We start from the raw sequence: 72,089 nt of genomic DNA, 5'->3' as shown, positions 1-72,089 counted from the left end.
AATGCCGATTCTGAAAGAGTATTTTCATTTTTAACAGATATAAAAACGAAAAAACGTAATCAACTTTCTTCGGCTAGTGTTAATGCTATTTGTGTTTTAAAATCTGCATTACGAACAAAAAAACAAAATATTTTAAATATGAGTATAGATGAGAATCACATAGCTTTAATGTCCACAGACAATTTGTACGCTAAACATTGTATTAAAAAAAAAAGTACTTTAACATTGTATTCCGCATACGACAATGATGACAATAATGCTGTTGCATCTTCATCTAATAATAATGAAATAGTCACAGCTGTAATATCCACAGATCATTCGTACGCTAAACATTGTATTAAAAAAAAAAGTACTTTAACATTGTATTCCGCATACGACAATGATGACAATAATGCTGTTGCATCTTCATCTAATAATAATGAAATAGTCACAGCTGTAATATCCACAGATCATTCGTACGCTAAACGTTAAACTAAAAAGAAAAGTAGATTAGTATTCTACTCCACGTATGACAATAATGAAGATAATACTATTGCATTTTCATGTTATATTATTTTATACCATATTAAGTGAGAAAAAATTAATAGCATATGTTTTAAAATATGTAAAAAATGCTAATTTAATTATTGTCATGAGTAGACACCATGTCTGTAAGAGACACCATGTCTGTAAGAGACACCATGTCTGTAAGAGACACCATGTCTGTAAGAGACACTATATTTTTTGGGTTTCAAAGGGGTAGTAAAAGCATAATACACGACTTTGGTTGTTTTTGAGAAGACATTACTATTGTTATATAAAAAAGTTATGCATTTTATTTTTGTTGTTAATAATGATATGAATAACAATAATGCAATGCGTTGCTTTCACATTAATAATGCTAACAGTGTCTACTCGAACATAACTTTTATCGTCGTATAGTTTTTTCTACTCAATTCCTATCCTCACCTCCACGTGGTGATGCCTGGTAATCTTATCGATTTGAATAACCAATGTTAATCAAATGATAAGAGCTAACGAGGAAGGGAGACAAATTTTAGAGCCTAAAAAAACTAAATTTTATTTAAACATACAGGGTGTCCCAGATCAGTGGACGGAGTTAAAAATAGTAGATATAACTAATCGAATTAAGACAAAAAATCTTTTACCATTTAAAAAAATTCTGAATTTCCGAGAAAAAAAATTAAATTTATGTACTCGTAAGAGCGGCAAAGAAGCGTGGGCTGAGTGAGCGCGCGATAGACAGCGGCGTGTATATCTTAAAGGTGATGGACGGAATCAGCGCGCGGTGAGCGAGACAAGGAGACAACGCGCGAGCGAGACGATGTGACGACACGCGAGCGAAATGAAGTGACAACGCGCGTTGTCGCCTCGTCTCGCTCGCCGCGCGCTGATTCCGTCCATCACCTTTAAGATACACACGCCGCTGTCTATCGCGCGCTCACTCAGCCCACGCTTCTTTGCCGCTCTTACGAGTACATAAATTTAATTTTTTTTCTCGGAAATTCAGAATTTTTTTAAATGGTAAAAGATTTTTTGTCTTAATTCGATTAGTTATATCTACTATTTTTAACTCCGTCCACTGATCACCCTGTGTATTATTAACAAGGGGAGATCGCGCTCAACGAAACACTAATTTTATTCAAATTTGCAGAGTTTGAAAATTGGTGTTTCTACCTTAATATTGTAAAGCCATTCGATGCGCTTCTCTAAAATAAAAAAAGAAAATCGAGTTTAAACATTTGCGATGTATTGAAGTACCGAGAAGTTAGACTTATTTTTGAAGCAGCGTGGTAGTCCAGCGCGGACAGCTCTGGTCTAGTAAGCGCAGGATCGCTAGTTCGAGTCAGGCCTATGTAACTTTTTTATTTTTTTAATGTTTTTACATGTTTATACAAATTATTAACAATTATATAGTTTATTTAATTATTAGACTATTTTATAAAAAGGAGAAATAAAAAAATTTGAACGCTGTTTTTAATTGTCGTTGTTAGGATGTATTTATTGGATTGATTGCTGCCGGTGTTAATTATATATTTTGATCTTATTAGTATTTGGTCGACACTTGTTCATTTTTATCTTATTTTCTCGCGGTAGACAATAATAACTCGTGAGTCATCGCGCGTTTACATTATACTTGTTTTTATATCAAACGTCTTTCGCTTGTCGTTAATAAAAAAAAAACGCGTAATTAATTAAATGCTCGAACAAAAGTATGGTTAATGAAAAAACGTCGAAAGCGGAAATCCAGAAATGAATGAGAAATGAATGATTATATATGTAGTATGAGTGATATAAGCGCTCTCTTTCTCTCTCTCTCTCTCTCTCTCTCTCTCTTTCTCTCTTTTTCTCTCTCGCACGCGATAGATAATAAGTTAAAAGTGTAGATAGGTATTTTTTTTTTACGACCCTGACTCTCGCACGTTGATACTCCGCTATTAATATCGGCGCTGAGACAAAAAATTTCGCTAAATTTCTTTGTTTTGAATTATTTTGAAACGGTCAATAACCTCCTCGGTAATGTGTAAGTTTTTCGGTCTTTTTCGCTAAACTATGTTGTCTATCGGCCGCTGTTATCGCATTGCCTAGCTAGGCTGTTTATATACACCGTTTCCCGTCAATGCCGATGTACCTGTCTGGCCTCATCTCTTTGTCTCAAAATTAATGTTGTAATTATCGCGTTACCAGTTACTTTAAAATTGCAATAAGAGAAAAAATTTTTTTCGCTTTTTTTTATTTAAATATCTCGAACTTAATATTTGTGTTACGCGAAGGTTGTTATAAAATAAAAAAAATACATAAAGTAGCAATAAAAACATTTTTATTTTGTCATTAATTTGTTAATTACAATATAAAAAAAAAATTAATTTCTTTAATAAATTATACATAAATATAAAATAAAAAAAAAAGACATTAAAAATATAAAAAAATTCATTTTAAAATTTCGTCAAAAAATTAAAAAGAAATTAATTTTAATAAATAAATAAAGAAATAAATAAATAAATAAATAAATAAATAAATAAAAAATAAATTAATAAAAAAAAATGAAATTTAAAAATAATAATTGACGTGGAAGTCGCCGCGACCACCTCTTCCTCCTCTTCCTCCTTTTCCTCTTCCTCCTCTTCCTCCTCTTCCCCAATTTCGTTCATACCATCCGGCGCGGCTTCTTCCACGTCCGTGTCCTCTTCTAGAATCTGTAATAAAAAAAGATACAAATTTGTGTGTGTGTGTGCGTACGTGCGTGCGCGCATAAGTTATAAATACTTAAAATAAAAATAACTTACACATTTTTCTACCCCTCAGTGGGGGTTGGTCACTGCCAGCAGCTTCTTCCGAATTTTGCTGCTGTGACTCCTGCTGCTGTTGCTGCTGCAATTGTTGCTGTTGTTGCTGCTGTGGTTGATGCTGGCTTTGCATGATATCCATCATCTTCTTTTGATTCTCCGCCAGCTGCTCAATAATTTTCTCTTGGTTTCTCAGTTGAGCAGCCAGCGATTGAACCGAAATTGAGGAGCGCGGCGGCGTGTCATTCAGATTCAAATCTAACAACATTTCTTCCTCGCTTAGATGTAGATCTTCTTCTGGAAAAAAAAAAAATTATAATTAAATAAAACATCTATTTAAAACTAGAAACGTTTAAATATTATAATAAGAATATATAATAAAATACTTACGCGACATTTTTTAACCACAAATATACTCGTTGACACCTTTAACTATAATTCGCGTTATGAAAACGATACTTCTTTTATATACAGTCGAACAAAGGGATCTGCTTACCCTTCTCTTTCCTCCGGGTATTATTTATTTCAACTGTTTAAACTCGTCGTTTTTCGCTAACACCAATAATAATTAAAACCATTTAACGTTCGATTCTATGAGGAAAAAAATTAATATGATTTTTGTGAAGGCACGATCGTTTTGTTATAATACAAAAAAAACGTTATATCTTTTTGTGCAAAGAACATATGCGATTTCTGTACATTTCTGATTTCGGAAAAATTAATTTTTTAAATAAATTAAAAAAAAAAGTAAACTTTATTTGTTATTTCTACATTTCAGCATCTCATTTTAATTAACCTTTATCTTATACATTATCGAAATTTACTTTCAATAAAAAACTGAATAATCAGCATGGGCAACAAGTGGTTAACAGCGGGCGGCGGGCGGCGGGCGGCGGGCGGCGAACAGATCGAAAAAGCAAAGTATCGGCTAGGCATTACTCGGCTAAGCGAAACGGCAACGGTGGACAGCAGCGAATTCGTTGAGCAGACAACGCCGCACGCCGCGGATTGATAATCCTCGTTTTTGCGACATTTTACACGCGTACTAGGTCTAGGATTTTGACTAATAACAGGGAAATTATAGCAAGCTTTGCGAATTAACAAATTATTTTTATTCTCGGTTTCATATAATGCATCGCCGAATTTGAGTATTGCAATTTTACATCGTGAAAATGTTTAAACTGTTTAAATAATTTTTTGCAAAAAAGTCACTCATCGGATTCGGTCGTCGGACGATGCTGAAACGTTGTTAAAAAAAAAATTATAAAAATCGGACACGCGATCTCGGAGATATCCATTTGTTAACTAGCAAAAATGTTCATATTGAAAAAAAGACTATACTATGTCACTCGCAACATCGTCCGGCGATCGAATCCGATGAGTGACTTTTTTGTAAAAAATTGTTTAAACAATTGAAATGACTTCTTTTCAGTTTTTAAACAAAATATCTGAAACCCTGAATCGATAGCAACAACCGTTACCTAATAACGAGCGTTTACGTAGAAGATATTAATTTGTTAACTAAGAAAAGAAAATAGCAATTTAATATTTTCCTTTGGCAAATATTTAGCGATAAATAAGCAACAAAGCGTTATCTCGATTAAATTCCTTTGCGACCAACTTCATCTTCTTTTACTTGAACATTATTAAAAAAATGTATTATAATAAAAGCAGAGAGTAACAAACTTTTTCTTTGCCAATTACTTTTTAACAACAAATTAGCTACGAATTTATAAAAATTAACTCTGCTTATTTCGTACTGCTAACTTATAAGATAAAAATGATTTAGTTTAAAAAGAGAAGGATTCTTTATGAATAACAATTTATTTATTTTCAATTTTTATGTTACATGGTAATGATGGTAACATGGTAAGTTTTATAGTACATGGTAAATAAGAGCAGCCGTTCGCATTCGAGCGGTTAAGCTGGTCACACACAATTTCCGTAACAGTAATAGTAACAATAACGTAGAAATCTGCAAAACACACTATGTTCTGTAACGCAGTGTTGCCACGGTAACAATGGCGGATTTAAACTTTTATTTTGACTCTGAGTGCTTGTGATGATTACAATTAAAAGTTTTTTTTAATTATATTAATTTTGAGTGAGTACAAATATAAATGAGTAAGTATAATTTTATTATAGTTAAATAAATATTATAAACTTAAAGTAATAAAGAGATAAATTAGTTAACATAAAAGTTTAATTTTTAAGCAAAGTGTAAAATTTTTTTTAGATTATGGATAATATGTTCTTATTACATATCCATTACTGGATGTTTGGATACATTTGTTTACGCAAAAGAAATTATACCAAGCGTTGGATTAATAGGCGATGGTGGGTTCGAGATATCAATCAAAATCGCAATCAGCAAGGAGATTTTAATGCTCTATTTCAAGAACTAAAAGATGATACAGAAATGTTTTTTCGATACACAAGAATGAGTGTCGATAATTTTTATTTATTATTAAACTATATATATACATATATATATATATATATATATATATATATATATATATATTTTAATTATATATTAGTTGTAAATTTATAAAATTTTACATACCTGAGCATTTTAAAATAGATGCTATTTCTAACCATGATTGCTCACGTACATTTTTATTTTTAAAATCTTTCAAGTTTTTTGCATATAGATGAGGATAACCTCTTATGATGTCAATCAGAGTTGCATCATCTTCTGTATTTACTTCATTCAGACTTATATCTTGTTCAAACTCATTAAAATATACATCTGATTGGGAGTATATTTGTTTGTGGTATAAGTGATCCATTATGATTTATTTTAACTAAAAATAATTGCACAAAAGCACAGTTCTGAAAGTTATTTGCCATTTCGTCGATATATTGTGACGTCAGACAACCTCGCAATCTTATTGGCTGTCAGTAAGAACCGTAGCAGTAAAATTCCAACATATTGAAATTTTCGACGGCTACTGCTACTGTTACGGCCACGGTTACGGACGGCCAAATCAAGCAACGCGATTGGTCGAAAGCCTTACTGTTACTGTTACGGAAATTGTGTGTGGCCAGCTTTACCATCATGCTTGCGCGATACCGAAACTACCGAGTTACCGACGACGCCGTGAAAGAGTAGGACAGATAGTGTATAGCTCTGGCCTTTTCCTCTATCCGACGGCAGTCGAAGCGCTGGCGTCACACGGACGAGCCTCTGCATCTGTACGCGTGGCCGGCCGCGATCGAAAGTTCAGCTCTCTGCCCCTGGATATAAGGACACGCTACACAGGGGGTTCTCACGATCAACCCAGCCGAGGTGAAGCGTCTCAGGATAGCTTCCAAGGTATTTTGAAGTATTGTAAAAGCGATCCACTCCTTATGGAAAAACGCTCAACCTCTCCAAAAGTAAAGCAAGCTCCAAGGAAGAGGACTCGACGCGGCCGTAGAAGGAAGGAACCGATCACGCCAGCTATAATAAGTAGCAGCTCACCGGACAGCACAACCAATCCGCCATTGTGGTCGCTACCGCCAGAACTCCTGTCGCCGTCAGACTCACAATTCGGAAAGCCTGCTAAGGAGAAACCTGCAAAGAAGAAATTGTACGAGCGGAAGATCGCAGCAGAAGTACTAGCCCGAGCTCCTGCCGGGACCACCTTTGAAGAGAGCTTCAGAAGCGAAGAAGCCGATCATCCTCCGGATTCAAACGATCTAGCCGCCGGTAAAAGTTAAGCCTCTCGACCAAAGGATCTCTCTTAGGAAGTGGATACTTCATCCGATAGACCTCCCGCCTATCGAGAGACGACTTCGGCAGTTCACCTGCAGCGTAGCAACGCAAACGGAGCCTTCATTTCCCGAGGTCTCTAACGCGGAAACGCAGACCGAGGAAGAAAAGGAAGATCCCTGGATATTACCCGGCGACGAGCGCTGGGGACCAATCCGGGTAACATTGACGGCACCCCACATCACCTTTAAAGAACGCCTCCTGCAACATTCAGCGGCATTTTTGAACGCGCCTCAAATACGAGGTGCACGAGACAAACCTAAAAATAAATACCTTATCTTGTAAATACATCCTACCATACCTTGTAAATAAATCCTATCATCATTTACAACCTATTACCTTTCCTGCGAACACCCTGGCAACCTACAGTATCGTATAAAAATAGCCAACTGATTACCGCGGCTAGCTTTCTACCACTCCACAACTGATAGTAAGTTGCGCCGTTCCTACCTATCAAGTGTATTCGACGAGTGAGTAGCTAACTATCAAGAAGCACGGTAGTGCCTCGCGCTAAGTATAGGCGCAGCAAGGTACTACCCGTGCTCTTTTACACCAGACGCCGTTTGAAAAAATTTGTACATGTTCGGATCTCTACAACGGCTAAACAGATCGCTTTCTACATAGGTTTATCGTGTAGATTAGGGTCGAATTATATAACTGTTATATAACTGCTTTAATTTTTTCACTACGTTATTTACAAACGAAGATATCGCGATTTAAAATTTGCTTGCAAGAGTAAAATAATAATATAATTAATTAAGAAACGTTGTCATCATTGTCTCCTAAACTTTGTCCTTTTCGTTTTCGCGTCGCTAGATGGTGCAGATAGATTTATCGACTTTATTATTATTGACTCTGATGATATTATACTGCGCTTAAATCGCTTATAGTGATAGTTATAATGACATATATATTATCCTAAAATATTATGTCATTTCAAAAAGCGAGATGTGTGGCGTGTTATTATTATTTTCGCACCGCTAGATGGTGCTTGTATTATCGACTGTGTAGATATCGATCTTTGCAAAAAAATTTGTTTAAACAATTAAAAATACTTGTTTTTGGTTAAATATTACAACTACAAAATGAGTAAAATCCCCTCAAAATTACCTTTTCTTAAAAAAAATTATAAAAAAGCGCCAAGTATAAGCGCGCAAAATTAAAATAACTACAAAATGAATAAAATCACACCCAAAACTAGACCCCCCAAAAATAACATAAAATGTTTCCTGTAATATTAAATACTCTATTAAAGTTATGAGATCAAATAATTGCGCCAAAAACATAAAGAATCAAGAAAATTTTAAACAGTACAAACCATGTAAAACCGTACTAAAATAAACATATTTTGTCCCGATGATATAACGTGGTAATGTAAAGAAAGAAAAAACAAAAAAATCTTGGCGTTGCAAAACAAAATTTGATGCGTAACAAAACGCAAAAAACAAAATTATAATTTAAGATTTTAAAGATTTGGTTTAGCAGCGTCAAGATTCTTTTTTTTTTCTTTACATTATCACATTATATCAAACCTAGGTCTATTTTTGTACAGTTTTACATGGTTTGTACTGTTTAAACTTTTTTAGATTTTTTAGGTTCTTGGTGCAATTATTTGATCTCATAACTATAATAGAGAGTATTCAATATTACAGTAAACATTTCATGTTCTTTTTGGGGGGTCTAGTTTTGGGGTTTAAATAATTACATTACTCGAAAACACAACCTCACATAAAGTTTTCAAAAAAAAAAATTCTCTAAGAATTTGTTTAAAATGACATCTTTTCAAAAATTATTTATTTGTTTTGAATCATCTTGTATATAACAAAATTTGTAAAAAAAGAAATTTTAATTTTGTAAATTAGTGGTGTCGTCTTGTCACATGTGACAGCGTAGAAATCTTATTATCTAAATAAAGTTACTTATTTGTCAACAGCAAAGGAAAAAAAGTATGTTTAATCGTATGAGTGTATTGTGAGTAAATGATTAGTTTATTGTTACACCCTACGTAAATACAATAGTCAATTACTTCTCTCCTGTTGTTTATTTTTTGTGATTAAATAGTAAGTAGTTATTTTTATTTTATTACGCAAAAACTAATGTCCAGATAACAAGTTGTTTTGAAACGTTTTACGTCATTTTAATACAATATTATATTACACAACATAATATTTTACTAAATACTTACGTAATATATAAGTTGGTCTTCTTATTAGATTGTATTTTAAGAATTTATTAATTGATTTCTATATTATTATCATTGACTAGCATACGTACTGCAGTAAAGTATGAAAAAGATGTATACAGAAACTGCAATAAAAAATTATATTTCAAGTCTCGTTGTCCCGCTTAAGGTGTACTAACGCTCTCTGAGCCTGATGTCACCACAAGTTTAGAGTGAATTTTTCCTATTTCCTTTCCGCTCTTCTGCTTTCTATCTTCTCATAGTGTTTCTTGTGCCCGATAGAGTCACATGGTAGAGTGTACACTGACCGGCAATAATAGCCTGACGCTCTGCGGCGACGGCAGCTGACGTGCGTGAGCTAGCGTGGTGTGCGTCAGGTTACACCGCGGAGCGCGTACGTGAGCCGTGAAGCGCCGAGAGAAGCGAGAGGACGGGGGAAAATTTGGTGGGAGGCGTTCTCATGCTCTATCCCGCTCGCGACCCGTGCGTTTGAGAGAGAACGCATGAGTGGTCGCTAAGAAAAAGTTATAGGCGCACCTTCGTTCTCTCGCTTGCACGCGTTTGTGTTTATACGGGCGCGCAGAGATAGAGATAGATCGCAAAAGTACGAATTATAGCGTAAACTTTAAGATTTTCGCGACTAATGATAATCGAAATTAAATATCCGTGCTACTGATATTATAAATATATAATTTTACGTTGCGTGTAATTAATTTTCGTAACAATTTTTTGACAAATAAATAATGTCTTGAGAAAGACAATTTAAAATTCTGTTTTCTGTTTTGAAAATAACAATTTAAAATTCTGTTTTCTGTCTTGAGAAACACAATTTAAAATTCTGTTTTCTGTCTTGAGAAAGACAATTTAAAATTATGTTTTTTGTTTTGAAAAAGACAATTTGAAATACCGTTTTTAAATTGTCTTTCTCAAGACAGAAAACGGTATTTCAAATTGTCTTTTTCAAGACAGAAAACAGAATTTTAAATTGTCTTTTTCAAGACAGAAAACAGAATTTTAAATTGTCTTTCTCAAGACAGAAAACAGAATTTTAAATTGTCTTTCTCAAGACATTATTTATTTGTCAAAAAATTATTACGAAAATTAATTACACGCAACGTAAAATTATAAATTTATAATATCAGTAGCACGGGTATTTAATTTCGGTTATCATTAGTCGCGAAAATCTTAAAGTTTACGCTATAATTTACTTTGCGATCTATCTCTATCTCTGCGCGCCCGTATAAACACGAACGCGTGCAAGCGAGAGATCGGAGGTGCACCTCTAACAGTTTCGCACCGTCCTCCCATGTGTTCTTTCTCGAGATATTATTTATATATTTGTCGAAAAATTATCGCGAAAATAAATTACACGCAACGTAGAATTATATATTTAATAATATTAGTAACACGGGTATTTAATTTCGGTTGTCATTATCGCGAAATGTCTTGAAGTATATGCTAGAATTAATAGCGTATTCTTGCGATCTATTTCTATCCTTGCGCGTCCGTATAAACACGAACGCGTGCAAGCGAGAGAACGAAGGTGCGCCTATAACTTTTTCTTAGCGACCACTCATGCGTTCTCTCTCAAACGTACGGGTCGCGAGCGGGATAGAGCATGAGAACGCCTCCCACCAAATTTTCCCCCGTCCTCTCGCTTCTCTCGGCGCTTCACGGCTCACATACGCGCTCCGCGGTGTGGCCTGACGCACACCACGCTAGCTCACGCACGTTAGCTGCCGTCGCCGCAGAGCGTCAGGCCATTATTGCCGGTCAGTGTACATATATGAAAGATTTGAAAATTTTTAGACAGCTATTTGCAAGATATGATTGCTAAAAGGAAGCAAGAGAAGAAAGAATTAGAAGAACTTAGTGTGCAGACAAAAAATTTTCGAAATGACTAAAAATATCAGTCGTAGATATAAGGTTAAGGAATCGACTATAGCGGTTGCCGATGAGTTAATGCAAAACTAGAACAAAGAAAGCGATTAAAATTATTTGTATACGCAGTAATGAGCTGTTGTAACCCGACCTCAGCAACAGGGAGTCATTGTACTTTAGGCGTAGGCCGGGTTAACAACCGATGTCCAGCAGATCATCCGATTTTCGAAAAACTGCCGAGAAGTCGACGCCTTGCATTTTTAATAAGGCAATGACCTAAAACGGTCATTTACCAGAGGTAATGAAAAACCGCTGAATTTTGCATTTTCATCGTAGCAATAGTCGCGTACATAACCCTCAACCGGCCAACGTCCGCGGGTTAGGCGCAAGATCGAAAGTAACGTGTCACGCTGTCCGTCTCACGCCCGACTTAAACTAAACTGTGCAATAAAAGAAGAAGTTTGATGATTGAACCAGCATCTTTATTTGAGACTCCCATACACCTTCGCGGAATTAACCTTCAGTCCAGGAGAACGGACTCCTTGCACCGGTGGAAGGTGCAACAGAGCCTTTACAAGAGAAAGAACAATACATTTCGTAGATGATTTACAGCGATGAGTCCTCACTCGAGAGGAGACAGATCGCAATTTTCATATACACACATATATACATACGTAAATTTGTCTGTTCTCTTATTTTTTAGCGATAAACCTTTATTTGAGAAAGGGCAAATTGCAAATATTAAATGAAACGATGGCCTGTGTTTTAAATAATCCGCCGGCCGATTTTAACAAGAATACGGGCCGCGTAGAGATTAGGGATACGATCAGAGCTCGGGATCAGTTACGTCGACCGACGTATTAGTGTCGAAAGAAGAAATTAAAACAGAAAAAAAATCTGGAGAATTAGACACAGCCACCGCAAGTCTCAGCACAGGAGACTACAGAGAGGCTAAGTTTGAAAGCAGAATTCGAACAGTCGTTGGATATCCCGTTCCACCCAGCGTTAGTTGCAAAATGGATGAACTAGATAAAAAAAGGTCTACTAGATGTATGCATTGTCACGATATTTTCTCTCCTCCTCAAGGAGGAGAGTCGTGAGCAAAAAGAGACGTCCGTGCACGGACGGAAAATCCGTGCAAAGTCGTGACACGAGGGGTAGGGAGGGAGGAGGGGTCGCGGTTCCTCAGCCGTATGCCGGCGCAGGACGGCGCAATCCGATGCCGAACTAGTTTTGGGCGCCAGGCACGGGCCCAGCCGTGCCGATTCTATTTACAAGGGCTACTTCCTCTTAATAATCTCCGATAAACTCCAACGGCCGTCACGCGCGGGGGCTAGCTCATCCGAACGGAGAGGGGCGGGGTATCACAGACGGAATTTCTCGAACCGCCGGAAACGACAGCACAAAATGATAAGTACACGAACAGGGCGAGTACAATTTTCAGTCCGTTTATTAATACGCAACGGAATGAGACAATTATGCCGAGTAACAAAAAAAAAATAACAAAATTATCGTAATCGTGAGCGGGCTCGATCTTTGCACGATCACCTAGATCGTGGTTTTGGTTTGAACCGCTATTAGATCGCCACGAGTATCTCCCTTGGATCTTGTTCTCCCGTAGCTCTCGCGTCGGCCCTGACTATTTTGGTTGCCGGCCACGCGTTTCCTTTGCACGCGGCGTGTCTCCACGGGACACCACAACACAAAAGAATATACGCGAAAGATCGCCTGCCGTAACCGAAACCGCGAGATTTCGTTCCCGACCTCGGCCGCTGCCGAGGGCTCTCCGTGCGCACGCGATGTACGACAGCCTCACAAACTATAAAATTAATCCACGCCAATAAACGATACCGGTGCTTCCCGCGGGGTCCGGACACCGGCCGTCAGACGCCCGTCGGCTGCCACTCTCTACCGTTAAGTCCTTGCCTTACGACAAGGATCCACCAAATACTCTAGCGGGCCCGCGTGCCCGTTCTACGTGGCCGGGTCTCGTCTGCGCCTACGCCGGTCTCCCCGGGAAGCGGAGGGCTTCACAAAATAATATTTCCGCAATGCGGGTGGAAGATCTCACCGATGAAAAGCTGCTTGGGCCTCGCACGATCCCTCTCCCGTCCTCGCTCGCTCCCACAGGCTCTCTCTCTCCGTCGCTCGCTCACTAGCAATCTCGCTTTTATACACTCTTTCGCTCGCCCTAGCTATCGTTTTTTCGTCCGCCTACGCTGCCTGCCTACACGGAAGAGAGCGAGGACCGCGCGAATTTTCGGCACGAGGCTCGGCGTATCCCCACTTACGCGCCTCGCGGATTTTTCCGCGCGCTACGTTGCCGATTTCCCGTGGGAGCCGCTGCCCTCACCGAGCCCTAACGGTACTAATAAGTTGGCGCGAGCTTCGGATAGTCCACGGTCGTGTTAATTTCCTCGCAGGTCCCTTCCGGCGCTGAGATGCGTAGGCGGTGGGTTTCCTTCAAGGCCCTCGGAATGGGTGACCTCCCATCCCGGGCCCGTATCTGGTCACCATCTAGCTCGGCCGTTTGCGCCTCCGCGTATGATCTGCTCCTTCCCCGGCAAGGACGACCCACAGTCTCGACGACATACGGTAGCAACATGATCCAAGAATCGCGACCATTACTTTTTGTTTCGCAAATAACGATAAAAACCCCTGGAGGCTTCCGCGACCCCTCCCCGCTCTCTTCTCTCCCGCGACTTCCTCGGCGCCGCTGCGCTTTTGTGACGGCCGCGGGGAGCTGCGACGAAGCAGCTAAAGCCGCCACGTCACAGCATATAAAACCTGTAATGACATCTAGCGGTCGCTAGCCGAATAAGTATGAGCGTTCAAAGCATACCAACTGTGTAAGTTGTTAATTCAAACATCTCTCTACAATATTCAGTTAACATCATTTCAAGTTGTAAACAACCACGGATTTTTTAACTGTACTGAAAATGTCGACTTTCGTGCCTGAAAATACTCATTTGCGGGAAGCATTGATTTTCTGTTTCCATTTGAAGAAAAACGCATTTGAATCGCATCGAATGCTTGTTGAAGTTTACGGCGACCATGCTCTTGGTCGCACACAGTGCAATAAGTGGTTTAATAGATTTAAAAGTGGTGATTTTGATGTAAGGAACAAAGAACGTGAACGACCACCAAAAAAATTTGAAGATACCAAATTGCAAGCATTATTGGACAAAGATGATGATCAAACGCAAGAACAGCTTGCAGAACAATTAAATGTTGACCAATCAACAGTTTGTCGTCGTTTGAGAGCAATAGGAAAGATTTTAAAGGTCGGTAGATGGGTGCCACATGAACTGACTGAAAGACAGAAAGAAAACCGAAGAAACACTTGTCAATTGCTGCTCACCAGATAAAATAGAAAAAGTTTTTTGCATCGAATCATCACTGGTGATGAAAAGTGGATCTATTTCAACAATCCCAAACGGAAAAAATCCTATTTGAGCCCAGGCCAACGGCCACAATCGACATCAAGGCGGGATCACTTCAGCCGAAAAGCCATGCTCTGTATTTTCTGGGATCAGCGTGGTGTGATTTGGTACGACCTCTTAAAACCAGGTGAAACAGTTACTGGTGCCCACTACCATCAATAACTGATCCATTTGAACCGCGCTATTCTTCAAAAACGCCCAAAATATCAGCTTCGCTATGACAAAATAATTTTCCAAGATGACAACGCATCGCCCCATCGGACAAGGGACAATAAAAATTTGATCCAATCGTTCAGCTGGGAGCCTTTACCCCACCCGCCGTACCACCAGACTTGGCGCCTTCCGATTACTATTTGTTTTCATCGATGGAACACGCACTTAACGATTCGCACTTCAATTCTTACGGAGAAGTCAAAAATGGCTCGATAAATGGATGGCCTCAAAAAACGAACAATATTTTTGGCGAGAAATCCATAAATTATCTGAAAGATGGGAACGATGTGTAATTAGCGATGGCGATTACTTTGAAGAATAAATCTGTTACCATTTTCGCAAAATAAACGTATTTTTTTCACAAAAATTACCGGTTTCATATGCATACACCTAGTATATGAGGAAGATAAAAAAAACAAAAAGAAGCACAAAGCGGAAGAGCTTAAAATTCTCGAGGAGATTATGAGGAAATTTTCTAGGAAAGAAACATTGATTACAGAGGCATCTAAATTAAATCCAGAAATTTTAGCTTACATTTCAACGGCAGCAAATAACAGAGACAAACACTTTTTTCTTCGTAAAACATCTTGAGATTAGTGATCATAGCCTTAGCTAGAAACATCTCTTTAATTCTAGAACCTGAAAAGAGAAAAGCTACGAATTTGCTTTTGCACCTTCTGGGAAGCGTTGGTAAGCTACTAGTTAGCCTGCATTATAAACAATCATTAATGAGAAGAGCATTTTTCTTACCGGGCATTAATGGGAAGTATAAAGATTTATTGAAGAAAGCAGATATTACAGATAATTTATTTGGAAAGGATTTATTTAGCAAGCTAAAACATTTTTAATCCTTGAGTAAGGTCATAGAAGATCTTGCACTTCATCAACAATCAAAAAGGGTATTAAAAAATTTAATTACGAGAAACTGAAGAAGCCTGCCCGGAAAATACAAAAATCAACAGAGGTAGGCACAAAACTGACGCTCACAAGAGTCTTTGAGATTGAGAAATCGGCAAGGCCCTCAAAACAACTCTCAGTGGATCAAGCAGAGCCAGCGAGGCCGGTCCATTACAAACAATAAAAGTGAGAAGTATAGCAGGCCGCCTAAAATATTTTATAAAAAACTGGGAATGTGTCATCTAAAATAATATGATTTTTAATTGCATCAAAAGCTATAAAATTTACTTTGTATTGCAGCCCTCTCAAATGTCGATTCCAACTTCTTCTCTGTTACAGGGGTCCCATACTCTAGAAGTTGTCAGTCGTGCTATAGATAACCTATTGTCAATAGGAGCTGTTAGACCTTAAGTACAAAGCAATTGCCAGTTTATTTCCTCTAATTTTTGATAAAAAATTTGAACGGATCCTTTAGATTCGTATTAAATCTAAAAAAGCTCAATTATTTTATAGTAACGACTCATTTTAAACTAGAAGACGGTCGTATAGCGGAGAAACTAATATAAAAAACGATCATTTAGCGAGATTAGATTTTCAAAAAGCATATTATTTAGTACCGGTAAATTAAGACTAAATTTTTTAGATTTATCTTTTAAGGGCAATGGTTGAGTTTTGGTGCTTACTTTTCGGTCTCAATGTGGCCTCTGATGTTTTTACAAAGATTTTAAGACTGGTAGTTAGCTACTTGCGGAAGAAAGGTTTCTCTTTGGTAGTTTATTTGGACGAGTTTTTAATTATTGCATCATCCAAACATGCATGTATTAATGTAGGAAAACAACAACGATTAATCTATATAATGAGATGAAGTCAGAATGAAATGCATACTCTTACAAACAAATGTAACGTATGATAATCGCGATGCGGAATTACCAACGAGCGGGTAATGAATTATTGGTTAGGGCGCAGCGGTACGAACGCGTTACCGACAAAGTCTCGCGTCGGCGCAGGAGAGAATCGTGGAGTACGCCGATGTGCTCTATCGAGATTGTGCGGTTGAGCGGAACGTTTCGTGAGTGAGAACTGTGATTGCGGAAAGGTTGTGGCAAGCAACGGGACAGGCTTCGACGAGCGACGGGATCGGTTGCGACGAGCAGCGGCGACGAGCGACGGCGACGAGCGACGACAAGCGACGTATCGTAGCGTACCGGTAGGTCGGCGAGAACTCCTAGGTCCTCGCGGAGTTGAGGCCCCGGGTTAATAGTAGTTTGTTCGGCAGTTCAGGTACGGGACCCGGATTGTGAGGCGTGCCGTGTTCCCGACTTTCATACCAAGAGACAGCCGGCGTGCCGTGTTCTCGACTACCCGTTGGATTCGGCCGGCGTGCCGTGTTCCCGGCTTTCATACCAAGAGACAGCCGGCGTGCCGTGTTCCCGGCTACCCGTTGGATTCGGCCGGCGTGCCGTGTTCTCGGCTTCACATCAGAGTCTACAGGCGTACCGTGTTCCAGAGATACAATTATTTTTGTTATTGTACGAGGTTCGAGTACCAGGATTCGGGCGCGACGGTGGAAGTCATCCTCTTGTAACCCCTTTCAACGTAGGGGAGCGTCGCCGCCGTGGGACTCGAAAAGATCACGTGACCAAGGACTTTGCGTCGGCCGGTTGCGGTATGCGGGAATGCGAGTGCGAGCGTGTAGATCACGTGTCTGCAAGAAGCGACGGCCGTTGCCGGGAATGTTTAGGTTTTGCGTGCGTATCGGGCAATTGTATATATGTATAGCACTAGCCCATGTCGATTATTAAGTAGATTATGTGTGTGTGTCGCGCGAAATTGTATGTAGCGTCGGCTCGCACAGTTATCGTTACTGCGTGTATAGCGAACGGAATTTTTTGATGTAAATATTCTTTTCGGTTTCTCTCTTCGTCGCATTTATATTACTAGTTTCTTATCAATTGAGTTGAGGCTGAGTATCTTTTTTTTGCACGTATTTAGTATCTTTCTTTTTGGTAGCCTCCGTGCACATTCTTTAAATAATTTTTTGGCAGCCTCCATACACATTCTTTGAATTTTTATTTTGTAGCCTTCGGGCAGAGGCACGGTATCATGGGTTTCATCCCCAAGGATTGTATTTTCTTTTCTTGATTATTGGTGTGAATTAAAATAAGATTTTGTTATTTGGTTAATTAATTTGTAAATTACTGGACACAAATTAAGATGACACATAAGACGGACAATAAAATTGCAAACACAACGTTTTTTTTGCACAAACAATAACGGTGCTCGGACGAGTAGTAACAAATAGTCTCTTGCACTATAAAGATCATAAGTTGTAAGAAGTTTTGTAATCTCTTTATTGTATACGCAAATTATTATTTAAAAAGTCATTTATATACTGTGTCTGCTGATTTATTTTCTTCTTTTGCTTGCTTCTTTGTGCCACGTATGCAAAAGTTTAACAATTAAGAACGTTAGAAATATAGTAGATGTATTAAGGAGTTTAGACTTTGTTATAATTTACAATAAGAGTAATCTAGAGCCTATTAAAAAAACAGAATTTCTGGGAATTATCTTCAATTTCAAAAAAATGGAGTTGGAACTGCCAAAGAGTAAAAAGAGAAAAGTTCTCAAGTTCCTAAATAAATTAAAACTGGAGTATTCTTGTTCTATTAGAAAGTGGTCGAGTTTTATCGGTACAATCAACGCGTTTTTCCCGGTTGTGAAATAAAGCCGAATATATACGAAAAGTTTTGAACGTGTGAGGAAACCTTAGCTTGTTAAATCATAATGATAATTACAAGGCAAGAATATGCATATCGAGAAAGCTCGAAACGGATATAGATTGGTGAAAGAAAAACATTCCCAAATCTTCAAGCCCTATTAAACAAAAAAAATTTATTTGTAAAATCTTTTCTAACGCGTCCACGACAAGGTGGGGCGCGTTTTGCAATGGAAAAAGAGTTTGTTTAAACAATTCTCCCGCCCGTCCTTTAATTATTTACTCATTTCCTAAATTCGTGGTAATTTTCATTAGCAAAACACATCAACCTCTGAAATATGAGAAAATAGAAACAGAAAAGTGGAAAAAGAATAACAAAAATGCACTCTAAACTTGTGGCGACATCGGGCTCAGAGAGCCGTTACTACACTTCAATCGTTCAAAGGAGACTTATGTAATTACGATCGAACATTTCTTTATGAGATCGTTTGATCGCACAATTATATTTGTAACTCTTGGAACGTAAAATTGCAGAAATATTGTAATGCTAATGAATAGTTTATTATTATTTAAATTTTTATTTCATTAACGTGTGACAAAAAACACATCGGTGCCTTGTGCCAAATATAGCCATAGCGTACTACCAAGATTCTCTTATGTCAGACGCTATTTTTAGAAAATTGTAAATTATCGGATCTCAACAATGGCTGAATCAATCGCTTTCTAAATGAATTCTGTATAAAAATGAGTGCTTCGAAAATTAAATGAATATAGAAAGAAGTACTGTTATCGCGAGGATGGCAATGCGATAGTAGCCGGTTGCCTTTTAACTGCGAGAAGGCGGATGTAAATCCTTCGTTAAGAGCCGATCACGCGTAAACACGCGAGAAGCACGTGGCCGATAGATGAGATCTGCATTTATTTATTAGATGAGTTTACGAGTGAGTTTTTACTGTGGGTTGAGATCTGTTTTTCTGATTGTTATCTAGAGTCCGCAATGATTCTAAACTGCACACACAATTATATTAATTATGAGGCTAAACGCTGCGAAGTCTAATGAGCTACTGAGCACGAGGTTCAACACGCCTCGTGCTGCAGGATGATTTCTTCCAGATAATTCTTGGCGTGTTGCACATGGTGACGATAATCTGGATGAGTTACACAATGAGACAAAGTGATAAGTGATGCGATAAGTAAAGATTCTTGTGAAAAGCACACTGCACTTCGATGCACACGAGGTGATCCTTGGCACAGCTGAAACGACAATGATAAGACTCGAGCCGGCAACGCTTTCGAGAATCGGAGACGATAATCAAACGACGGATCGATATCAATCCGTCGCCGGCGATCGGCCACGAGGTGCTGCCTCGCGGCGGTATCAATGCTCATTATGTAATTTTCAAACAGATTCAATGTGTAGATTTAATTAAATTATAAAAGTGTTTTTATTTTTCTGCAACGTAATTTACAAACGGAAATATTGTGATTAAAATTTTCTTTTAAAGAATAAAATATGTTTAAGCAACGTCGATATTGTCATTATTATCATCGTCGTTCAGTTAGATATCCATTTCATTTATTTGTCAACAGATGGCTTTAAAAATTAATTAGTTTTTTGCGCGATTTACATTCGCGATTTACGTCGCTAGATGATGCAGATACGACCTGTATTATTGATTTATTAACTTTGTTTATTGACATGAAAGTTTCGTGATTGCGTATTAGTTTTATTATGCCTCTTGATTAAGATAAATATTTGCGTAACTGCACCTTTTTTAAATATAACGCAACTAAAATCAGAATTACTTTGTGCAGCTCTGTATGATTCGCAATGGTAAGTTTTGAAATAGTATGGTTCTCTGTTATAATCATAATCACCCCCATTTTTTTAGGCAGAAGATAAAGTTAAATTGTATGATTCCCAATGGTAAGTGTAGTGATCGGCCGCATTCTCGATCGAATCCCACAGACTGTCAACCCGCTTTACGTTAACAGGCCCCGCAACGCTGTCAGCCGTACGCCAAAACGGTACCCGCGAAGTAATAACCCGACGAGCGGTGGTGAGACCTGCATTATCAGCGCCTGGTCCCGCTATGCCAGTAATCGCTAGGTGGCGCAAAAGCGCACCAATTTTCGCGGGAGTAAAAAGAAACTCTGGAGGTATATAAGGACGGACTGTCCAGCTATCCAGCATTAACCGCCTGCTTTCTTGGATGTTTTAGGTGAATCCTTTAAATGCTTCAAAGAAAAAGCAAGACCAGTGCTTTAAGTATTGGACGCACGGTGTAACCAAATCGGAGCAGCAGCATTGCTAGCACGACTTTTTCCTTCCTGACTCTTAATTAGTGCAACCACTTGCTAGCACGACTGTTTTTTCTTCATTATCCAATGCTCAAGAGGACTTTGCACAAATCAGCGTCGTACCCTACAAACCGCAAAAAGACTTGAAATGGCGGATGACGAAGGAATAACCCAACCACTCCGAAGTTAGTGCCGAGCAGCTTCATCAAAGAATACTTCTCCAGGCACTCCTCTGGTGAAATTGATCAGTAACCACTCGGCCAAGAAACCATCTACCTCAGCCGCTAATCCACCGCAGCCGCCACCGGCTTGAGTCAACATTGAGTACCACCAGCATCAACTCTGCCGTGGCTGCTAATACTGTTGCATATCTCTCCTCTTCGTTTTACTTGGCCACCGAAACTCCATCTTAACCCTTGAGATATACGAATCTGGTGTTTCACTAGCTCATGGTGGGTACCCCAGATTCCGTCGGCAGTCTTACCAGTAACGCAAAAATAACACTTAGGAGTTTTAGCCAGACCGCACATCGTTCACCGAGATATCCAACACCCTCCGGCAACTAACAGGTCCGGGATACGGGTGGACTCTTGAGGAACGACTTCATCCAGCGAAACCGAATTTATTCTGCTACCAGAAGACAAGATTTGGGGACTTATCTGAATCAGGCTCACAACTCTGCATCTTTCCTATCGAAAGCGCCGTTCGTCTAGTCCTCCGAAGCTAAAAATTGTATCATCTCAGTATTAAGCTTTTATGTACTGTTACGTGGTGTCTTTTAATGCCTCGTCGCAGCTCCCCGCGGCCGTCACAGGATGCAGCAGCGCCCGGTGCGCCACCGTTATTGAGAGATACAGGGGTCAAAATATCTTTTTTTTTTCTTTGATTTTTATTATATCGAATCATGCGAAGGCTCCTCACCAAAACGAAGGAGCCGGAAGCGTTGGACCAGGTGAACGATCAAATGAGAAGAAGCACCGACAGACGAACTAGCCATGGAATGACAAAGGGAAAAGATACCCGGGATGGGAGGCCATCCACCCGAGAGCACCGGAGACAACGGACGCCAGAAAATTGTCCTGCTCGAACAAGCCCCGTCGTAAATATTCGACAACCTCGAGTTGGGCTTCGGAATGGATTTGAGTTTAGCGTGTAAAAACCGCACCGATCGGTTATTATCAGATTTCCCTTGAAATAAGAAAGTGTCATGCTCTACCGACAAAACAGGCCCCGCGAGGGCAGTTGCGCCTAAAAAAAATTAACGGCGACTTTGAAATCTGCAATCCCATCCTATGGGTAGGGGTAAGTCAACTCTGCTGCTGAAATTGATCGCAATTTTCGCTCTCTTCCGTGTTAGCAAGCGCCAAAGGCAGAATGTGCGATTTTGAGCAAAACTCAAAGCGACCGGGAGATAGAGGTAAAAGATGACAGTAAACGGACAGAGAAAGCGAGAAGAACGACGAGAATAGGTGTATATTGGCGGGTTCAGGATCATTTTGACCACGGCCTCAGATCAGTCACGTGACAAGGAGTGAGGGAATTTTTTCTGAAGTGGTTTTTTACCTATGGAAAGAGTAATTTTGTAGGAGTTGTTCTTTGTCGGCGATTTTGCGAATCGACTGAAACAGTAAACCAATAAATCGCGGAAAATATGAAATAAGATATTTTAACACTTTGTTGGTTATTGCGGCGGCCTGAACGAAGGGGGGGGGGATTTAGATACGATTGTGAAAAGTAGCGCAGGTGGCAATTCGCGAAAAATCTTCGGCAAACGCACTGTCGGGAAATTCTGTCGATGTGAAAATTTTCTTTGTATGTCGGTCGATTGAACAGTGCCGCGCTGGTGCACGAATAGTTGTGGCGCGCGAGCGCTGTACGGCTATAGATCATCGGCCGTAGCGCGAATGGCGATTGGGCCCCGGGGTCCGTCGTCGTGTTTCGATTGTCTGAGCGCTCGGAGTGCAGATGGAAGCGCACGCGCTGCGCGTTTGTTACCAGCACAGTCGAGCAACTATTGGCGGCATTCAGTTAGTAGGTTTTGTTTCGGAATACCGAATACTACTCCGTATACTGGCAGAGGTGTACGTCGTGTTATCGAGCACTACTTCGCTTTACAAAATGATTTCCGTATCTAGGATAGGCGATGCTGTGAGCTTCCGCGGCTCCGCTTATATAGCCATTCTTGCTGCGCTTGACTATCGAGTAAGCTCATCCTTCGTGCCGCCTGGCGGATACGGTTGCTACCTGTCGGGCCCGGAGCTTTTCTCCCGTCAAGCTTTTGTGCTTTCCGGCTTACGCGTGTATGTCGGGTTGTCTGTTTCGTGGCGAGTCGAGTGTCACTTATCTGGTTGGCATCTCGATCGCCACATTTCATATTTGTGCCAACCTGTTTAAACAGAACCAATAAATTCGCGTTGTCACATATATGATGCTTCGGTATTTTTGCATGCGTTTGACAAAGATAGAAGCTGTCGATGCTCACATGTCGTCCCATTGCAAAGTATTCTCTTACCTCGTCTTGCTTAACACATGCTATGTCATTAAAGATCAATATAGAATTCGGAAGAGTTTCGCTCGGTGGAACAACATCAATATTATTTAAAAATGTGAAATAACCAATTTCTTCTATTGGTGTCAATATCTCTTTCAGATACTGATATTTTACGTTGGCAACAAACATAGAAAAAATGTATAGACAAATTTTAATTGATGACTGCGATATAAACGTGCAAAGAATTGTTTGGCGTGAAGATCCTGCTGATAATGTTAATGATTCTCAGTTAAATACCTTAACTTATGGACTTGCGTGCGCTCCATTCTTAGCCTTACGAGTATTGCAACATCTTGCAAAAGATGAAAAAGATCATTATCCTCTCGGTGCTTCTGTATTGCGATCAGAAGTTAACATAAATGATATACTTACAGGAGCAAACACTGTTCCGGAAATACGCGAGTCAATAAAGCAGTTAATCGCGATTTGCATGGCAGGCGGATTCCTCTTAAAAAAGTGGGCTGCAAGTTCAAAATTAATAGAAAATATAATACCTAAAACTGAGCAGAAAAATCAGCTTCTCGAATAGCAGCCTTCCGAAGGGCACCCGATTTTTTATATGCGCTAGCATTTATAAACTGACACGTTTGCATTCCGTACTAATTTAATCACAGAAACCACTTATACAAAGCGAAAAGTTTTATCGGAAATTGTGCAACTATTCGATCTCGGGTGGCTAGCACCAGTAATCGTGCGTGTAAAAATTTTCATACAATCTTTGTGGTTGAAAAATCTAAATTGAGACGAACCCTTACCGGAAGAAGAGCAAAACTTTTGGAAGAAGTTCCACGCGGATTTCCCAAAGTTGCAAAAAATTACGTTGTTACGGTAGTTAAATGTACTTACTACAAATTGTCATATCAAATTGCATGGGTTCTCGGACGCTTCGCAAAGGGCGATCGCGGCGGTCGTTTACCTACGAGCTACTTGGACCATCCTAAATGTGTATGACAATTTTCATTTTTCAAAAATATTGCTTTTACAATCTAAAACAAAAGTCGCAACGTTAAAAACTATTTCACTACCTCGGTTAGAATTAAACACATTCGCGTTATTATTGCGTTTAGCAAACAAAATAAAACTTGCAGCACATTTTAAAATTAATAAAATTTACTTATGGTCTAACTCCACTGTTGCATTAGAGTGGATACAAGGCCATTCGTCACGCTGGACGACATATGTAGCAAACAGAATAACCTAAATACAGAAGACACTGCCAAACACTCATTAGAAACATGTGTCGGGTGATGATAATCCGGTCGATTGTGCCTCACGTTAAAATTTCTCCACAGAAACAATGGGCCCACCCGCTGTGGGCCAACCTGGCTTTCACCATATGATAAATTAAACATCCGGTTAGTACATTAAGAAGTACCGCACACAACCGAAGAAGATTGTCACGCTAAGATGCATATAGCAGAAAACCGAATTGCTTTTACAATTTTCTTCATTAACGCGATTATTGCATGTCACAGCATGGTGCCGTCGTTGGTTACCAAAATTTGTGCGAGCAACTAAAAATTTAAATCAAAACCTTGAGCCATGCAAACTCGAAGCTGCAAAAAACTATTGGATTTTACATTCTTAAAACGTCTATTTTAATAAAGAAATTAATGCAATTAAAAATAAACAACCTTTATCTTGCCAAAGCACGCTGTTGCGATTAGTTCCATTTTTAGATAAAAACGGAATTCTTAGATTAAAAGGCCGATTACAACACTTTTTTTTTTTAGTTTCAATCAACGACACCCGATTATTTTCAGCAAGGAATCTAACTTATCTAAATTAATTATCGATAAATGCCATCGCATGACGTTGCACGGCCGAGTGCAATTGACGTTAGACACTATTCGTCAGCGTTATTGGATACTTGAAGGTCGTTTAATTGTTAAATCATATATACATTAGTGTGAACAGCATGCTTCCCACTTATGGGAGACTTGCTCCGCGCGTGATTCTCCCCGTTACTTCCCTTTTTTAATACGGGTCTTGACTACGCGGGACCAATAATGATGCAAACATCAAAGGTAGAATACAAAAGGCCTACAAAGGATTTATTGCAATTTTCGTTTGCTTTTCAACAACAGCCGTACATATCAAAGCAGTTTCCGATTATTCAACACAAGCATTTCTAGCGGCGTTCCGACGATTTGTTTCAAGACGCGGTTTATGCGTGTATTTATATAACGATCGAGACACAAATTTTGTAGGCGCAGATGCACAACTGAGACATTTTATGCGAGATATAACCCATGATTCATTAATTATAATCAATTTAACGAACAAAGGGGTTCATTGGCATTTTAACCCACCCAGTGCTCTTTATTTCGGAGGAATATGGGAAGCAGCAGTAAAATTGGCAAAACATCATATTCGCCGAATAATCGGAGATGCAACTCTCACATATGACGACGTATTTTACAATTCCCAACGTTAACTCGTCAAATAATACATTTTATTTTGGCAATGTTGATGATGATGATGAAAGTATTATTATTCCCGATGGGTCGTACAAGCTGTGTGACATTGCCGCGTATCTAAAACGTGCGCTTGATGAGCGTCATATCAACGATGTTGCGAAGAAAATGATCCAGTATGATATTGATGAAAATGATTACCCTTTGACGATTTGAGCTAATAACAATACGATGAAGAGTGAGATCAAGTGTATTTATCAAATAAATTTCACCAAACCTTGCATCATTGGATCGCTCTTAAAATTTTCACCAAATCGCATACTCGAGCCGTTGCGCTGACATGAATCGGACGCACCGATACAAATTATCAATGTAAATATAATTCGCATTGAATACAATGTAACTAAAGGTGCATACAACAATGGCAAATGTGTACATACAATACATGAATTTTCACCCAGAGTTCCACCTAAATATAAGATATCTGAAACGCCAACACAGATCATTTATTTTTCAGTTGTTATACGGAACGTTACAGATTTGACGATTTGCATTGTAGATCAGGACGGACGATTGCTTGATTTTCGCGGCGAAGAAATTACCGTGAGGCTACACTTGCGGAGACGTCTTTAGTATGAGATGTTTGTTTTGAATGAAACGTCGCGCGTGAGACAAACTAAATACGCAGTTTCCTACAAAGGGGCTCAATTATTAAAAAAACTTACTACATAAAACGTGGAATTGTTTAATTTGTTAGGTTTTATTGTACGTAATATCTAAAAATGGTTGATATATTGACTGTTGATGAAAAGCCGATTTTCGACAATAATATTGTCAAGATTGAAACTCATACGTATAATCTACAGGATGTCTCTGCCCATGTGTAAAATCCTATAAGGATAGGTAGGTTTTGGGAAGATAAGTAAAAAAATCTTGTACCGTTTTGAAAAAATTTTGAAAAATAGTTATTAAGAAAAATAATTAATTTGTCTAGCCTAAGCACGACAAGGAAGAGGCGAGCGAGCGAGGCGAAGCGACGATGCGTGAGGCGGAGTCAACAACGACACGCGAGCGAGACGAGGCATTCTTTATTTTGCCTCGCACATTGTCGACTTGCCTCGCGCGCGCATTGTCGCCTCGTTTCGCTCGCGTATCGTTCTTTACTCCGTTTCACGCGATGTCGCCTCGCCTCGCTCGCTCGCCTCTTCCTTGTCGCGCTTAGGCTAAACAAATTAATTATTTTTCTCAATAACTGTTGAGAATTTTTCAAAACGGTAAATAACTTTTTTACTTATCTCCCTAAGACCTATCTATCCGTATAGGATTTTACACATAGGCTGAGACACCCTGTATATGCTAATACAACGTTTGGGCATAGTGATGAAATACGGATACCAGTACAACAACAGGACTTATATATGTTGCCATGTGACAGCTTTCTTTATGTGAAAAAAAAATTGTTATAAAAAAACCTGATGATAAGTTGACAGTAGTAGATGTATATGGAGCGGTTCTGGATCACTACGTGTTAGTGTATCCGTGTGACCTATGGCGAGGGGTAATGACGTCACGCGAGGAGGGGGGTGTTAACGGTTCTGGGTCCGTGAGACCTAGGGCGAGGGGTACTGACGTCATGCAGGGAGGGGGTGAGTATTTATAAATCGCCCCTGTGTCGGTGATTCTAGGAACGAATTGTTTAGAAAATAATAACAACATCGAAACTCTGAAATGTAATATTTTTTTAAAATGATAAGCGCGTCGTCGCGCAGCGGAATGTTTATGCGACTTTCAAAGGAGTCGCGATTTTTTCAAAGGGGCCGTGTGGCGTCGCGGCGGCAGGCGGCGGCGGTGGCAGTGGCGGCGAGCGGCGGGCGGCGGATCGTAAGGTATCGCGCCCATCGTTCCCTCTCGCTCACACTCGTTCGCGCCGCCTATCGTTTATCAACGATTCTTTTATGCGCGCATACGATTCGAATGCGGGTGACGCTGTACACACCCCCCGGCTAATCGCTCCTCCTTATCTTATTTCTTTCTCTCTCAGATACATACGAACAAGGCGGATTCACGAGGTGGACTTACGCCTCACAATTATAAGAAAATGAAGGATGGAATAGTGTTACGTCAGGATTGTGAGTATTTTTAAGGAGTTTATTAACCGCTTCTCGGGTGGTTAGGAAGATTTGGAGAGTGACGAAACAGCCGATCCTTGCGTGGCACGTGTTTAGAAGTGCGACGCGTAAACACGCTAGGAATGGATTCGAGACGGTTACGAGGAGGAACTAGCGCGTGATTTTAGTTCTTTTTAGGGAAAGAAATTTAATTCTTATTCCCTGGGACAGAACCGGAGGTGATTTTTCGCAACAAAGAATATTTGGATTAAGTTGAAATAAGTAATTCTGAGTTCCTAGTAATGTAGTCGATGAATTTAATATTAATTGAATTGAATTTTTGAGTATAGAAACAAATTAAATAAATTTAGAGAAATAACTATATAAAAAGAAGGAGGAATAGGACTTAACAAAAGATATATTTTAAACATTTTTAAGAAAAAGAAAACGTATCGGTTATTAAAAAGGGTAACAGAATTAAAAAATAACAAATGTGAATATAAGTGTATATACAGTGTATTAGGTTGCGTGTAATAAAATTATTCTAGGTCGATCTCAATTATTTCCGAGATCTGAGCTGTTGACCTCGGAAATACTCGTTCGACGAGCCTGATCGGAGCTAGAAAGGGGTGTTCTACCCCGGGATAATAAATAAGGATATTATGATCAGGAGTCGCCCTCCTGGCTTCCCTTCTGATCTCCTCGGGATCGAAGTAGTCAGGGCCTATGGTATAGGCCCTTTCCGGAACAGGATCCGTCCACGGAGTGCAGGTCCTCCGGAGGAGCTCGAGGAGAGGGTCAACGACCGCTCTCGGTTTCTCTTGCTCTTCGAGGAACTCTACACTCGGGGCGGGGGAAGGGGAATGTTCCGGGCTGTCAGGCTCTTGCCAAGAAACGGTTTCGTCCTCAGCAAAGGAACCGACCTCCTCGGGTTCCCCAGGATAAGGAATCGGTGACGGAATGGGCAAGGAGCATGCTCTAAAAGCAGCTCCAGGAGAAGGTTCGGAGGAATTCAGGGAAACATCTGGAGTATAGGATGGAGAAGTAGGGCGGAACAGCTCCGGCTCAGGTTCGAACGACGTGGTTGACTTTGAACGCGATGGTGATGGTGTTTGCGGCGGAGTGTTCTCCCCTGTCTCTGAATCTTCACCGTTAAACGGCGAGTTGGGAGGTACGGAAGGCGGAGGCGACCATGGCCGCTCTGTTCTTGGTTTTGGAGGTTCAGGTGAGACTTCCCTTGGCGCCGCCGCAAATAAAAATTGAATAAAGAAACTCTTGACCAATTCTCATAATTCTCGGATCTTCCGATTCCTCCGGGCACGGCTTTTCTTAATAGACCGAAGATTTCTTGATTCCACTAAAAGGTATCAATTTGAATTTGATTTAACAAAATGATTGTAGCGGGAAAAAAATGTCAGGGCATCACGCCGCATTCTTCCTTCCGGATCTCTCTATACATCGTCCCAAAGATTCTTCCGGTTTCTCCGACCGGATGGACCCTCACTCGAGCTAAGGTTTTGATAGTTACCATTTACTGGCGACATATCGCAACCTCTGACAGGAGGAGACCCATTAACCGAGTCGAATTAGCGGAGAATTCAAGGGATTCTAGTGAGATGTCTAATTCGGAAAACGCGAACGGCACCCTGGCAATACCCACGTCATTCATTTCGGAGATATAAATTTTAGAATTTTAGTGGAACCGTTTCAAAGGGGAGAAAGAAATATAGGTTAAATAAATGATGAGACTTACTTCTTGTCGTCTTCGGTTGTTCTCGGACGAGTCCTTGACAAACTTCTTTATTAATTTGAACGTTCACACAGTGGAGTCACAAGTCACTTAACTGTGAAGGCGATAATTCGAATATAGCTGGTTCAGAGACTGAATGAGAGCGAGTCCCGCCGAAACACGCGGTTTTATAACTTCGGAAAAGGGGAGGACTAGCGCCGGGTTTTCATTTTTGAAAAAATCAGTGTTCTCATTTGCCAGCCGTGTCCCTCCACTTTTTCTTTTTCTTAAATTTTGGTTACTCAGATCTCATCCCTTATCTGATTTTCTTAAGCTCTAGTTGTAACACGGTAATTTCGAGTCCGGAGAGCTCGTCGAAAGCCAGGGTGCGAGTGTAAAGAACCGAGACTCGGTTAACGTAAAGTAAAAGATTTATTAGGAAAAGAAATAATATAGAGACAATTAATACACTAATCTTAGAATGACTGGAAGCAAAAGAACAAATAATATAATAGTCTAAGAATGAATGCAACAAAGAAACAAACAATATAATAGTCTAGGAATGAGTTAAACAAAAGCAAACATCCGCCGGGAGCTGGATTCAGTGTGAAAGCTAGTTCGGGTCGCTTTGGGACGTATCCCATGTAACAAGTCCGCGGTCACGGGATGGCCGTCCGGGCCGTATCGGTCGTACAGGCTCTGCGGTTGGGAGTCGGCGACGCGAGTTACATAATGGGCCGCTCGGGCCGTATCGGTCGGACAGTCTTCGCGTTCGCGAGTCGGCGGCGCGGATTACAAGCTAGGCCGTTCGGGCCGTATCGGTCGTACAGGCTCCGCGGTCGCGAGTCGGCAGCGCAGGTTACAGGATGGGCCGCTCGAGCCGTATCGGTCGTACAGGCCCCGCGGTCGCGAGTCGGCGGCGCGGGTTACAACTAGGCCGTTTGGGCCGTATCGGTCGTACAGGCTCTGCGGTCGCGAGTTAGTGGGGCCGCAACGTAATCTGCCCACGAGGCTGAGTGCCAGGACCGTGTTGGTGAGAGTGAGACGGCCGGGAGCGCCCGGTCGAAGGAAGGCTCGGGAGCGCTCGAGTCTCGGAGAGCGAAGTCGGTTTCGAAGGCCGGGTGAGCCCGGTCGAGGAAAACTTGGGAGCGCCCAAGTCCTGGAGGATCGGATGCTGGGGTGCTCCCCAGCGCGGAAAAGATGCCTCGTCTGCGCTCGAGGCAGCTTATATACCCGTGGGCCCGGGAGTGGGGGTCCCCACTCCCGAGCGGTCGGGTGGCGGTGCGCGGTGTGGGCGGTTGGGCGGCCCATGTTCTCTGTTGCGTAGATCCGCGCTACTCGCCGCGGGCGGCTGGTCGGCCCGCGCGTAACTTAAAATATGATCGGGGCCGCGCGAACGTTTCGGGCGAACGGTGGTGGTCGCGGCGCGGGGTCTGTAAAGTTCCCGTAGTGGCTTTTAGCCACATAGTTTTCGCCCTTAGATTTTTAATTAGTGGTGAGGAGTTCCCGATATCTATTGGCTCGAGAGAAAAATTTCAGTCGTACCAAACTCCGCCCGCATGGCTTCCCCTTCCAATCTTCCAGAATGTTATCATTAACAGTTGGGAGAAAATTCTTAAGGGTTTCTTTCCGTTATCACCGGGTAGCGTTTGTTTATGGGATCCGGTCGCGTGTCATATTCTTACGACCGCAGGACTTTCGCGTCCTTTGTTTGCTTATACTTCGGAGCCACGATATAACCGCGATCTCAAGTGTTTTACTTATCGCCTGATATTAAATATTGATTCTAAATCGTTTTGGGTCCCTATTAGTTTAATATCTCTTAAAAAGTTTTCTGTTTAGATTTCCGTCGGCATCTATAGCGTGATTGTTCTAAGTTTAATTTAAGCATCCGGCGATAAGGATTTCAGAGTTTAAATTATTTTTTCTGGAAGCTTGGAAGTTCTCTCTCGTCACCAAATAGTTACGGTTTACCCCCTTTATCTAATTTATTAAATCTGTGTCGGAAAAAAGGAGATGTGGAATCCGAGGACGTAACAATAGAAATAATTAAAAAATGTTACATATCGACTACAAAGTATATATTTTCTAAATATGCGATGCAATATATTTCATTATACTTTTTTTTTTACACATTTATTACAATCGCAAGCAGTTCACAATCTATAATTTGTTGTTCGTCGAAAAAATCGCTGCTGCGTACAGCGCTCACCGCTTCGGTACGACTTCTTGATGCGAAAGCGATTTTACAAAATCGCTTGTATTTGTCGTCGATCTTCGGTAGGACTTTGTTAAGTACGTTGAACGTCAAAGAGACGCAATCATCGAAATCCAGCATTCGCGTGAACGTAGCTTCGGTCATGGCCATACGTGTGTCGAACGATTCGAGTCGTATAAGTTTAATTTCGTTCATGCGGCAAATTCGTACTGTGAGCGAACCTATGTTCGCAACGTCGTACGGTTGCTTCGGTCGATCGCGAAGCATATTCAGAATTGTCCATCGATGCTCGCACAGTTCCTTCCAGGTGTCGAGCGACATGGTTAATTAATCTTCTCGATTATCACCTATAATGATCTCCGCAAAACAACGCGAACCAACGTTCACGCCAATCTCGAGATATTTGAATCCCGTTTGGGTCAGCGGGTATCGCCGACAGAGTAAGCGCGTCACGTATCGTTTTGGCGAAATGCTGGAAAATAAATAAACGCAATTATGAATATTAATATATTAATTGGAAGTAATTAATTTTATAAGAATGAAAAACTTACTCGTTAAATTTTTTCTCGCTAGATGAGGCTTTAGCACCGCAATCATTTCGATGCACTTCGTAACAGTTTCTCTCGTTGTAGTACATCGTCGCATTCGCAGTTGTAGACGTAGTCATAGAGGAAGTCGTAGTCGTTGCTGCGGCCAAAGCGAAGAATGTACTGATCGTACCGATCTGAGGGTACCTCGAATCGAGGACGATTGCGAAAAATCCCCTCTTTCATTTATTAAAATTTGCATAGAGTGGGGAATATAAAACGCAGTAAGAAAAATTTTTAAAGAGGGTAATTAAGAGAGGGTAATTAAGAGAGGGTGATTGAGAGAGGGTAAAACAATTGAAAGACGTACATGTATAAATATGTGATACAAAAAAGTTTATTCAAAAAAATTATACGTCATCATTTTGATGGTTACGCCACCAATTGTACAATTTAAATACATTTTGTACGGCGCAATTTTTGCAATGTCTTCTACAGCGGAAAGTATTCGAATCGTCCAAATTGTTGAACGATTCAACGTTTTCAAAATCATCTTTGATGTTCCTGACGATCAGATTGTCTGTGTAGAATTTGATATCGTCATAGTCGTCGCCGTAGTAATCCTCTTCGAGCATATCTCGCAGTCAATCACGTTTTTCGAGCCCTTTAACGTATACGATGGCGTGATCGTAGCAGTCCTCCTCATTCTGTAGGGCCCTGATGATCAGGCGTTTAGCCCGACTGTACGGAATGTCCCCATCTTCCCACGCTATGCCGTGATGATTTCGTACCAGCCAGGTAACGAGGCGTCTGTCGTCTCGCGATATTGCACCCCACGGCATAGAAGTCGCAAAGACGTAATGCGCGAGAACGGCACCACCTCGCAGCACCGCCGCTTCCTTCACGACGAAACGTCGTCCAATGGGATAACTTTGCAGATCGACGAACGTTGGCGTGGCCATGACGAGATGGAGAGAGGGATGATGATGATGATAATGATGGCGTTTGACGATGCGGCTCAATCGAAGGAAGTTACAATATTAAACACGCGCGAGCAAATTCATTGGTCTTGTTAATTTCCCCCTCCTTTCCAAATCGCATTACTTTTTTAAATGCTTCGAGACAAAATCTGTCACACGTTCCTGAAGTCGTTCGGTTCGCGACTTCTTATCCGTTTGCGTGAATGCGTCAACCACTGTGTTTCCCGAAAATGTCCCTCGATACGTCATTTCTCTGTTCAATAAGTGATCCGTCAGTCTAGAATCCGTTTGCGTAGCTTTATCTTCCTTCATGCAACTCGCGTTCTCGCACTAACAAGACGGTTGATACTTTGATGGTTTCATGACGACGATGACAATTTCTCTCTCTATCGTTCTTTCTCTATCGACGTTACGCATACGACGGAAGAGAAGTAAATACGCAACGTTCGTCGATTCACTGCTTTACATACACACGTTGAAGATCATATCTACGTGATCTTACGTACGACGTTGGTCAACGGAATGTATTGAACCAAACGATCGTGTATGATGAGACAGTAGGCCGTGGTATTCGGCGCTACATTGTCCTTGCACTCAAACTCCAATCTCACGTCCACGGTAGCGGTTTTAACCGACTCGTTTTGACGCGAGCAGTCGATGATGACGAACGGACCGTTGAGCAGAAACGACGTGACGGTGAGATTCGGTTCGAGATATTCGTAGCCGTAGTATTCTTTGCAGAAACGCGCGTACGCGTCGTAGAGAATCGCGTATCTACGTTTGCTAAAGTCGAGGTTCATATCGTCGTACGGATAGCACTCTGAATTGAGATAGAGCTTCACGTTGGTCAGTTTGCAGTCGTCGAAACGATTGTTATCTTCAGACATAACGTTTTTTCGACCCGTCTGCAGAGCAAAGATGATGTATCGAGGTTTCTCGAGTTGCGTGGCGGTCTTGATGGCCCATGAGTGTTTGGTCGTAAGTTGCAGTAACGGAAAATCGTACAGATCCCATGAGCGAAAACCCATACTGACGAATCGACCGCTCTCCAAGGTGCGCAACATCGCCAATTTCTTCATCTCGTTCAAAAGTACATAAGGCATACGCCATTGTATTTTCAGCAAGTCAACTTTAGGCTCGAGCGCGGAACTGCCCACTAGACAGTTGTTGTCGTTGCCCGCTCGTATGAGAATCAATTCATGACGAGAGTTGATCACGACGCGCCTATAGTTTTCACAAAATTCCAGCAGCATGTTGAGCGGTACGCAGAAATTAAAGTAATCGTTTGCATTAATCGTGGGACTGAGCCATCCCGCGTTCCGCAGAATCACGCTCCTATCGGATGAAACGGTCGCGTAATTTTTCAGCGTACTGGTTACGCCAACGTTTCGGTTACGATCGATCTCCACACCGTCGAACTCGTATCGTATCTCATCGAACATGAAGGCGATGCAGTTGTCCCCGAGGATCACGTCGGCTCCCGCAATTACTTTGTTCTTCGTTAATTTTCTCTCGATGTAGAGAAAACACTCGTGCGGCAGCGTGTACAAATCTTGCTGTTGTATCGGTATTCTTATCTCGTCACTGTGTCTGAACGTCGTATTGGCGAACGGAATATAGGCGTGAGTCTCGATTATGACGATTCGATCGTCGAAGACCGGATCGTCTCGGATATTCAGAATGTCGGCCATCGTTCAGATAAAATTATTTCGCACAGCGAATCCGAGCGATCTCAGAAATTCAACGTTTGTTTTGGTTAGTCTTCTTCTTCTTATCCTTCCGACGCTATTTACAGCGATATGTTGTCGCGGTTCAGGCTGTTGAATCGTACCAGTACTGAAACTGATCGTCGTAACGCGTCTCGTTTCGTTCGGTATTAACATGCCACGTTATCGTTGTCGTTGTAGTCGCACGTGCAATCTGACGGTGATCTCCTCTCCGCGAAAGTCGAGCGGTCGTCCGTTTTGGTTGGTGACGCGTATCGTGAGATCCGTAACGTATCGCACGATGATCGGTAGGTAAATGACCTGCGTGGGCGTTTTCGTGATCTTATATCCCGGTGGCACTTTCGGTGAAAATTCGTGAATCGTGTGCACGCGTTCGCCGTTGCAGTATGCGCCCGCGGTTACGTTACATTCGATGCGAATAATCAGGTTGATTATATTGATCGGTAAGTCGGACTCGTGCCACTTTCGCAGTTGCAGTACACGGTGCTTTGAGAATCCGAGAAGCGGTCCCAACGAGATTGGTTTTGAAAAGTTCACCACGTACGCGAATTTGATCTCGCTTCTCATAGTGTTAAAGTTGGTGCGAATCGCTATCGAGAAATCATCGTTCTTCTCATTCTTCTCGCTCTTCTCATTACGATGTCCATCAACGGTGTTGCGTTGTCGCGGCATCGCGTGTTTCAAAAATTTGCCTATGGCCTGTATCTCGTACGATCCCTCGGGAATCGTAATTTCTTTACCGTCCGTGCCATATTAAAATTTGTTGTTTGTAGAATCGACGTTCGGTATGGTGTTGTAAGTCGCAAAGTCCGTGAGACCGAGCTCGTAATCACCGTCACTGAGATCCAACGCCGGTGAGTAGCTCGAATGGAGAACCTGCTCCTAACGGTTAACGTGAGCGTGATCGACATGTTTGAACCGATACTGAGGCGAAGTGCGTCGCGACGTCAGTTTTTAAATGTAATCGCGTCGATTGTACTTAAAAAACGTAGACACAGCTGTCTGCAGATACTCTGATCGTACGTTTGATAGGATCGTCGATTGTACTCTATCGATGAGACGCCGACTCCGAGATATCGCACCAATTCCACAGGCGGTCGGAGATTACCGAAGGCGTCAAAGTACACGGCGCGATCTCCCCTTTTAGCGTACGCTACCCAGTGAGTCCCCGGACTCGTCACGTTGTCCAGGTTCACGATGCCGCTTTCGTTTGTACGCGCGCCACTCGTAGGTAGAGCGTCGCGCATAAATACACCTCTGAAATAAGGAACGCGCATACGTCTGGCTAGATAATTCAATTGCACGTTCGTAGTAGCACCCGTGGGCATTTTTAACGTCTGCTCGACGTTTTTTTTTTTTCTTCCTCTTTTCGCAACAGTCGTACCTCTGCCGTACCTGTACGGCTTGAGAGAGAGACCCCGTCCACCGTTGTACGGGGTCAGATGTACGCCGGATCCACCGGCTGCTGCGCGCGCAGCTCTTCTCTCGTTTACGGCTCTCGCTCTTCTCGCAGCTCCACCGACAAGCGATCCGACTGCACCGAGAATCGGAATAATCGGCAGCATGCCACCGCTCTTCGTCGTTGGAAGTACGCGTTTTTTCTGAACCGTTGCCTTTTTTCTCGCTGTAGATCCTATTTTTGTAGTTTTCAATCTCTTCTTCGTCGTAGTGGGCATACCTATGCCGATTTTAGTTTTAGCTTTTATCGCAGCCCACACGGCTGCTGCGGCGGCTATCTTGCGTAAGCCTGAATCTCTCGCTATAACGCGTTTTCCCGCTCTCTTGGCGAGCTCTTTGTCCGCTGCGTGTCTGTCTGTGAGATTGTTGCTTCGCGCGTACGCCAAGTCGTATTTGCGACACGCTTCGTCCAATGGATTGATGCCTCGATCACCTCTAGCTATGCGTTCCTTCAGTCGAGTTCCCGGGCCGCAAAATTAATAACCGGGGATGTGCAGTTCGAAAGGAAGGGCGTTTATCGCGCGATTCAACAAATTTTTGCCACAGCACTTTACTTCCGACGAATCGGTAGATGACGTTGACACTCGCCGCACTCTCGGATTAACGGAGCAGGTCCGTCAATGTGCGTTTCTTGCCACGGTTGATTATAATGCTGGAAGCACTTGCGGTATATTTGAACCTCTGGATCTTCCGTCAAGTGCGCGGGAAGTTTGTCCCACACGTGATGAACGTAATCACCGCATACATGCAGTAAAACGTCCTTTGGTATGATGCTCAACTGTTCCGCGGTTAAGTTCAACACGTTAAGAGGATGTTTCAGCGCGAGATACATATCGATTAATGAGCTATTCGCAGGTTCGCGCGACTATAAATAAGCGCGCAAGCGGTTGTCTCCGTACAGCGGGACAAGATGCGATTCGTGCGACAACCGCAGACGATACGCGTCGCGAATTGTGACGGTAGATTACGATTAATGGATAGTCTCGAGGGAGAAAAAATTCGCAGGCACGGTGAGATGTTGCTAAACACCGTGCGCGCGATCGTGTGCGGTCCATCAAACTGCGGCAAAACGAACGTTCTGATCAGTCTGTTGGAGAATCCGCACGGTTTGCGTTTCGAGAACGTGTACGTGTACTCGAAGTCGCTGCAGCAGCCCAAGTATCAGTACTTGCAACGTCTGCTGACGCCGATCGACGAGATCGGCTATTTCACGTTCTCCAACAACAGTGACGTCGTTCCGCCGAGCGAGGCGCTTTCGCATTCGATCTTCGTCTTTGACGATATCGCGTGCGACAAGCAAGACGCCGTGAGAGAATACTTCGCGATGGGTCGTCACTCGAACGTAGACTCTTCTATCTGTGTCAGTCGTACGCGAAAATACCCAAGCATCTGATACGCGACAACGCGAATCTGCTGATCCTGTTCAAACAGGACGGAATCAATCTGAAACACGTGTACAACGATCACGTCAACACCGACATGTCATACGACGAGTTCAGTGCGTTGTGTCGCGAATGCTGGCAACGTGATCACGGTTTCGCGGTGATCGACAAGGACAGTCTGCTCGACAACGGGCGATACAGGCGAGGATTCGACGTGTTCGCGGTATCGTCGAGTTGATTTAACAGGTTGTCGAAATCGCGCGACAACCAGTCGCCGAAGACGCTTTGTCGAGAACAGATCGCGGGGATACAATCGATTGATCGATATGACGGGGAAAGATGACAACCGCGACGTGCGCGAGCGTGAAAAGATTACGCGGGAGATCGAGAAGACGAGCGAGGCGATTCGCAGAAAACATCGAGCCATAAAAACCGACACGATCGACGCCGACATTGCGTCGGAGAAGCGCTTCAAGCTCATCGTCGAACCTCTAAAACGAATGGTTGAGACCGTCGAGGAATCCGGTATCGCGGTACCAAAGATGAAGTCAAAATGGGAGCGTTTGACGCCGAAACTGGAGCGACGATTGTGGTCGGCATCAAAACCCAAACGGCGTTTAAACGTCACGTTTGACGATTCGTTGTCATCGGCAACGTTGGGTGATACGATTGTAGTTAATCCGTCATTTGGTGATACGACCGTCGATTCATACGTTACGACCAAAAACGCCGAACCTCCGTCGACGCTACGGCCCCGGGCATCAACACCGCGGTCCGGCATATCGACGCCGCGACCTGGCGTATCGTCACCGCAGCCCAGCGTATCGCTGGCAACGATGTACCTTGAAGCGGCGAGCGGTGGCAAAAGAATAAATATCGACGACGTTTTCGGTGTATACTTTGACACAAACAAAGTAATGCTCGGGAACAAACACGTTGAATTCGACCATAAGAACGACTATATAATCGTCGCTGGTAAGAGATATCCTGGAACGGAAGGTCTGTATGAGTTGATTTTCAAGAAGGTATCCGACGTAACCGCTTACACCGAGGCGGAAAAACGTCACTACAAAAGCATACTCGAAATGACGAACGCGCATAAAAAAGATTTCAGCAATGACGGTCGCGTCATGGGTAACAAAGGCTTAAAGTATACGAAAGTGATCTCACCGCCGATGTCGGGCGATTTGGCCAGGAAATCGAGAAGAAAAAGTTCCGGTAAAGGATTACCTCGCCTCATGACGTTGAACGATCACGCGATCGACTACGTGCACTTGGACGATCCCAACGAGCTCGTGCATCGTTTTAGATTGCTGGATGCTTCGCGTCGAGCCGGTCACAACGAAATTCTGTCGATCGTCGAGGAACTGCCCGAAGTGCAAATGTCCGAATATAATAAAAATTCAAAAGCGCATACAGGAAATTACAATTGGCGCAACTTAAAATAATGCAAAATGTGAACAAATAATTCCAGACTTATCATCGTGATTTTACAAGTCGGAGTTACTAATAATACGTATATATACAAAAATTTTACAATGAAACCGAGGTCGGCACCGAAACATCGGACGAATCTGGTAAATTCGTGCAGGATTTGACAGGCAAAGCGCAAATTTTGCCAACTGGCCTGACATAAGATGAGCTCGCGGTTTTTACTGTCACGACGCGGACTAATCCGTCCAATCCCGGGTGGACCTTAACAATGCGACCGATCTTCCACGTACAGGGAGGAAGCAGAGGGGGGTTTCGAAGAAAAACAAGCTGGCCGATCTTGACGGAACGCTCAGATTTACGCCATTTCGAACGCTGCTGAAGGGTGTTAATATAATCTGAGTTGCACAATCACCAAAATCGTTCGACAAATTGACGAACGATCTGCCAACGATTCAAACGGCATTCTTTTAAGTCGAAAAGCGAAGGTTCAGGAGGCACCGTGAGAGGGGCTTCAATCAAAAAATGTCCGGGTGTTAAATATTGATAGTCGTCGTAACAATCTGACATAGGAACAATCAGGCGTGAATTCAGACACGCTTCAATTTGACACAAGAGCGTAGAGAATTCTTCTATCGAAAGCGTGTGAGATCTTATGACGCGACGAAGATGGTGCTTAACAGAGCGCACTCCAGCTTCTCAGATCCCGCCAACATGCGGCGCGGCCGGGGGAATAAACTGCCAGGAAATTTTGTCACTGGCGGTTTGATTAAGGAAATTCGGATCGCGGAGAGTAGCACGGTAAGCTGCAGTTAGTTCCTTGTCAGCGCCGATAAAATTCGTGCCGTTGTCAGAAAATACGGACTGAGGCAAACCGCGACAAGAGCAAAAATGCGTGAAAACGCCGATAAAGGCCGGGGTGCTATAGTCACCCACCAGCTCCAAGTGCACGGCACGAGTTGAGAGGCAAATGAATAAGGCGATGTAGGCCTTTTTTGTAGAAATTCCTCGTCCGGCTGAAGCGCGAACTCGTACCGGCCCGGCATAATCCAAACCACACCAGGAAAACTCTCGCGGAGGAGGCGTAACACGGGTCATCGGTAAGTTGCCCATGAGCTGAGTAGAGGCTTCTGCTCTTTCACGTACACAGACCACGCATTGATGAATTTCATTTTTAACCAAGCTCCGGGCACGTAAAATCCAAAACTGTTGGCGGAGGGTGCGAAGGGTGAGCTGGAGACCGCCGTATAGCGAACGAAAATGAAATTGTCTCACAATGAGGCGTACAAGAGGATGAGCAGCAAGTAGAATCGGGTGCTTGCTGTCATAAGGAAGCGGCGCGTGACGCAGACGACCACCGACGCGTAAAATTTCGTCGGAGTCCAGGAACGGACTGTAAGCGGACAAAATGTTTTGAACCGACACCGTATTTTTATTTTTTAAAGAGAGGATTTCCGCGCCAAAAATTTTCTGTTGAATTACGCGGATCCAGTAAAACTTGGCGCGGGATATTTCCGATACAGATAAAGCGCAAGAATGATTTAAAACGTTAATTTCTTTGACGTCGCCGCGTCGACATCGCGAAACAAAACGAAAAACATATGCGGTAACGCGTAGCAATTTACCCCACGATGAAAAGCGCGAGTCGAGATCCCATGAGGGAATCTGAGCAACGACGAGACTAGAAATCACTTTTCTGGATTCTGGAGCATCGGACTCCACGGACTGAATGTCGACGGGCCACTCGGCGCAAGGCTTTACGAGCCAGGTCGGGCCTTGTCATCAAAGTGTGTGCGATCTAAACTTACTTCCAAGAAGGCCTCGAGAGGCACAATCGGCTGGGTTGTCGGACGTCATGACATGGCGCTAAATCGCATCTGGAAGTAACTCGTGGATTTGTCCTACTCGATTGGCGACAAATATACACCATCGTGACGGGTGTGAACGTAACCACGTCAATGCAATGGAAGAATCTAACCAACAGAAACAAGGAACGTTTATCAGATTTAGCGTTGATTTAACAAAATTCATGAGCCGTGAAAGTAGAAGAGCGGCTAGCAGCTCAAGCCGTGGAATGGTCAGCGGCTTGATCGGAGCAACTTTGGATTTGCCCGCGAGCAAGGTGACACGAGTTTCACCGTCAGTGAGAACAACACGAGCATAAACTGCTGCGGCGTAAGCGAGACTAGACGCATCGGCGAATCCGTGCAGCTCGATGCAAGAACTCGGTTCGAAACTTGTCCAACGAGAAATATGAACGTTGTTCAAAGCTTGAAAATTAGAGTAATCGGGAGTCCAGCTGTTAACGAAGTGAGGTAAAAGAGGGGTATCCCAATCGATTTGAATACGCCACAGGTTTTGCATAAAAATTTTTGCAGTGATTATCACAGGAGTCGCCCAGCCTAGCGGATCATATAACCGGGCGATAACATAAAGAATGGATCGCTTCGAAAAGGAGATCGGTGGATCAAGCGACACGCGATAACAGAAATCATCGGAAATCGGGTTCCAGACGATTCCAAGAATTTTGACCGTCTCATCGTTAGAAAGATTCTTATCGCAGGCGAGGCCATGATCGTGAGGATCGATATCTTCGAGCAACACTGCCGAATTGCTTGCCCATTTGCGAAGCTTGAATTTCCCACAATTTAAGAGAGAAATAAGTTGATCGCGTTTGAGTCTCAAAGCCGTAACATCGTGATCGCCGAACAGAACGTCGTCGACGTATATCTGTTTACGAAGAATGAGAACCGCTAGCGGAAACCGATTTCCGTCGTACTCCGCCAGACGACGAAGAACTCGCAATGCAAGGAACGGAGCGCATTTCATGCCGTACGTGACCGTCCGTAAGTGATAATCTTCAATTGATTCGGAATTTTCATCTCGCCAAAGAACGCATTAAAAATCTAAATCGCGTTCGTCAATTAGAATCTGGCGAAACATTTTCGCAATACCTGCTGTATACACGAAGCGAAATTGTCTTCATTGCAAAAGAATAGCTGTTAATTCCGTCTGCAGCTTCGGACCGGCATGCAAAAAATCATTTAACGACAAACCGTTTGCGAAACGGCTCGATGCATTAAACACAACGCGCAAACGAGTTGTCGAACTATCTGCACGAGTTACAGGGTGGTGAGGAATGTAGACACAAAGCGTCGCACTTTGTGAGTTGGGAGCTTTACTCATATGCCGAAAATTTTCATATTTGGTCATAAATTGACAATATTCCAAACGTAAGGACGGATCAGCTGTAAGACGACGTTGTAATTGCAAGAATTGAGTTTCCGCGCGGCGACGAGTCTCTCCGATATTTATAGGCAAATTTACATTGAATGGCAGCCGAACAATATATCTACTGTCGGCAGTGCGAGAGTGAGTCGAACAGAAATGTTCCTCGCATTGCTCCTCTTGAGGTAAGAGAATGCGTTTGGAGGGAAGGTTCTCCATCTCCCAAAACTTACCGATTGCCTCCTCTAATGCAGATAAGGAACGGCAGTGATGCACGGTCACACTAACCGCCGAAGTAGAATTCGCGATGGGCGAAAAAAGAGGACCTGAAATAATCCACCCAAAAATGGAGCGTTGTGCGACGGGTTGACCGGTAGTGCCCCACCGAACTCCATCTAATATTAGATCGCCGTAAACATCGGCGCCGAGAATTACATGGATCGGATCTGAACTCATAGGGTCCGGATTGGCCCATGAAAGATTAGAGAGATGTGAGATCTCATGTAACAAAGTCACGCGACGTGGCGCATAATGAGTTAATGAACGAAGAATAAGAGCCGTCGCCGGGATCGATGGACTTTCGGATTGAAGCGGTGACACTGCTATCGTAATCGCTTGGCGCACCTGCCCAATCTGTACCCTGCCGACAGCAGAAAAATTAATTGGCGATCGTCTTCGCTTGGCTTTCAACATCTGAGCCATACTTTCGGAGATAAACGTGGCCTCGGAGTCTTGGTCCAACAGAGCTCGTACGGAGATACTACGTCCGGAATTCACGCTTATTTTAACGCGCGCGGTAGCGAGCAGGACTTGTTGATTTACGCGTGGAAGGATAGATGCTACCGCGAAATTTACGATCACAGTATCGGAGCATGCTGCCGTGTCTTCATAGGAATTTGATAACGTGGCCGTCGGAACATTAGTATCCACGTGCAACATTGAATGATGTCGCTGTTTACAGGAACGACAGAAATATTGACTCGGACATGTCGGGAGCGCGTGCGAGTCACTCAGGCAATTAATGCATCGACCGAATTTCTTTACTATTCCGATCCGCGCTGTCGGAGTCAAAGCGGAGAAACGCGAGTACGTTCTCAAAAAATGTCGCGCCTTACACAAAGGACAGGCAGCTAACCCAGCTGACGAGAATGAAGCGGTTGACGCGTGATGCACGCGTGACGTCGCACTAGAACGCGTGTATTTTGGCGCAAATCCCTCGCTACAAGTTTCTAACGCACGTGATCGATTACTCAAAAAATTAAGTAATTCGGTATAAGAAGGGGGTACTTCGGCATCGCTAATTTTAAGATTCCATGCTTTGCGTGTAGCGGGATCTAATTTTTGTTTAATTAAATAAATCAAAAAATCACTCCATAAATTTGAGGGAGTCCGGTCTAATTGCTCCAACAAAGAAATTGTATTTTGAACGCGATCATGTAAGAGCTGCAAATCTTCCGCAGATTCTTTAAGCAATGCCGAAATACCAAATAATGTCCCAAAATGAGTGGAGATAAGTTTTTGTTTATCGTCAAAACGTTGTTTTAAAGCCGACCATGCCAAACGGAAATTATCAGCGGTAATTAAAAGATTAGAGATACAATTAAGAGCCGTTCCCCTTAATGACGAGACAAGGTAATGCATGCGAGCAAAATCGCCTAAAGAAAAATTACGCAAAACAAGCGAAGTGAATTGATCGCGGAAAGTAGCCCAGTCGGAGAATTTACTGTCAAACTGTGGCAAACGTATTTTTGGCATGTTCGGCAACGCGAGACCTTGCGGTTTAGACGGAATACCGGTAGAATTAAACGCTGGAATGGGGCTTACGACCGGTTCTAACTCTTCCAAAAAATCAGTTAAGGCATTCCGCGTAGCCTGGTAAGACTCCTCCGTGGCTTCGAATTCCTGCTTACTAAAGTAGTCCAATGTCTGGAGATCCTTTTCCGGGGTGCTCCGAAGCAGCTGTACATGTACTTCCTGATATCGAGACCAAGATTCTTGTAGAGTGGCGATGCGACTGCGTACCTTGGCTGCGGTGATGTTATCATGTCTCAATTTTTTAAAGTTTGTGAGCGTACGCTCGATAGAACGTCGCGTTACCGTTTGCTTGGTGATAAGATCACTCATGGTGATGACCGCACTGAGAACTGCTCACTGACGATCACGAAAGAAAAAGAGAAAACCACGGAATTCCGGACACCTATGCGAATCCGGCTCGAAGGACCAGAATTATGTGCGCGACGGTACGCGGAGCGCGATCACGATCGCGTCACGTGAACACCAGGACCACCCTGACGAGGGCATCGCGTAAAGCAGGAAAAGTCCGTGGCAGGAAATGAGAGGAAAAAAAAAACATATAATGCAGTTGAGTTTAAAACAAACAAAAGAAAACCACTGTTTGTAACGAGGTAGGCATCTACCTCGTCCTGGCAAAACAGCGGCCGGACCGTCGGACCGAACATCGTCCGACGGAATAGGGGCGCGGTGCGCCCCGACCCTTTTTTAATACACCGCAAAGAGTAACGCGCACCGTTATCGGTAAGCGTACCACCGTCCCGCGTCGCGCGAAAATTAATACTTTTAACGATCGCGACGAGCGCTGCGACGCCAACCCCCGGGAACCCGAACACCCCGGGCCACGCGAAAAACCGAATAAAAAGGCCGGGTACCGAGCGATCGAGAGCAGTCTTCCGATCTACTGAGCTCCGTTCCGGGCCTCCGCTCAGTAGCTTCCTAGACAACCGAACCACCCAGGAGTCGCTAAGCACGAGAGTCGAGCGTTCTCGGCCTTCGCCAAGAGTTCTTGGCCGCGACACCGCCTCCTTTCCTCCGAAGCTCCCAGGTCGCCGTCCACAGCGGATAAAGCGGGGTGAAGCGTGCTTCGCCTCCGCCGAGCGTTCTCGGTTTATCCCGTGGGCGACGCCCGGGCCGCATCTCCAGCCGCTTCGGCGGTTCCTAACGAGCGCGGCGCAGTCCTGAGGTAAAGAGTACTTTGCCTCTGCTGAGTGTTCTCGGCGATTGCCCCCCGCGCTCCCGTTCCTAGAGTAAACCGCGGTCCAGCATAGGGAGGGCACATTATTATATCAACGCGCGCGAATTCACGCGACCGACGACGATTCCGTTTGCGTCACCCGTGCGATAGGCGCCGCGTTATAAAAACGTACATGTAAGAAAAGCGAAACTCGCGCGACCGCCGGCGACTCTGTTTACGTCGCTCGGCCGACAAGCACCGCGGCGGAACAGCTGTATATATTGTAAATAGACAATCTAAAAATAAATGTAAATATTCGCCTCGAAAAGACACGAGACTTGAAGTACTTTCGCTCCTTCCCGCGGACACCCCGGCCGGCCCTGAACGCACGCGACGACTCGCCGAATACCGTGGCGAGTCGCTTGACCGTGTCCGGCCACACGGAGGGGAGAAAGGGGGGTGTTACATGTTTAATGGGTATTTACATTGAATCGGAACGACAAAATAATGATTACGATCGGAGATCTTGTTATAGCCGTTAATATGCCGCGGATCGACCCGATGGAGATCTTGTGAGATTTCCAAGCAGAAAATCTCCGCGAGACGGAAATCTTGCCGCGACGGTGAACGCGAGGCGGCTCGGCTATCGCGTGCACGTGGTTCCGATCCTTAACAAAAGAAGATTAATTTACACGAGCTCGATGGAGTTGGAGTCGCTCAATACGGAAATCTACGAGGCTCACTGTCCTGTTCACGAGAGAGCTCGAAAAGCGACTGACTCGCGACGGGCTCACGGGACGCGAACCGACCGAAAAATGTACACGCGTTAGTCGCGTGAATGATACGTGTTGGGCGACCAAGGAATTTCTCGTTGTTCCCTGGTCGCACCAAGCACATCCAGGTGTACTCGCGTACAGATACACTCCGAATTGGACCACCGAGGTTTTCACGAACGTCAAGGTGTAGCAAACCAATCCAGCTACCCATCTACTGGAGGATTATCGCGGCGAGGCTATATCCGGAGCGTTCTACGAGCACGAGTTGCGCCGCGCGACGCATTCGGACGTGTATCTGGTGGAGAAGGTTCTGTGCAAGAAAGGTGGCAAGGTCTACATGATGGCTAAGATTCGACGGATCGCACAATTCGTGGATCGACAAAAACAGCATCTGTTCGGGAAAAGGAAAATACCTTCGCTGTCACAGCGTAGCGAGCCGGTGCCGTGTTGATCACGCCGCGCTCGCGTGCCAAACAGCTGGCTTCGTCGCTAGCCCGCGGCATCAATATTTTCGGCGCGACTTATTGTATATCGAGTCACCTCGAATTAATATATAATTTCATTGTTATGCCGGTAAAAATTCGTCTGGAACGATCGAGATCGTTCCACCGTGACGTATTTCCGGCGCCGGCACTTTCCAGAAAATGCGAGAACGTTTTGCGGTATAAAAGGAGCGGCGTTTTTCCGTGCCGCACAGTCGACTCTAAACGTAGCGTGCGAATTGGCCGTTTTAGTTTTCAGTCTGTCAATCGCTCGATGCGTCGAGTACTGTAAGACAGGTGTCTTAAATAGATCGCGTGCGGCACGTTTAAGTTTTTGCGACACTGTCGCGCGTTTCAAAACATTTTTTGTACAAGAATTAAATATAGACTTCGCGTAATTGAATGACCCGTCTTTTCACACAGCATCGTTTAATAAAATTTTTTTTATTTTACACATGTGTATGTGTGATTAAATACAAAAATGTATAAAAATGAGAAAAATATATAAACGTATGCATTGTACAATGTTTTACTTTATTTATAAACGAGCAATAATCAATGTGAAATCTACAGATAATGCTTGTTTTGCATGGGCAGTTGTGGCCGCTCTATATCCAGCTAACGCGCATACTGAACGATTAACATCGTATCCGCATTATACAACAGTATTAAATCTTCAAGGTATTGAATTTCCAGTAACTTTAAAACAAATAAAAAAATTTGAGAACTTAAATAATATTTCAATTAATGTATATGGTATTGAAAATAAGCAAATTTTACCATTACAACTCGCTGATAAAAAGAGGAAGAAGCATATACATTTGTTATATACACAAGAATGCAATGCTATTGGACATTTTTCTCTGATAAAAAATTTATCTCGCCTCATCAGTTCACAGCTAAGCAAGACGAAACACAAAAAATACTTTTGCGACCGGTAAATATCATCATAATTTTATGTTATAACATTTTACATTATTTAATAGTATATTAATATACTTTTATTATTTTTAGATGTCTGCACTATTTTGGTACCAATGAAAGATTGAAAACCCACAGTGTGGACTGTGGAAAAATTAATAATTGTGCAATTATACTACCAAGTGAAGATGACAAATGGCTAAGTTTTAGTAATTATAACAGGAAGGAACGGATGCCATTTGTTGTATACGCCGATCTCGAATGTACTCTGGAAAAGATGAATGTTAATCCCACAACATCTACATATGCGCAGATCATCATAAGGTATTTAGTATAGGATACTATGTATGCTGTTCATATGACGACTCTTTATCAATGTATCGATTTCATCGTGATAATAACTGTGTCACATGGTTTGCTGAAGAACTTAGAAATTTAGCCCACAATGTAAGGATGATTTTATCTAATCCTAAACCAATGATAGGTTTTACGCAGGACAAGCGAGAAGAATTTAAAAAAGCTAAACATTGTCACATATGTGAAAAGCCGTTTGCAATCGATGATACGCGAGTGCGTGATCACTGTCATTTAACCGGTCGATACAGAGGACCTGCACATCAAGATTGTAATATAAATTATATGGATTCAAATTGTATTTCCACAGTTTTCCACAATTTATCAGGTTATGACGCACATTTTATTATTAAAGAAATAGCTACAGCTTATGAGGGAAGTGTAGAGTTACTTCCTATCACAAAAAAAATATATATATCGTTTACAAAAAATGTTAAAAGCACTAATGATGATAGAAATAATTGCATAAAATTACGATTTATTGACTCATTCAAGTTTTTAAATACCAGTTTAGAAAAATTAGCTTCTTTTCTAGGTAAAGATAAATTACGAGTGTCGCGGCGCGAATTTTCTAATTTAATTAATGAAAATTTTGATTTGCTTACACGTAAAGGTATCTTTCCCTATGAATACATTGATTCCGTTGAAAAGTTGGAAGATTCATATTTACCACCGCGAGAATCGTTTTATAGTTCATTGACAGGTGAAATAGTATCTGAGAGTGATTATGCACACGCTGTTGATATCTGGCAGCGGTTCTCAATTAAAACGCTTGGCGAGTATAGTGATTTATAATTAGAAACCGATGTTTTGTTGTTGGCTGATATATTTGAGAATTTTAGAGACAGCTGTATATTGAGTTATAAACTTGATCCAGCGTATTATTACACTCTACCAGGTTTTACGTGGGACGCGATGTTAAAACATACAGATATTAAATTCGAACTTCTTACTGATGTTGACATGGTTATGTTCATTGAGCGTGGTATACGTGGGGGCTTAAGCCAATGCTCTAGTAGATATGCTTGCGCCAATAATAAATATATGCAATCACATGATTCAACGAAACCATCAACGTATTTGATGTATTATGATATTAATAATTTATATGGGTGGGCGATGTGTCAACCACTACCATATGCTGAATTTCAATGGGTTGACAACGCGTCCACTTTCAATGTGATGGGCGTTCCATTAGATTCGTCAGATGGTTACATTCTCGAGGTTGATTTAGAGTATCCGCAACATTTGCATGATGCGCACATTGACTTACCGTTCTGCCCAACGCGTGATAAGCCGCTTGGCAAGCGTCAGGACAAGCTCCTAGCAACCTTGTGTGATAAGAAACGTTACATCATTCATTATCGCAACTTGTAGCAATGTGCTCGTCACGGTCTTCGCATTACAAAAATACATCGCGTATTACAATTTAAGCAATCTCCATGGCTTAAAGCGTATATAGAACTAAATACAAAATTTAGAACGATTGCTAAAAATGACTTTGAAAAAAATTTATACAAATTAATGAACAATGCAGTATTTGGCAAAACCATGGAAAATGTTCGTAATCATGTTGACGTTAAGCTTATAACACATTGGGAAGGTAGATTTGGTGCCGAGGCAATGATTTCAAAACCAAATTTTCACAGTCGCAGTGTCTTTGCTGAGAATCTGGTTGCGATTGAAATGCGCAAACTTGAGGTAAAATTTAACAAACCAATCTACGTTGGCATGTGTATTCTCGACATATCTAAAACATGTTTATATGAATTTCACCATGAGTATATGCAACCGTTATATCACGACCAATGTAAAATTATGTACACTGATACAGATAGTCTCATATACCACATTGAGTGTGAAGACGTTTACGAAAATATGAAACGCGACATTAATAAATTTGATACGAGTGATTATACATCTGACAATGTTTATGGTCTTTCACTTGTCAATAAAAAAGTACCAGGTTTAATGAAAGATGAAAACAATGGTGCGATTATGATGGAATTTGTTGGACTTAGAGCAAAAATGTATGCATTGCGAGTTAATGGTAAAAAAAATATAAAAAAAGTTAAAGGTGTTAAGAGTAATGTTGTCGCGAAGAAGATAACGTTTGACGATTACACGCGATGCTTACATGAGGAAATAGAAATGACTCGTCAGCAGACGTGTATACGATCCAAGCTGCATGAAGTGTATACTATACGTGAGGAGAAAACTGCTCTAAGTCCATATGATGATAAGCGATATATTGTTTCCGGTTCCATAAAAACTTTACCATGGGGACATTATAACATACCATTGTAAAATATATAAATAAATACTTCATGTTTCCATTAATTTTTTATTTAAATAAAAAAATTTTTTATAAAACATTATTTTTGTGTATCCATGAATTGTGTGAATTATCAAATCCTAACCATTTTACATAAACTTTATTTCCACGTTTTCGCAGCACTTTTTCAACGAGGTATACGTCGCGATTTTTTACTTTGAGTAATTCATATTCATAGAATCCTCCAGCGACGTGTTTTCCATAAGAATTCTCCAACAAGTACGTTGTGGGATTAGTTTTCTGCACTTTGATGATTTTAAATACTTCGGTAGTCCAATTCGGTGTATAACCTTTTTCAAATAATGTTTTGAACTTGTTTATGCGTACTAAATCATCCACTTTAAATCGCGCTGGAGTTGCGATCTTTATACGGCTGTACACCGTTGCCAAGAGTTTTTTCGCGTTTTCTGGAGTAACGTCGATAGGTTGCATGCCGATAGTTCGATGTCTTCGCATGTTATAATCCAAAACAAGCTGTTGCAGTGAATCGATCTATTTATAATTTCCATTGAGCGTAAACATTTTCCACATATCATTTTTAAGCGTTCGGTCAAACCGCTCGACAACTGACGCTTTCATTATGGAGTATGTGGAATAGTGATTAATACCATATTTCTTTAACAAATTCTGCACATTTCCATTATAAAATTCTTTACCCTTGTCAGTTTGAAGATTATTTGGGCATCTTACATTATCTTGAAGTATCTTTGCAATCACCATGGCGACTTCAATACCGCTCTTCGTCTTCAATGGCATTGCCCATGCGTGCTTACTCAGCACATCGATAATTGTTAGTATGTAGTGGTAGCCTTTGTTGGCATATGTATATGGGCGCATCTCAACCAAATCAGCTTGCCATAAGTCATCATATCCTCGCACTATGACATGCCTCCGAAGAAAATTTCTTCTCGCTGGAGTATGCAATTCGTTTATCAACTGCCGCTTCTCAGAGCTTATTTTTTCAGACATGTTAGAGCTTTGAGATTCACTGCACTATTAATTCTGCGATAATGATAATGGCAACGGCAACGGCAACGGCAGCTGTTTAATTCTGTTTACCGCGAATAAATTTATTACGAAGTGTGTTTACCACAACCTGCAGACTACTCTGTAGTATTTCTATTTTCTTATTCAGCTCATCTAGTTGATCTTTTAAAATGCTAACATTCTGTTGAACATATCGCTTATTGGCTGCATCGGTATCATCCGTAGGTTCCGCCACACGTATAATTTTACGCGATCTCGCATCATAATCGGCGAATATTGTACAAAGAGCGTTATCACGAACAAAATTTCTAACTAATGCATTATATTGATAATAATCGACACCACTTCCTTCTCCTTCTCCACCAAGCAATGCTCCAAACTTGTTGATCGGCGTTTCAATGTTAAATGAGTGAATTACATATGCATACTTCAATTTATGATAAGTCCAGCCTTGCAAAGTTCTTCAATAATTGATAAAATCTCATTATCGTGAGCGTTATGGCCTGCATGACGTGAAGCTTCGAGTAATCGAAGTCGATCCACAAGCTCGTTTGGATCGTTCCAATGAATGTAATCAATTTTGTTATCATTTAATATCACAGTGCTCGGCATGCCTTGTCCAACTTTTTTATCCAATAATGGAGCGATTATACTTTTGTACTTGTGACCTTTGTTACTCTTTACTTGATTTTGATCACTGTAATCACGTTTATGAGCGTTTGTTGACAAAAGTATACTTTTATAATACTGTTTATCAATATCCGTGTAACTGCTTTCATTGGGAAATTTCATAAAAATTAATTCGTAAAGTCCTACCGTCCCAGGATACTTTTTACCATCTATGAATATATCATCGTTTTTATCCAACTCAATACGTTTGCTACCAATCATGGTTCCACTATCGTTGAAATATACTCCATAAACGCTATCGATGTTAACAGATTTTTTGCCACTCAGTACAGCACCTAGATATTTCTGCCCTAATGGCCCATAATGAGTCTGAAGAATTTTTCAACCATCAGCTGTTTGTAACTGTTGTCGAATAGATGTTACCAGCTGTTCAGTATCCGCGGAATTAAAAATTTTATCGATGGAATTAGCGTGTGAAAATTCACGTGATAAATTTCGCTGACCCACAGTTTTAGATGTCTCGTTTAATGTATGTAGATCGGTGTTTGATCGTTTCAACATTGATTTAATTGGAGTCGATACCATTATTGAAGATGTTACGTTTACACGTTTTGGAGTTGATGTCGTTATTGAAGATGTTGCGTTTACACGTTTCCGTTTTAGTGCCGATCTGTTATATTCTTTTTCTTCAGATAATGATATCGGTGATGCAGAGATTGACCGCATATGTTTTGGTGTTGACACTTCTTCTCCAGAGTAATACAGTTCATTCTTCGGTATAACTGATTCGGCTTCGTTGTTTACAACGGTGTTTTCCACAATTTGTTTCAAAAGTTCGACGATGGGTTTAAAATGCCGCTTCAGTGCGATATCCTCAACCATTTTTCCCGTTTTCATAGCATGATATTTTTTGCGAATTGAATCACTCGTTTGAGCGATTTTCTTTACAATTGTTTCATGATTTTTAAGTTCATTAGTGGTATTTATATCGAGCGCAATGGTTGTCTAATCGGCGTATAAACAACGACTGATTACATTAAGATACAGCAAAGTCGTTAAATCCCTTTTTATATCGACCATTTGAAATGGCGCTGTCCTTGTCAATTACCACAAATCCATACTTTTTTTCCCAACATAGTTGGCACAATTTATTAAAATCTTCAAAAGACATATCAGTGTTTACATGATCGTTATATACATGTTTCATATTTGTACCATCCTGTTTGAACAGGACCAATAAATTCGTATTATCACGTATGAGATGCTTCGGTATTTTCGCATACGTTTGACAAAGATAAAAGCTGTCAACGCTCGCGTGTCGCCCCATCGCAAAGTATTCTCTTACAACATCTTGCTTATCGCATGCTATGTCATCAAAGATAAAGATGGAATTCGGAAGTGCTTCACTCGGCGGAACAACATCACTGTTATTTGAAAATGTGAAATAACCAATTTCTTCTATCGGCGTCAATATCTCTTTTAAATACAGATATTTCGGCTGTTGCAGCGATTTTGAGTATACATAAACATTTTCAAATCGTAGCCCATGTGGACTTTCTAGCAGGCTTATCAGTACGTTAGTTTTACCACAATTCGATGGACCGCAAATGATAGCTCGAATAGAGCTCGGTAGCATGTTTCCGTGCCTGCGTATCTCACGCTCACTTATTAACTCATCGTCGAAATTCACCACCTTAATTGGTGGCGCTTGCTGTATGAACCGCATTCTACTTTCTAAATGAGAACGATATCACTATGACAGGTATATTTATAGCTGCGTATGCCAATTAAATGTTTAGTATTGAAGATGTTTCTGTTCATGTCGGATGATTTTTACCGACATATAGACTATTTTGTAGAATAAGCTTCCAGATACTTAAAAATCGATTCAATAATATCATTAAAAAACGTATATTAATAACCCCACACCGTTTATAAAACTGTTGAATGTCTAAAACAACTAAACAAAGTCTATTAAACAGAGCGATCAACGCACTTCCTTTTGAATTACACATACCTGGCTACCATTTTTGTGGTCCGGGAACTCGATTGAACGAACGATTTGCCAGGGGAGATCACGGTATTAATCTATTGGATGCAGCTTGTCGCGATCACGATATAGCATATTCGCGTAGCAGCGATCTTGCTGAGCGGCACGTGGCCGATAATATTCTTGCCAATAAAGCACTGCAACGTATTAAAGCAAAAGATTCAAGTTTCGGGGAAAAAGTTGCAGCCACAACCGTATGGTCAGCCATGAAAACAAAAACGAAACTTGGTATGGGCTTACACTCGAAAAGAAAGAAATCATCGAAGAAAACGACGAAGAAACGAATACTTCCAGTAGCGAAACGTGGCGGTGTTTTACCGCTTTTGCCATTACTGGGTGTTATTGGTTCGCTAGCTGGTGGTGCCGCAGGAATCGCAAAGGCTGTAAATGATAACAAAGCTGTGCAGCGTCAACTTGAAGAAATGAAACGTCACAATCATGCTATGGAGGGCCGTGGAGTTTATCTCAGTCCATACAAACGCGGTGGTGGAATTAAAAGAAAAATAAAAAAGAAAAAAAAACGCCGATGCGGAATTAAAAATTCCCAAAGGCGCCACCACCGATTTACAGTTAAAGCAGATAGCGAAACATATGCGCATTCCATATTTTAGAGGTGTTTTTATGCGTAACGCCTTACCAGTTTGGGGAGTATATCGAAACGAAAGCGGTATTGTGAATTTAGATAACGTTGAAGGACTTGGAACCCACTGGGTAGCATATGCAAAGAGAGGAGATCGCGCAATATATTTTGATAGCTTCGGTAATCTTCGACCACCGCGAGAACTCGAGCGGTATCTGGGAAATAATGCAACACAAATTGAATACAATCATTCGTCATATCAACGCTATAATCAGAAAAACTGTGGACAATTATGTATACAATTTCTGCGAACGGTAGAAATACAATTTAAAGATAAACATCATACCATGTAAACTCAGTATCAAACATGTCGTTGACGTTCACGTTATCAGGTAAAAGTAGTAGCCTCGCGGTGAGCTACTTTCCAGCTGTTGATTTAAATAATGGTGAATATGAACTTGGGCTGGCAGATTTTGAAACGTATTATACAATTCCAAATGTAAACTTATCAAATAATAAGTTTTATTTCGATAATGATAAAGAGATTGTAATTCCCGATGGGTCATATGAGCTACGTGATATCGCAGTGTACTTGAAAAATGCACTAGAACAGCATCATATCAACGATGCTGCGAAAAAGAAAACGATCGCGCATGCCAGTGTGAGTGATTACCCTTTGGTTATTCGAGCTAATAATAATACAATGAAAAGTGAAATTAGATGTGATTATCAAATAAATTTCACTAAACCAAACAACATAGGATCATTGTTAGGATTTTTACCAAATCGCATGCTCGAACCACTACTTTGGCATGAATCGGATGCGCCAATACAAATTAATGGTGTAAACATTATTCGAATTGAATGTAACATAACAGGTGGCGCATACAGTAACGGTAAACGTGTACACACAATACATGAATTTTCACCCAGCGTTTCACCGGGATATAAGATATCTGAAACTCCAACGCAGATCATTTATCTCCCAGTCACCGTACGAAGCATTACGGATTTGTCGATTCGCATTGTGGATCAAAACGGTCAATTGCTTGATTTTCGTGGCGAAGAAATTACTGTGAGATTACACGTGCGGAGACGACTATAGTAAGGAATGCTCGTTTTGAATGAAACATCGCAAGTGAAACAGTCTAAGTACATAGTTTCCAACAGAAAAAACTCAATTATAAAAAAAAAAACTCTCAGCGTTGAACATTGAATTCTTAAAATCGTTGGGTTTTTGTGTACGCAATATTTAAAAAATGGTTGGAATATTAGCCGTAGAAAGTGAGCCGATCTTCGACGATAGTATTGTTAAAATCGAAACTCACACATACAATCCATATGCTAACACAACATTTGGACATAGTGATGAAATAAGAACACCTATACAGCAACAAGATTTATATACATTGCCATGTGATAGTTTTCTGTATGTTGAAGGAAAATTGTCAGTAAAAAAACCTAATGATAAGTCAACAATTGTGCTCGGAAATAATTGTGTTGCATTTATGTTCGATGAAATTCATTATGAGCTTAATGGCGTTGAAATTGATCGCAACAGAAACGTTGGAATAACGAGTTCTCTCAAGAATTATATATCATTAACATCTGATAATGCTTTAATACTGCAAAATGCTGGATGGAATGGGTCGACGTCCACTGCTGGAGGATACTTTAATTTTTGCATACCACTTCGTATATTATTGGGCTTCTGCGAAGATTATAAGCGTGTGGTTGTCAATGCTCGTCATAAATTAATTTTAATACGCGCCCGCAATGATAATAATTCCATTATGGGAGATTCTACGACTGAGCCTGAGATTGAATTACATAAAGTGCAGTGGCGAATGCCGCATGTTATGTTAAACGAAGTCAATAAATTATCGCTGCTGCGAACTTTAGACAGCGGACGATATTTAAGCATGACTTTTCGTTCGTGGGATTTATATGAATATCCACTTTTACAAAGTACGACAAAACATTCATGGGCCGTCAAGGCCGCAACACAGCTTGAGAAGCCTCGATATGTTATTTTTGCTTTACAAACTGGTCGTAAAAATATTATGTCTAAATCATCAGCTGTTTTCGATGCTTGTGAACTGACCAATGTAAAATTTTATCTTAATTCTGAATGTTATCCATATGATGATTTGAACTTACAAGGAGAGGTTCCCAAGTGCCAACGCAGTTTTTGAATGAGCTTTGGCATGGTAGTAGAGAAGGAAAATATAAGATTACGCGTCGACGATTAGGTGTAGATACGCAATAGTTTTTGAGAAATCAAAGTTTAAAGTTTTCCGAGCGCGTTATGTACAGATGTTACGACGAGTCTTTCAATAGTGTTCGGTTGGTCGTACGGTGAGCGCCTCAGACTCACAGTTCAAAATCGTGCGTTCGCGTCCCGTAATGTTACTTTTTGAAATTTTTTTTTATTTAAATAATTGTATTTTTTTTTAACTTTAGATAATTAATTTTTTATGTCTTAAATAATTTAATATTTACATTGTTAATTAAAAAAAAAAAAAAAAAATTTTTTAATTAATAAATTTTCCCTTAATTCATTTTTGTTTCTAAAAATTATTAAATAAAATTTAACCGAAGGTTACATCTTGCTACGACTTTAAACTTAAAATGATAGCTGTTAATAATTGTAATATATCCTAACAGAGGTAAGTAATATGAGTAATAAAACATAATGATAAGCGCGTAAGAATAAATGTTAGAGGTAAGCGATATGTATGACAATGACATATAAAGACATAAGAACCAAGTAACGAACAGACGGGTTCTTTACGTGCTGCTGTACAGACGGTTTTTCTATTCGTTTAAGAATTTTTTCAATAAAAATTTTCTACGATGGAAGCTGATTGTGAGCCAAGTTGTTCTCAAGTGCCAGAAAGTTCTTTATTTATAGATGAAGAGTTTAATATGAGCCATTCATTGTCAGCTTGCAAAGAACAACAGCAAGAATTATCTGATGCATTATTTTATTGCAAAAATCTTTTAATCGAAGCAAATTGTATAACCAACACAGTGAGCGCCACAATTAGCAAGCGATCCACACTTATTGGGAAAGAATTATTTAATCGTTTTATGGATATGTGTAATACTATGTTTTTTTCTGAAGAAGAAGTGTTAGAAATCCCAGAGAAATATATATAAGAACAGAGAAAAAGAATGGAAAAATTATCTTCAGACAGCGACACTGATCAATTGGAAGAAAATAAGCAGGATAAAATTGCATTTGGATTAAAAATTAAAGCTGTACAACTTGCGGAACTACACCCAGAATGGTCGATTAAATCGCTACGTTCGAAATTAACTTGATTGTTGAAAGATAAGTCACAATTAGCCAGATGGAAAATTGATATTGAGAAAGGTGGTACACGATATGATAAGCTTCAAGCTATTAATAATAACGTGTATGATCGATTTATTGAAGCAAGAGATCAAAGAGAACTTGTGACAACACGGATGCTAAAACAATGGGCGATGGCTGTTGCATTTCAATTTTTAGATGGTAATTTCGAATTCAATGCATCTGATAGTTGGGTAAAACATTTTAAGAAAACCCATAATATATCGCAACGACGAGTGACAAAATATGTCAGTCAAAAAGATAGGAGAACGTTTGAAGAATTAATAGAAACAGCAGCAAAATATCAAAAGCAAACAAGCAGTATAATTTTAAATTTTAATCCGGATTACGTAATAAATACCGATCAAACTGGATGCGAATATAAGATCACCAGTCATCGCACTTTATCGCATAAAAATGAAAAAATAACTGAAATTGCCGTTGGGCAACTAAACAAGCTCTCACATTCTTATACAGCACAATACGCTATCACATTATCAGGAAAATTATTACCAAAGATTTTCATCTGCCTACAAGAAGTTTCCGGAAAATTTGGTCCACAAATACAAGAACAAATTGATCAGTGGAAAATTAAATATCCAAACGTTTTTGTTACTTGTACAAAATCAGGAAAATTACAAAGTGACACATATGAACTATTTTTGGATAACATTATTCAGCCATATGTTAAAAATGAACCATTTTTATATATAATTGATTCATGGAGTGGACAAACATCTTCCACCTTACATCAGAGCAAATTTACGGATAAAGATGGACTGCCAACGTGTACTTTATCCATAATACCGCCAAAATGTACACCGTTTTGTCAGCCGTGTGACGTCTATTTTTATCGACAAATTAAAAATTATATTAGACGCATACAGAATGCTCCGTATCTTTTACAACATAACATAGAAATTACTTCTCGAGAGGATATGATTAAAATCCATTCAATTATTCACCATCAATTACAGTCTCCAATATACGAAAAAATGTTAAGGTAAATGAACAAGTTCTTTGACAATACATTTTTATCTGTAATAAAAATCTAAAAATATATTTTATAAAACTATAATTATATTTCTGCATTAGATATGCTTGGTATGCTGCCAAACTCCATGACACGAAAGTGTTTTTCAGTAATGTCAACGCTGTTGCATTCCCTGAGGAATTAAAGAAGAAAAGATGTGTTGATTGTGAAGATGATGAAATAAACGAACTAGCATTTATTCAATGTTCTCATTGTCGTCAATTTTTATGTTTTAATTGTTTTTATAATGAATACCACACAAATGATTGTAACAATTAATCTAGCCTAAATAAATTTATAAGTTTTATTATGCGAATTAATATATCTATTTGTATGATTTATATGATACTCCACATTATTTGTTGTCTTCATATGTCATTGTCACACATATCGCTTACCTCTAACATTTATTCTTACGCGCTTATCATTATGTTTTATTACTCATATTACTTACCTCTGTTAGGATATATTACAATTATTAACAGCTATCATTTTAAGTTTAAAGTCGTAGCAAGATGTAACCTTCGGTTAAATTTTATTTAATAATTTTAGAAACAAAAATGAATTAAGGGAAAATTTATTAATTAAAAAAATTTTTTTTTTTTTTTAATTAACAATGTAAATATTAAATTATTTAAGACATAAAAAATTAATTATCTAAAGTTAAAAAAAAATACAATTATTTAAATTAAAAAAAAAAATTTCAAAAAAGTAACATTACGGGACGCGAACGCACGATCTTTGAACTGTGAGTCTGAGGCGCTCACCGTACGACCAACCGAACACTATTGAAAGACTCGTCGTAACATCTGTACATAACGCGCTCGGAAAACTTTAAACTTTGATTTCTCAAAAACTATTGCGTATCTACACCTAATCGTCGACGCGTAATCTTATATTTTCCTTCTCTACTACCATGCCAAAGCTCATTCAAAAACTGCGTTGGCACTTGGGAACCTCTCCTTGTTAGATTTTAGCAAAAACAGATACGCCATTCTTTATGATATGTATGCGCGTTTTCGTAAATCTTATTATGGTTGCCATTACGGTGAAGTTTTTTGCAACATAACCACATTTCTTTCAAATGGACCATTTGTCGTCATCGATTGTTCTCGACAGAACGAGTCAATTAAAAGCGCCAGTGTGGATGTGCGAATAGAATTTGATTGTAAGGAAAATGTGCCTCACAATACTACGGCGTACTGCCTCATTTTACATGACCGTATAGTCGAATACAGCCCATTGTCCAATGTTGTGCGGAAAGTTTTATAAAGTTGTAATGTCAACAAAATATTCTTATAAAATTAATAATTTTATCGATGAAAAATTATGTTTTAATGCAATTAAATTGTAATTAAAATCACAAACAATAATGAAACAAAAAAATCTATTTATAATTATAATGTAAAAATTGTTTTAACCTAGTCCTAACTTTCAGGCTCGAAGAATGGATCATGCTCCATATTAAATAAAATTTTCTTAAACCGAAGTTATCGCATGTATATTCATCCATATAATTATTATAATCCCGATCGTTTTACAGTGTTCTCATATTTGTTGAATATTAATTAATACAATTAAAATTACAATTACATTTAATACTTATAATAAATCATTTAATAAAGTGGAACCACGTTTTCTAAAAATTATAATAAAAACAATGCATTTTATGTGATAATGTATAAAAATGTGAGATCTGATGTTATCCACATTGAAGCATACAAAGAAAGGCCAATTATGCATTCGCTGAAAAAATATAACACCGACGATTGTAATAAGATCTTCAATGAGGTGGAAAAGAATTTAAAAATGAAACATTTACAATCTCAGTAAGATTAAAGTGTAAATTGAAACCATAGATGTCATTCACATTATACAATTGAAATAACTTAAGAGGTTCTTGACCGGAAACATGTTAGATCATCAATAAGGTGAAACCACGTTTTCTAAGAATTAAAAATGAGACAATGCAAATTATGCGATAATGAATGTATAAAAGAGAGGATTTGAAATCTGAATATATTCAGTGAAGCAACGATTTTTCCAAGCAACGTTTGAAGCAAATTTATTTTACTCGTAAAAATGTCATCTGTGTTAGGTGATGCATTTGTCATGCGACAAGAAAATCGCATAGAAAACCATATTTTTGTTGAATATCCAGCCATTGGGGTAAGTAATATTGCATAAAATTAAAAAAATTATTTAAATTGTAAAAGTAACATTAGAAAAATATAATTTTTAATTCTACAGCGCATATATGTGGATGGTGAGCCCATGCATAATGTGGAAATTAAAAATTTAGTGAGGTTGCTAATACCTCATACGCAACCTGTAAGTTATTTTTATTCACGTAAATAATATCCAATGTATTTTAATAAAAGCCATGTATTTTATGTATTTTATGTATTTTTTCAAAATTAGATCAACCCTTATGATATCAAAATCAGGGGGTTTATTAATATTCAACAAATACTGGAGCAGCGAAGAGCGCGACAAAACGATCGGGAATATAATAATTATGTGTGGATGAATCAACACATTGGAGATGACTTCGGTTTACAAACATTATTTAATATGGAGTATGATAAATTCTTCGAGCCCGAAAGCTGGGACTAGGTTAAGGTTAAAATAATTTTTAGATTACAATTATAAATATTACTTATAATTGTAATTGTAAATAGTAAAAAATAATACTTTATCTTTACTATAAAATAGTGTTTAAATGTAAATATAAAATATGTAATAAAAGTAATATTAAAAAATTTTTTTTTTAATTAATGTATGCACCGCTGTTCTTAATGAAATAAAATTTCTACCGTCTCCTGATCTTGCTACGTTTGCATTTTAATTTCTCGGTATTATGGTCTCGTCACCTGAGTGTAGTCTCGCCACCAAATGCGCATTGAAAAAAATGCATTCTTTTCGCATAAGCATTTTTATGCATCGCGATTATGCGACGAGCTCGTAGCTGCCAGTCGTGAACGAAACGTATCGCGAGATGGACAAGTGTAATTCGATTATTCATCACGTCTTTAATCGAGAAATAGGCGCGAAAAACGCATTCAGTTCGGGCGGTTTGTGGGGTGCAACACGCACAAGAAGAATAACGTCGCGTTGCTGGACGTATATCAGGGCGACCGGTTGCACGAGTACGTCCGTACAAGAAAAGTCGACGAGGTTGTCGTCGACAGGACGCCAAGAGTTAGCGACGACGGGGCGTACATTGTAGACAAGCGTCTACATTTGTGCGGCCATACGAGGCGCTTTGCGTTCATCGACGACGACCTACCGTCCGTCAAACAAAAGCGGCCCAACTAATTGGTGAGCAAAATTTTATATTTTTAAAATTTTTTATTCAATTTTCGGGGACAATGCGCGGATTCTCGGATGCCTAAAGATGACCGGTGCGTAATAAAAAATGGTCGGTGTGTGTGTAAATGGGCGGTGCGTAAGATTTTTGCTGACACGTGAGTTTTAATTCTTGAAGCAGTGAGCGGGGCGCGGGGACGGGGGAAAGGATCTACAGCAAGAGGAGCGCAGGGAGGTGGAATCTCACTGGCGTAGAGACATAAGAGAAAAAGAGTGGGGTGACTCGTTCGTCTCTACGCCTGTGAGATTCCCCCTCCCTGCGCTCCTCTTGCTGTAGATCCTTCCCCCGTCCCCGCGCCCCGCTCATTGCCCCATGGATTAGAACCCGTGTTTATTCCCTACTTTTACTATATAAGTTAATATTTTCAAGTCAATATCAAAAGAAATTTTGATAATTTTATTTGTGGTTCTGGCACTGAAAGTATTTGACAATAACCCGAGTGGAAATTCGTCTAGCCATTCTGATTTAGCAGCTAGTGACTAGATAGCGCAGGCTAGAATATTTCTTAGTTAGTGACTAGCTTGATACTAGCTATAATTTGTGAAGACACATTTGTTATTTAGTGACTAGCTAGCTATTATCTAGTCATTACTGTGTAGAAATCAAAAGTGAGGTTGTGTCATTTAAAAAAAAATCTGTCTAGTATCTGTCTAGCCTCTGTCTAGGCGTTACTGCTTAGGATTCCAAAAGTGAGGTTGTATCAATTTCCAAAAAAATCCGTCTAGTTTCCATCTAACCACTGTCTAACCAATTATTGTTAATAACTATAAATGACTAGACAGTGGTTAGACGGATACTAGACATATTTATTAAACTTTACTTCTTTAATCTTATCGAGTAACGGCTAGAAAGTGGCTAGAAGAATACGAAATAGATTTTTTCATAATTGTTAACCTCATTTTTTGAATTGTAGCTAGTAACGACTATACAGTGGCTAGACAGATACTATGCAGATTTTTTTTTAAATGTTAATCACACTTTTTCAATAATATCCAGAAACGACTATACAGTGGCTAAACGGATACTAAACAGATTTTTTTTTAATGTTAACTTCACTTTTAAAAAATATATTTATATTTATATTAAGCCGACAAGTATTAGTTCTCGAAAATAATTCGTTTGATAGAAATTTAGCTTTATGTCAGAGCGAGGATCCTCTAATTGTAAAAGTCCGCGAAGAGCTAGAAAATACCGAGAGTAAATTTTACGAAATGAGGAACGGACTCGTGTACCGGAAAAATCAAGGCCGAATTTTATTTTATGTTCCGTCAATTTTAGAATCAAATATTATTCACAAATATCATAACGAGATGAGCCACGTTGGAGTCGAAAAAACAGTTAAGAACATATTAAATAGTTATTGGTTTCCCGAGCTAAAATCAACGGTTGAAAAACATATTAGAAGTTGTTTGAAATGCATAGCTTTTACACCAAATTCCGGAAAAGTCGAGGGGACATTGCACAGCATTCCTAAGGGCGATATACCTTTTGCCACTCTGCACATAGACCATCTGGCTCCCGTATCTCGTTCAGAATCTAAGAAGTTCCATTATATTTTTGTTGTCGTCGATGCATTTAGCAAATTCGTAAAACTTCATGCCACAAAGAGTACCGGCACCGCGGAGGTAATAAAGTGTCTCGAGTCATACTTCGAGTATTACAGCCGATCATTGCGCATTATCTCGGATCGGGGCAGTTGTTTTACATCTCGCGAATGCACAGAATTTATAGAAAAGAATAATATCCGACACGTTATGATCGCCACAGCCTCACCTCAAGCAAATGGTCAAGTAGGAACGTTTCAATCGAACAATTTTACCGATGATAGCGAAATTAGCCGACGAGCGTGACACGCGTTGGTATAATGTACTTAAAGATGTAGAATTTGCTTGCAATAATACGATGTCCAAGGCCTCGAATAAATGCTCTAGCGTGTTGCTTTATGGAATTCGTCAGCGTGGAAATTCAATAGACGAATTGTCGGAAACGTTACAAGCGTGCGGGAATCTAGATGTACAACGCGACCTGGAAAACATACGAAAAACAGCTAGCGAGCGGATTCTAAAAAGTCAAGACGCTAACAAACACGCTTTCGATAAGAAACATAAGAATGCGATCCAGTATAATGTAGGCGATAAAGTAATGATCCGAAACTTCGATTGTACACCGGGAGTATCGCCGAAAATGATACCGCGCTATAAAGGACCGTAACAGATAGACCGCGTTTTAAGAGGAGACCGGTATGTGATTAAAGACGTCGAGGGTTTTTAGTTGTCACAAGTTCCCTATCACGGTACATGAGAGGCCGCGAATATGCGCCCGTAGAAACCATGTTAAGCACACAATCTGTTAAAAGATTTGACTATGGTAATTAGAATTGTCACCGCCGCGGGGGCAGCACCTCGTGGCCGATCACCGGCGACAGATCGATATCGATCTGTCGTTCGATATTTTGCCTCCGATTCTCGAAGGCGTTGCCGGCTCAAGTATCTCAGTGTTCACTCAGCCGTGCCTAGCATCATCTCGTGTGCAACGAAGCTCTTTGTGCAACTCTAGAAGATTCTCATAGATCGATTCATCAGGAAGACTCAGGCCATTGTCTACAGTGCAACTCAGCCAGTGCATCTTCGCCGTGTGCAAAATTCGACGAACTGACTGGCAGACATCATCCTGCAGCACGAGGCGTGTTGAACCTCGTGCTCAGTTACTCAAGGGACTTCGCAGCGTCTTAGCTTCAAGATTTATATAATTTTGCTTGCAGTTTAAACTCAGTGCGAACTCTAACAAACTCTCAAATCAACCGCGAACTCTGTGAAACTCATCATCATCTCAGTGCGGATCTCACCGAGCGAGCACGTGCTCACCGCGTGCCGCCGCGTGGCTCTAAATCGAAGGACTTCCACCCGCCTTTTCGTAAAATCTCAAACCGGCCACGACCGCGTAACATCCCCGCGGCGTTAGAAAACTCATGTAAATTTTTGTAATACCGCATTTTTATACACAATCAATTAAAGAAAGAAAAAAGAGAGTTATTAAAGTTAAGAAAATAAGCTACTAGAATTTAAGATTTATTATGCGTTTAGTTTTTATATTTACAGCGAATGTAAGATTTATTATGCGTTTTATTTTTGTTAGGATTATGGATACTGAAAGGATATTGAAAGAACTCTCGGTGTCAATAAGATTCATTTAATGCGTTCGCAACGGAGTCGCAAGACTAACTAACTGTAGCGAGACAAAGTTTCGTGCATCGCCGTGTCACGTATACAGATAACATGTACAGTTTGTAATAAAAGAAATTGCATGACTGATTGATTACAGTCCCAACAATTTTGTATTTACAGCGAATTTTGTTAATTATCAAGAAACTAATTTTCTTAGTTATCATTAAACGAGCTCCAAGTTAAAAAATTTTATTTTTTATGTATGTTGGAATGCTGTATGTGTGTAGTTGATCGGGGCGATCAACAGTCAGAAATGGCCGAATTATAGCGGTATTTTTGTTTTGCGTCAAAGCACAAGCCTCTTGCGCCGTTTCCCTCTAAAGTAAGCCGTTGTACATTTGATTAAACCGCCAAACGAAGCCGAACCCGTCGATACCGATTGCGACCGTGATAACGCATTTGTTTAAGTTTTCTGTCGGCTTCCTGAACCCGTTCCGGGCTTTGTCGATACGTTTCAAGCTTTCACGATAATTTTCGGACTTAGCCGAACAAAGACGATATATAAGAAGGCCCGTTCCGAACGAGTCAGTCTCTCGTCAATCTTCTTCCGAGTCTTCGCAGTTTTCGAGTCTCTATTTGCTCGCGCGCGACAGCCATCGTAATCATAAAAATAAAGTAAAACTCTTAAGTTACGGAAGGAGGCATTTATGAGAATCAGTTCCTCCCCCTCCCCCACACTTTCTACAGTTAGAACCCATGTTTATTTCCTACTCTTTACTATAAAACTTTTGTATAAAACTTTTTCTGGTGTCTTGAATAGTTCTCGAGTTAAATCGAAAAAAGCAAAAAACCCTTCTATTTGTAAAGGGTGCTTTCACCCTTTTAAAGTAAAATTTAGCACAAACAAAAAATAGTTTTGTGTTACAAATGAATCACTCTACATGCACACAAAATATCAGATTTTTTTTATTTTTAGGTGGCCTTCCTTTCCTTGTAATTTTTTTTTCAAATTTTAAATGCCGTGACACTCTTTCAAATGACATGAAACTCCTGTCTAATTTTGAAATACAATACGTCGTGGTATGTGATGCCTCTATTGTCGCAAAAATTAATTTTGTTTTTGCTGCAAAAAACTGGTAAAGAATTTTACGTTGTGATCGGCATGATTATCGTGAAAAGGATGAAAACTTTTGTCAATATGAATAATCATTTGTAGATAGTGATGGACACTACACTACTAGAAATAATTATGGACGTTTTTCTATAACCTTACTATATTTAATTTCAAGAGGTTAAGTACCAGCGAGCGGTTATTGAGCGTTCTTCTCTACTCGATTTTCTAGAGGAGACTGTTCTTTGCGAGTTGTAACTCAAGCGAACGAGGGGTATCTCTACGCTCTCAATTGTCGTCAACATTTAGTGGTACAACATGGCGGCGCGCCAGGGGAAATGGGAAAGGAGTGCCTACACAAAAATGACATGCAGCACCACCCATTGACAAACAAAATTTTTATTTATATGTTAATATAGTAGCTATTTTATACAGAGCGTCCCATATATAACAAAGGATACTGGGAGAATAGATAGAAGTAATTAAGACAAGTAGAAAAGTCCTGTACCATTTTGTAAAATTCTCAACCGTTAATGGCTAGGAATGGCACCGTCGCCTATCGCACTCACTCACGCGTAGCTTTCTTGTCGCTCTTACGCTTATACATTTTATACATTTTAATTTTTTTTTTTCAATAACGATTGAGAATTTTGCAAAGTGAAACAGCATTTTTCTACTTGTCTCAATTAGTTCTGTTTTGTGGGTCAGTGCAAATGGTTTAATTTCTACACTGTAGTTCAATAAATTTTAACTATCACTTTACAGTGTCTCAAAAGAATATATTTTTTTATCAACCACAACGTCTTTTACTGACAAGTTTATAATTTATTTCAGTTCGTTACACACCGCGACTGTCTTTAACTTTAAAATGCTTTTTACAACACCGGATACGAGCAAAACTCAAATCGAGCCTTGATGTACTGAATCAAGACAACGCCGTGATTGTGTATCCACATCGAGTAATCGCCCGTGACTCGCGAACTAACGCAATGCGTATTCACGACAACGCCGTGTTATTAACACAAATCGAATCGTGAAAATAACAGATACAATTCAGATTACTCTTTTCGTACGTCCTTTTGATAGCGAGAGCTGACTCTAACTGAGCTGAACTCGAAATATTTCTCAAGTAAAAATCGAGAAAACTCTCTTATTGGTCTTCCGAGTTATCGTTTTTGGCATAGTAACGCGTTGTGATTTGTCCCTGACATATCGAGACCGTCCGAGACGTCTGGAGACGTCACCGAGATAATCTCTTCCGGAATCGTCACGTCGCCATGATTTATGACCATCTTCTTCCGCGCTCGGTATTGTTCCGTTAAGTTAATGGATCTTTTACATAGGAAACGAGTATTGAATCGTATCTCTTTCATGTTTTTTTTTGTTTTCTTATAGTCTAAGTCGTGCACGACCGCGTTTTTGTATACGCTTTTGATTTACATTATGACGCCGCATTGTGCGTAATCTCTTTTTAATTTTCCGACACAACACTATCTATTCTCCCAGTATCCTTCGTTATGTCTAGGACACTCTGTATGTTATGAACGTCGAACATATAAATCGAAAGATATAATCAGTAAAATGACAACATTCAAATTAATAGGATTCCAAAAAAAAACCAAAATTTCAAAGCAAACAAAAAATCAATACAGCCATTTCGCGAAGAAAAAGAGAAAAGTGCGCCGACGACGACAAGAACGAAAGACAATTGACAATATAAAATTTGAAATAAAATAACTCAGCTTCTAGACTAAATAGAACAAAAGTAAAGAGACTTTTATTAATAAAATCAAACCTAATCTTTCGAATAAATCAAGTTAAAAAAACGGTTAAGCCATTAAAGAGATCTTAAAATCTCATTAAACAACAACTCAGTCTATCACGTAAAAGATACGCGGTAGTCTCGAACTTCGTACACTTGACGCGAGACAATACTACCGCATCTTTTGAAGTACAATCTTATGTTATCGTTCATCTGACAAACGACTTATGCAATGAGTACATTGTGACGTCAACGCTGGAAACGGTGTCCGACAGCTGATCGCGCTTTGTTTAAGGATTAATATAAATACTCGCGTCCTCAGGGAAAAGTTGAATTGTGATCATAAAAAAATGTCGAAATGAAGTCGCGAAGTATATACAGGGTGTCCCAGACATAACGAAGGATACTGGGAGAATAAATAGAATTGATTGAGACAAGTAGAAAAGTTCCGTACCATTTTGCAAAATTCTCAATCGTTATTGAGAAAAAAATTAAAATGTATAAATTGTATAGGCGTAAGAGCGACAAGGATGCTGCGCGTGAGTGAGCGCGACAGGCGACGGCGCCATTTCTAGCGATTCGCCTGTCGCGCTCACTCTCGCGCAGCATCCTTGTCGCTCTTACGCCTATACAATTTATACATTTTAATTTTTTTCTCAATAACGGTTGAGAATTTTGCAAAATGGTACGGGACTTTTCTACTTGTCTCAATCAATTCTATCTATTCTCCCAGTATCCTTCGTTATGTCTGGGACACCCTGTATATTGAGCCCGCGATTTCGCGAAAAATTTCTAAGAATGACTATAGCACGCCGGTGCACTACTTTAATAAATTGACTTGTGCTTTCGTTAATAAATCCCATTTTTAATTATTTATAGTTTAATATCCTACAGTATTTGATTAGTAGAGTACTTGGGTAAAAAGTTATTGTTGAATGCGCCCTCGTTTTCAAGAAAATTTATTTAAAATATAAGTAAATTCTTTTCAGTTCTTTTTTTAAATAATTGTCTACAAATTATTGGTTTATTAATATAAAACTTAATTATTTATTTACTCAAAGTAATTATAATTTAATTTTTTTTTAAGAATTTATTTTTGAAATCACCGCGCGCAACAAATATTAAATAATTATTCAGAGATAAGTGGATAGATCGAGAGGGTCCCATGCGTAGCCAGTACGTTAACCAGATATAAACACGCTGGATTATTTTGGGATCGTACCGTTGAAGAGGTTCGCGAAGCAATTATAGCGGCCTTATGTATAATTACACCCGACATGGGGCACAGGGCAATGAAACAAATTGTTCAAAGAACCGAATTTTGTTTACAAACATAAAGGCGGCATTTCGAACAATTGTTGAAAACGTTGAGCTGTAACAGTTGATAAATCTACTAAGGATTTCTGTTAAAAGATTACGTAATAGTTGAACATGGAACCGCCGCGGGATAGAACCTCGTTGCCGATCGTTCCGGATCAATATCGATCCGGCGTTTGATTATCACTTCCGATTCTCGAAGGCGTTACCGGCTCGTGGTCCCTTAATCAATCACGATACAAAGATCACCTCGTGTGCATCAAATGTGCAGTGTGCTTTGATCTCAAAACTTCTACTCATCGTTCTGCTCATCTCATTGTCTCATTGTGCTCAATCATCAGAATCATCAGCATCGTGTACAATATCGAAAGAATCATCTCGAAGAACTTAAAAGGCAGCACGAGGCGTGTTGAATCTCGTGCTCAATGACTCGCCAGCTTTTGCAACCTCGTGGCCTGTACTAATATAATTATACGCGCTAGTATTTACTCAGTGTGTTGCACCACGGGGATGCTGTGGGGTCCGTTCTCCGGACTTTGTAGAGTTTGCGGGGGAGAATAAAGGCAGACTTCTTCTTTTTTATTCGTAACACTGTTTTATTTCTTTCTTTTTAATTACAGCATCTGACGCCACGCGGTTTGATCTTTAATAGCGACTGCCCGCTCGAGCCGCGGTTGCCCATATATATGCCTTGCTGTTACTAGGCCGAAAATCTTACAATCAGCAGATTCGCGGGTGGCAACGCGAATGTTCTCGAAGTGTCGCGTCCCGGCCGGAAATGCCGGGTTACCTTGATCGGCGATATTCTGCCGATTTTGCTAAATTGTCGCCCGCGTGCGAGATTTCGTCGTTATTCTCAAGCCTTCTGTTACCAGGGGCTCGGGATATAATAAGTGTGAAAACGAACGAACAATCAAGCGTTAGAACTCACAAAAACTATAGAAAAAACTCATATTAGAAAACTCAGTGCGGATCTCATTAATCTCGAGCACGTGCATATCACTCTTTCTCCGCGTGACTCTTTCTAAAATCACGAAGGACTAACACCCGTCCTCTCGGTTTAAGCGACCCGGCCATGACCACGTTTACCATCCTCGCGGCTTAAGAAATTCAACTCAATTCATACATTTTTTTACAATTTTACTAAAAAAAAAAAAAACGTAAATAACCTATCTACCTCGACAGGTGGTGTGGAAACGTTATCGTACAATAATTGCGTTTAATTTCAGAACCTCGCTTCGCTCGCACGTAATAATTTCGTTTTGCTTTTTTGACGTTCTATCCGTAAGCTAAGTAGGCTGGGTCCATACGTCTAGCATGCGGCTGCTTCTAACAGCGCGCTTGCAATTGTTCAGTAGATCATCTTTTTAAAAACTCGTATCTCAATAATTAACGCAAATTAATCAAAATAATACGGAGCTTTCTGATTTATCTACTACAGTTCTACCTATCCCTAACATCTTATTATTAGTACCACTTAACTGGACATTTTGTCTATTCATAAAGATTTATAAGATAATATCCTTACCCCTGCGTAATAACGTAATGATAGAGCTGGAAGAATACCATTAATACAAACAACTACGGATTTCTGCGATCTAACTATAATTTGCAAAATTTTTTTCTGCATATTTATGTTTTTTCGATACCATTGTGATTCATATGCTGCCAAATAAACTTTGTTACTCTATAAAAGTAATAATTAATTATTATTTAATTTAAATCTATACTTACATTTAATTATTATTATTACCTTATGTATTAAATTATCAGCGGGTAAAGCGCACATAAAAAGTTCCACACTGGCGCTGAATACCACGACAGAATATTGAATCTTGATCATTAATGGTTGTTCCTATTTATTAAAAAATATAGTTTGTTAATATTTAAAATAATAATAACTCTTTTTATTTAATACATTTACAGTCCGCAAAATATAGTGACGATCAAAAATGTTTGTAGTACAATAGTAATATAAAAATATTGTAAAAAGTGTCGTATTCTTTAAAATATTCACTATATTAACATAAAATTAATTGCACTAAAGAGACATGTTGATTACATCGAACTTTGTTCTAACGAGCTTCAGGGTATAACTGCCGGAAAAAACTAGTCGGAAATAAAGGGTTCATGCAGAAAGATAGAAACATCAAGAAGAGTTAGATACTTGAACAACTTAATTTATTTTATTTTTTATAGTAATAGCTGTTATACACGCACTACAGTAGGGGTGTATAGATCGGTTCTGGACCACTCTCTGTTAGTGTGTCAGTGTGACCTAGAGCGAGAAGTAATGATGTCACGTGGGGAAGAGATTTTTTCTTAGAATCAGTTCTTTGTCTGCAATTATACGAGCAGGATGTTTTGTAAAATTAATATAAACGAAATTCGCGATAAAAATTGTGTGGGGAGAAATTTGATATTTGTCAGCAATATTATTTTTTGTTGGCGAATATAT

General features: G+C 40.4%; 5 protein-coding genes and 1 pseudogene across 5 annotated transcripts; 2 read left to right on the top strand and 4 right to left on the bottom strand.

The window, feature by feature from the left end:
• Positions 1-33,695: 33,695 nt before the first annotated feature.
• Positions 33,696-34,898, bottom strand: LOC139110298 (uncharacterized). The gene has a single exon (XM_070669953.1). The coding sequence runs from the start codon at positions 34,896-34,898 to the stop codon at positions 33,696-33,698; it is 1,203 nt and encodes a 400-aa protein (XP_070526054.1).
• Positions 34,899-39,904: 5,006 nt separating this feature from the next.
• LOC139110290 (uncharacterized) lies at positions 39,905-42,034 on the bottom strand. The gene is made up of 2 exons (XM_070669941.1): positions 41,184-42,034; positions 39,905-40,598 (listed from the first exon to the last, which is right to left on the bottom strand). The coding sequence occupies exons 1-2, from the start codon at positions 42,032-42,034 to the stop codon at positions 39,905-39,907; spliced, it is 1,545 nt and encodes a 514-aa protein (XP_070526042.1).
• Positions 42,035-42,187: 153 nt separating this feature from the next.
• On the bottom strand, positions 42,188-44,557 carry LOC139110282 (uncharacterized). The gene has a single exon (XM_070669928.1). It carries the CDS (start codon positions 44,555-44,557, stop codon positions 42,188-42,190), a length of 2,370 nt encoding a protein of 789 aa, XP_070526029.1.
• Positions 44,558-46,517: 1,960 nt separating this feature from the next.
• Positions 46,518-49,311, top strand: LOC139110271 (uncharacterized). The gene is made up of 5 exons (XM_070669921.1): positions 46,518-46,605; positions 47,233-47,596; positions 47,674-47,789; positions 47,894-48,205; positions 48,833-49,311. The coding sequence occupies exons 1-5, from the start codon at positions 46,518-46,520 to the stop codon at positions 49,309-49,311; spliced, it is 1,359 nt and encodes a 452-aa protein (XP_070526022.1).
• A 937-nt stretch (positions 49,312-50,248) lies between these two features.
• Positions 50,249-53,813, bottom strand: LOC139113086 (uncharacterized; annotated as a pseudogene).
• Positions 53,814-55,775: 1,962 nt separating this feature from the next.
• LOC139110253 (uncharacterized) lies at positions 55,776-56,711 on the top strand. Its single transcript, XM_070669885.1, has one exon. The coding sequence runs from the start codon at positions 55,776-55,778 to the stop codon at positions 56,709-56,711; it is 936 nt and encodes a 311-aa protein (XP_070525986.1).
• Positions 56,712-72,089: the final 15,378 nt, after the last annotated feature.

The sequence above is a fragment of the Cardiocondyla obscurior genome, linkage group LG02, assembly GCF_019399895.1.
Source record: "Cardiocondyla obscurior isolate alpha-2009 linkage group LG02, Cobs3.1, whole genome shotgun sequence".
In the NCBI taxonomy this organism is placed as follows: domain Eukaryota; kingdom Metazoa; phylum Arthropoda; class Insecta; order Hymenoptera; family Formicidae; genus Cardiocondyla; species Cardiocondyla obscurior.
The sequence above is the reverse complement of the archived record's forward strand: the minus strand, read 5'-3'. Positions and strand labels throughout refer to the sequence as shown.

Coding starts and splice junctions, on each gene's coding strand:
- LOC139110253 (XM_070669885.1), top strand. CDS start 55,776: ATGGTTGGAATATTAGCCGTAGAAAGTGAGCCGATCTTCGACGATAGT.
- LOC139110271 (XM_070669921.1), top strand. CDS start 46,518: ATGGCTAAGATTCGACGGATCGCACAATTCGTGGATCGACAAAAACAG. Junction 47,597..47,673: donor AAAAAATACTTTTGCGACCG/GTAAATATCATC, acceptor TATTATTTTTAG/ATGTCTGCACTATTTTGGTA. Junction 47,790..47,893: donor TGACAAATGGCTAAGTTTTA/GTAATTATAACA, acceptor ACATATGCGCAG/ATCATCATAAGGTATTTAGT.
- LOC139110282 (XM_070669928.1), bottom strand. CDS start 44,557: ATGAGTGATCTTATCACCAAGCAAACGGTAACGCGACGTTCTATCGAG.
- LOC139110298 (XM_070669953.1), bottom strand. CDS start 34,898: ATGGCCGACATTCTGAATATCCGAGACGATCCGGTCTTCGACGATCGA.
- LOC139110290 (XM_070669941.1), bottom strand. CDS start 42,034: ATGAAATGCGCTCCGTTCCTTGCATTGCGAGTTCTTCGTCGTCTGGCG. Junction 40,599..41,183: donor AACGTTCCTTGTTTCTGTTG/GTTAGATTCTTC, acceptor GTCCGCTTACAG/TCCGTTCCTGGACTCCGACG.